The sequence below is a fragment of the Tenrec ecaudatus genome, chromosome 8 (genome assembly GCF_050624435.1).
Source record: "Tenrec ecaudatus isolate mTenEca1 chromosome 8, mTenEca1.hap1, whole genome shotgun sequence".
NCBI lineage: Eukaryota > Metazoa > Chordata > Mammalia > Afrosoricida > Tenrecidae > Tenrec > Tenrec ecaudatus.
The window spans coordinates 75,424,961-75,497,049 of record NC_134537.1 but is presented as its reverse complement, the minus strand read 5'-3'; the positions used below and the strand labels follow the sequence as shown (position 1 = coordinate 75,497,049).

Genomic DNA, 72,089 nt, shown 5'->3' with positions numbered 1-72,089 from the left:
GATCGACTTTGGGGAGAAGCCGAGAATAACAGAAGGATGTTTGCTTCTGTTTCGTTGACTATGCAAAGGTAATCAATCATGTGGATGTTAATGAACTGTGATATATTGAAAAGAAAAAACAAAGAAATTCCAAAACACTGCATTGTGCTCCTGCAGAACCTGTACTTGGTTCAAGAGGCAGGCATTGGAACAGATTGCATGGGATGATATCAAGACAGGTATGTGTAAGGCTGTCTCTTTGCACTATACAAATTCAATCTGTATGTTGAGTAAACTGAGAAGCTGGATTATAGGAAGAAGGACTTGGCATTAGGATTGCAAGAAAACTCATTAGTAACCTTTGCTAATACTGATGATACTGCCTTGCTTGTGGAAAGTGAAATGGACTTTAAGAATTTATGGATAAAGATAAAAGATTACAATTTCCAGTGTGTATGATAACTAATGGAAGGAGAACAAAAATCCTCACAACGGATCAATAGACAACACGATAAACAGGAACATTTAAAGTGTCCTTTGGCTTTGTTCTACCTGGATCCACAATCAATGCTATGAAAGGAACGATCTTGATATCAAACGATGCATTGCAGGATGCAAATCTGCTGCACAAGATCTATGGAAGGTATTAAAAATAAAGACATCACTTTGAGAACTAAAATGCACCTGAACACATCATGGTCTTGGCGATCTCATATGCACGTGGAAGCTTGACCATAGTAATGAAGACGGGAGAAGAATAGTTGCATTTGAATTATGATGTTGAAGAACATAGAAATAGCATGGACTGCCAGAAGAAACAAATGAGCTGTAGTGGAAGTGCAGCCTGAATACCTCTTTGAGAATGCTCCTTTAAAACAAGGCCGGGGAGACGTCTTCTGGCATGCTTTTACACGTTCTCAGGAGAAAGCAGACCAGGAAAGGACAGCATGCTTGGTAAAGTGGAGGGGCAGTGAAGAAGAGGCAGAACCTCAATGAGATGGCTTGACACAGAAATGGAAAGCATTTTGTTCTGTGGCATCTAAAATCAGCAGCTGATTTTATATATATATATATATATATATATAAAGAAAACATACCAACCACTGAGATATGTCCCCTCGAAGTCTGTCATAAAACATGAAATGTTTCTGCCCAAACTGAAAGAATAAAGGACAAATCAATTTTAGTAGTTGAATATTTCATTGCTCCATTTCTAATACTGGCTAGAACATCTAGATAGAAGATCAGCTAGAAAGCAGTAGACCCTAACACTATAAAACACGATAAAACACTATAAAACAACTGGAGATAAGATTCATAACAGACACAACAAGAATACACCTTTATTTTTTCCAGGTAGCCTTTTGAAATATTCTCCAGGATAGATCATATGTTACAATATAAAATAAGTCTCAATTAATTTACAAACACTGAAATCCCATTGTATATGTTCTCTGACCACATGTAATGAAATTAGAAATCAACAGAGAGGAAGAAAACAGAAAACACATGTCAAAACGTATTGTGCTGAGGGGGAAATTTATGCCTGTAAATACACACATTACAAAAGAATGAGGTATCTCAAAATAATAACCTGTCCTTCTCCCTTTAAAGAGTAGAAAAATAACTCAAAACAAGCAGAATGGAGAAATACTTCAGAAATAAATTAAATTGAAAGTAAAAGCGTAATATGGTAAAATCAATATAAAGAAAAATTAGTTCTTTGAAAATATCTTTAAGATGAGGAATATTTAATGTAAACTGACAAAAAGGAAGACCCAACTTATTAACTTCAATAATAAAAAGGTGACATTGTGGAAAAATCAAAATTAAATCACAAGACTATAGAAGAATATCTTGACTAATGGTGTATTGACAATTAAATAACGTAGACACAAAGGACACATTTGCAGAAAATGAAACCACAGAAAATGCTCCAAAAAATACAACAGAAATTCTGAACATGCCCATTATGAGGTGACTGCATTAGTAATTTCAAATATATGTATTTTGCACAATGACTTCACATGAAATTTCTTGCAGGTACTTAAATAATTTACATAAATGTTTTACACAATTTTCATATGTATATCTATAGAGAGAATAAAACAAGCCTTGGGTGGTGGTGCTATGGGTAAATGTTGGTCAGTGAATTGCATATTTGGTGGTTCTAACCTGCCAGTCATTGAACAAGAGAAAGAGGAGGCTCTCTGTACCAAAAAAGATTTATAACCTCAGAAACTATCTAGCATCGCTGTGAGTCTGAATCAGTTCACTAGAAGTGAAAGTTTTGGTTTAGTCTAGGTAGATGACAACAAAAATTACGATCATTCATATTGCAAAAAAGAAGTATACCTATTTATTTTCAAAGTTGCCGTGATTTTATATATAAGGCAAGCCAATTGCCTCCAAGTCAATTCTGAACTGTGATCTTGAATATAAGCTAATACATCAAAATCTATTATAGCTACAAACATATTCGGCAAGGTTGCAAGCTATAAGATCAGCACAAAAAATACCAGTTTCTGTACACTAGCACTGAAAAATCCAAAACTTTAATTAAGAAAATAATTTAATATATGATAGCATAATATATGATAGCATATAATTACAATGCAGATACATAATAAGTACAAAAACAGGCAAAGCCAATTAAAACAACAAAGGAAGTCAAAACTAACAAAACAATAAAAACAACAGCAAAAACAAACACAAAAAACAATAACTCCGGATAGGGCAAGATATGAGAAAATAACGAGGTATAAATTACCAAGGGCACATGAGGGAGGGGGGAAAGGGGAGGGAGGGGGAAAAAAAAGAGGACCTGATGCAAGGGGCTTAAGTGGAGAGCAAATGCCTTCAGAATGATTGGGGCAGGGAATGTATGGATGTGCTTTATACAATTGATGTATGTATATGTATGGATGGTGATAAGAGTTGTATGAGTCCCTAATAAAATGTAAAAAAAGAAAAGAGGAGAAAAAAATGATTAGGGCAAAGACTGTACAGATGTGCTTTATACAATTGATGTATGTATATGTATGAACTGTGATAAGAATTGTATGAGCCCCTAATAAATTGTTAAAATTAATTTTTTAAAAAAAGAAAATGAGACACTCTCAAAAAAAACAATAACAGAAAGAGAGTCACTGACAAAAATGGAAAAGCCTATAAATAGTTCAAGGTCTATTTGTTGGCCTTTATGAGTGTTTTCCAGGCAAGTCTGATGGGGGGGCCACACTCTGTCTCCCAAGTCAATTTTTGGTATTCTCCAGCGGGTTTATCATTCTGTTCCCCCTGCTGCCTGCTGCATGCAGATTGGGCCAGACCCTGCAATATTCCCGCACTGTCTCCAGTCCTGTGCCCGAAGCATCACAGTTCAGTGAGGAATGCCGTGTTCCATGGTGGGGCCAACCCTACTCTCCAACCCATGCATTGTCTGCTCTGAGCAAGAACATTGTCCTTGGGGTTTGGTGGGCCAGGATGTCCTCTCCTCCCTCTCCATCCTTTTGCGTTTCTCCTCTGTGTTGTAATCCGACATGCCCCTCTCCCCAAGGTGTTGGTTTTGACTTCCTTTGTTGTTGTTTTTTTTTTTTGGCTTTGCCTGGATTTTAAACTTATTAATGTATCTGTGTGTCTATCTAGATAAGTGGGATAAATAATTCAGAGATTAAAAAACGAGACCAATGGTTCCAGGGGGAAATGGGAAAAGGGGAAGTGGGAGAAAGGAAGGGAAAGGGGGACCAACCCAGGGACAAAGGAAAAACAAGTGAACTAAAATCAGTGAAAGGAAGGTCATAGTAGGCCCAGTAGGGCTCAATCAAGGGCAATGTAGCAGCAAGGAATTACTAAACCAGAATGAAGGCCAAACATGATGGTGGGACAAGAGGGAAGTAAAAAGGAAATAGAAGAAAGAACCAGGACGCAAAGGACATTCACAGAGGCCTAAATAAAGGTATGTACATATGTAAATACATATATATACATATATATATAGAGGAATAGAACTATGTACTCATATCTATATGTTAAGAATTAAGGTTGCAAATGGACATTGGGCTGTGACTCAAGTATTCCCTTAACACAAGAACACTGTTCTAACGATCTGGCATTCTGTGATGCTCACCTTCCCAATACAATTGCTGAAGACAAAAAGGGTGCATAAGCAAATGTGATGAAGAAAGCTGATGGCACCGGATATCAAAAGACATAGCATCTGGAGTCTTAAAGGCTTTCAGCTGAGAGAAGCAACAAAGCTCATATGGAGGAAGCACACCAGCCTGTGTGATTATGAGGTGTTGATGGAATCAGGTATCAGACATCTAAGATCCAGAATGTAACTACACCCAAGGTGAATGGGCGAGATGCATGGAGTGGAGACCCAATGCCCATCTGTAGACAATTGGACATCCCCTCACAGAGTGGTCACAGGGAAGAGATGGGCCAGTCAGGGTGCAGTATAGCACCAGTGAAGCACACAGCTTTTCTCTGGTTCTTTTGTGCTTCCTTCCCCTCAATCATGACCTCAATTCTACCCTACAAATCTGACTAGACCAGAGCATGCACACTGCTACAGATAAGAGCCCACAACACAGGACATCCAGGATACATAAACCCCTCAGGGCCGACAAGGAGAGTAGAGATACCAGGAGGATTAGGGAAAGGTTGGGGGAGAAAGTGGGACTTGATCACAAGGGTTAACCTAGAACCCCCTGCCAGGTGGATGAATAACAGAAAAGTGGGCGAGGGGTGACAGAGGATGATGTAAGACATGGAAAAATTAACCCATAAATTATCAAGCATTCGTGAGGGAAGGTGGGCAGAGGACGGAGGGAGAAGAAGTGGGGAGCGGACATCAGGGGCTCAGGTGGAAATAGAATACTTTGAAAATGATGGTGGTGCGTGCGCAAAGGTGCTCGGCACACTGCAGGAACGTACGGATTGTGATAAGAGATGTAAGAGCCCCCAGTAAAGGATTAACAAAAAGATTTAAATGATTAGACTTTTTCAGTCTAAGTATATTTTACATTATGCTAATCATGTCTCCTTTAAAAATAAATCATGTACTTGAATTATACTCATCAAATTTAGGTTGCTTAGAGAATAATGTAATAATAAAGAGTATTTTAACTGCATAACTTTTTATTTCTTTAAAAATTATCAATATCTAAAAGAAACTCTTATAGTTCATTGATGTTTGAATGTTACATTTTCCTCTGAACCCATGTGCACCTTTGAAATAGTTTGAAATTCTTAAATATTTAATTTATTTTATTTGGAAAGAGAATTATCTTCAAAAAAAGGAAAGTATAAAAAGAAGAAATGTGATGATAATAATCTATAACTTATCAAGGGCCGTGAGTGGGGGTGGGCAGGGGAGGGAAGGGGAAGGAATAGGTAGCTGGTATCAGGAGCTCAAGTGGGAAGAGAATGCTTTGAAAATGATGATGGCAGCATCTGTGCAAATGTGCTTGACACACTGGATGAATGTATAGATTGTGATGAGAGATGTAAGTGTCCCCAATAAAATATTTTTTAAGAATGAAAATAGTCACAAAACAAAAAAAAAAGAACAAGAAATGGGTGTGCTGATACTGAAGTTGGTGTTAAGTGCTGTCAAGTCATTTGAAATTGATCAAAACCTTATGTACAACAGAATTAACTCTATTTCCACTACCCGCAGTCATTGTTGCAGCACTGTTAGCCCACTGTTATACCACTGTGCCAACCCTATCTTGTTGAGAACCTCCCTTCCTCAAAATCACTGATCGACTTTGACAATAATGATGTCCTTCTCTGGGAAGTAATTCCTTCTGAAAACATGCCTCAGGAATGTGAAACAAAATCTTGCCATCCAAGTAAATAGTGTTGGTCGGAGGGTGGGCATGGGGGATCCGTTATTCTAAGAACAAAGAGGATTAAGATGCAAAGTTGAAACTAGATTTCAGCCTCTTCCTCAAAAAAACCAAAAGAATATCAATTACAAATGGGCTTTAACAAACACTGAGAGTGCTTTGAGTTTTTCAATCAGCCGGCATCTAGGTCACCACCACCATCACCCTTTTTCCAAACTCGTGGAAATGGCAGGCAGGTGTTTAGAGGAATGACTAAATCTTGACAAATATCACAGCTTTTTGAAAAAATGAATAAGGCATATTTATAGCTTTACAGGTCATATTCCTGAATGAATGAAGTCCCTCTCTCCCCACTATTTTATGACAACAAGATTGGTTGGGGAGATGGGGGAAGGGGTGAAGAAGAGCAACAACCACAATAACAACAAAATCTTGCTCATTTGCCTTTGGTATTTAAGCAGGAAAGAACACAGTGTAGTATCAGAGAGCGTAATACTACACGTGAATAATTTCCATAAAATAGGAATTTTCTAGGATAAAATGCTCAGTAGAATACAAATAATCCAAATTAGCAGGGAAATGGGGATGAAAGATTTTCCTCTCTATACACACACACACACACACACACACACACACACACACACACACACATGCTCACACACAAATACGGGCAATAGGGGGGACTTTCCTTCCATTTTTCATTTTCTCAAATACCAGTAATTTTATCCTGACATCTCATTCACTACTTTCCATTATGATCTTCCAATTCATGAGTCCAATATCCATTGTCCTGCACTTACTGTTTGTATGGGTTTAATCCGTTAGCAGCCATGCACTTTCTCACCCAGCCTTCTTTATATGATGGGATAGAAAGTGGGATATAAAGTGGGAAAGAAGCTTTCAGGATCTACACTCTCCCTTAAGTGGCTTATTTCATGATCTAGTCTTGGGACGAAATGTAGAAACTCCTTATTTTCTTCTGTGTCCAGCTCCAAACTAACATACCTCTAAATAGGGCCTATTCGTGGGCTAACTTTCTTCAGAATCATGTTTATACTTTACACAAAGATGAGAGCAGGGGGATAGTATTATGTTTGCATCTCCATATGTATAGAGGAGCCCTAGTGACAGTGTTGGGTAAGCACTGGACTGCTAAGCACAAGGCTGGGCTTTCAAATCTGCTAGCACTTCTGTGGGAGAAAAATGAGTCTTTCTGCTTTCTTAAAGGGTTATTGCCTAGAAAACTCTATATGGCCTTGCTGAGTTTGAACTGACTGCACAATACTGGAGGATTTGTTTAACCACACACACACCATTGCAGCAATTGTTGTTTGAGATAAAACAGTGCACCACTCAGGGACTAACCTTCAGTGTTGTCTGACTTAAGTACATAGGCATTGAATGGGCTACTCAAAGATAACCTAGAAAAGAGATTATTCTAGCCCCAGTAAATACTTAGCTGAAACAAAGAGAGGAAAGTTTGAAGTATTTTCCCTAGAATTGCTAACTGGAAGAATATTGTTTCCTGTTTATGAACAATTTAGGAAGAGCAGGTCTAACGATTACATAAAATAGGTAGCTTTCAGTGCAATAATAGAAAGCTGAAAGTCTAGATTTTTTAAATAGTAGTTTCGGGCAAAGTTATTTTCTTGTGTGGTTTTTTTTTCCTTCGTCTAATGTCCTAAATTTGGTTCTGCTAGTAATATTAGGAGGAACCAACCAAATTTAGGATATTTGATGGTAAACAAAAGAAAAGAAAATAACTTTGCCTGAAACTATTATTTTAAAAATTAGATCAATGACAAAAGAAGCTGATAGTGCCCAGCTATCAAAAGATATAGTGTCTGGAGTCTTAGAGGCTTGAAGGTAAACAAGTGGCCATCTAACTCAGAAGCAACAAAGCCCACGTGGAAGAAACACACCAGCTTGTGTGATCATGAGGTGTTGAAAGGATCAGGTATCAGGCATCATCAGAACAACAACAAAAAATCATATCATTGTGAATGAGGTGGGGACTGCGGAGTGGAGACCCAAAGCCCATTTGTAAACCACTGGACATCCCCTTACAGAAGGATGTCAGGGAGGAGATGACCCAGTCAGGGTGCAATGTAGCAACAATGAAACATACAACTTTCCTCTAGTTCTTAAATGCTTCCTCCTCCGTCACTATCATGATCCCAATTCTACCTTGCAAGTCTGGCTCGACCAGAGGATGTACACTGGTACAAATAGAGACTGGAAACACAGGGAATCCAAGGTGGATGATTCCTTCAGGACCATTGGTGAGAGTGGCGATCCCAAGAGGGTGGAGGGAGGGTAGGGTGAAAAGGGGAAACTGATTACAAGGATCTACATATAGCCTCCTCCCTGGGGGATAGACAATAGAAAAGGGGGTGAAGGGAGACGTTGGACAGTGCAAGATATGACAAAATAATAATTTATAAATTATCCAGGGTTCATGAGGGAGGGGGAAGGGAGGGAGGGAAAATGAGGAGCTGATGCCAGGGGAGAGCAAATATTTTGAGGATGATGAGGGCGATGAATGTACAAATGTGTTTTACACAATTGATGGATGTATGGATTGTGATAAGAGTTGTATGAGCCCCTAATAAAATGATTTTAAAAAATAGATCATTCAACAGCAGTTGCAGCAGTACATTGACAGGAAACTTCCAGAAGTTAAGAGTGGATTAGAAGAGGACATGGAACAAGGGATATCATTGCTGATGTCACATGGGTCTTGGCTGGAAACAGAGAACACCAGAAAGATGTTTACTCATGTTTCTTTGACTACACACTGAGTGGGCCATAATAAACTGTGGATAACCTTGAGAAGAATGGGATAAACTGGGATACGATAGGGGACAACCTTGAGAAGAATGGGAATTCCAGAACACTTCATTGGGCTCATTTGGAACTTGTGCATGCATCAAGGGGCAGTGGTACAAGCATAACAAGGGCACACTGCATGGCTGAAATCAGGAAAGGTTTACATCAGGGTTGTATCTTGGTACCAGACTTGTTCAATCTGTGTGCTGAGAAAATCATCAGAGAAGCCAAATTATATGAAGAAGAGTGTGGAATCAGGATTGGAGGAAGGTAGCATTAGGCTTGGAGAAAAGCTTATTAACAACCAACTGTCTGCAGATAACACAGCCTTGCTTTCCTAAAGTGAGGAGGAATTGAAGCACTTGCTACTGAAGATCAAGGATTGCGTCCTTTGTGTGGATTACAACTCAAAAATGGAAGGCCAAAATGTGCACCACTGGACCACTAGGTAACATTATGATAAATGGGGAAAGTGAAATTGCCAGGGATTCTTACTTGGATCCACAATCAATGCTCATGGAAGCAGCAGCCACAGGATGAGGAAACATCTCATCAGGTAAGTCTGCTTTACAAGACCTCTTTAGAGTATTGAAGAGTAAGGCCGTCATTTTGAGGACTAAGGTGCGCCTGCCCTGAGCTCTGGTCTTCTCCATTGCTTCATATGCCCGTGGAAGTTGGACACTGAATAAGGAAGACCATAGAAGAGTCGGTGCATTTGAATAGAGGTGCCGGAGAAGAATATTGAAAGTACCATGGACTGCTGCAAGGACAAAAAAATCTGTATTGGACGAAAGAATGCCAGAGTGCTCCTTAGAGGTAAGGAGCTAAGGCCAGACTTTGCCTACATGCTTTGGACATATTGTCAGAAAGAACCATTTCCCAGAGAAGGATGTCACGTTTGGTAAAGTGGAAGGGTAGCAAAAAAACAAAGGCTCTCAGTAGGCGAATTGGTACAGTGGCTGCACCAAGTGGCTCAGGCAAATGAGCGATGATGAGGATGGCACAGGATGGTGCAATGTTCTGTTCTGTGTGCAAAGGGTCTCTATGCGTTGCAGCTGACTTGACGGCCCCTAATGATAACAACAATATTACGTAGAATTTCATTTCAAGGGAGAGTGAAAGGATTCTGAAAAATCATTATATTTCAGTCATGTGAAAATTCTCATCAATATCTTGAATTGCTAAGCCATCGCTAACACACACACATACAATCTTATTCCTATCACTAATCCACTGCTGTAATACACAGATGATCTGACCACAACACAGCAGCTACACGTTAACACTAGATTAGTTAATGTAAATCACGACAATTGTTATGGATTTGTGAGAGCTTGACTGTGTGCTGTTTCATTTAAGTTCATAAAAGCAAAATGGTGGATTTATTCGATAGCTCACATATTAATAAAAGCACCACTGCTGTATTTCTATCTACCTAAATATAACCTACCCAGCTCTGTATTTATCATTAACATTCCAACACGCGTTTGCCAGTTTCTCACACTATGGTCCCTCGACAGTTGCTATGAATCTCCATGCTACTCCACTGGCATTTCAAATGCCAACAGACATCCTTTGCCAGCAGGTTTCAGAAGAGCTAGGAAGGAGGACCTGATGACCTACTTCTGAAATAAAAAAAAAAGACCAGTGAAAAATTTATGAATAGCAGTTGAACATTATCTAATATCGTGCCGGGAGATAACGGTTTAAAGGCACTCAAAATATGAGATGAAGAGATACCTCCTCAAAATAGGCTTGATCTCAATAGTCGGAGTGGTGTAAAGCATTCAGAAGCTTCACTTACTATTGTGGCAAGACATAAGCATCTGTAAACATTCATTAGTAATCAGAACAATGAATCTATTAAATAGGAATCAGTGATAATTGGAAGTTTCGAAAATGAAATGGAACACACAAAGATTTATATTCTAGGCCTAAGTAAATTGAAATGGTTGGTTGATGTTAGCCATTTTTAATTTGAAAATTATATAGTCTACTGTACTGGAGATGATAAATTCAAGAGGAATGACCTTGCATTTATCATTAGCAAAAACATTTCAAGATCTATCATGCATGATCTATGTGTCTCAATGATAGGATAATATTCATACTTTCAAAGGTCAATTAATACAAGTATCATTCAAATTTATACAGTAACACTAATTCCAAAAATTAAGGAACTAAAGCTTTTTACAAATTTTTACATTCTGAAATTGAGCAAACAGGCAATGAAGATGCATTTATAACTACTGATGATTTAATAACAAATTTTGAAAGAAAGAAGGATCAATAGGTAGAAAATACAGCCTCAGGAATAAGACTAACTCTTCAACTCACCTACAAATTAAATGATTATTCACTGAAAACACCTTTTAAAATAACATGAACAGGAATTTATACATGCAAACTGCATGAGATAGAATACACAGGAATCAAATAGACTATGTGTGGAAGGAGAATTTTAGAATAAGACCAGGGGCTAATTCTGAAACAAGTAATCAATTGCTCATATGTAAGTCCAAAATGAAGCCGAGCAAAGTGAAAACAAGTCCACAAGAGCCAAAGTATGCCCTAAAGAATGCCCTGCCTTCCTTAGCCACAGCTCAGGAGGAGATCTGACAAATTCAACATTTACAACTGGAAGCAAGATAAGTTGTGGGATGACTTCAGGGCATCATGGATGAAAAAAGCAAAAGGGCCATTAAAGAGATAGGAAGAGACACCACACAGTTGGAATGCCTTTATTTTGGAACTTTGAATATTCCATCCTATGTCCTTCAGACATATTTTGTAATTAGAAATTAATTGTTAATTTTATTGAGGATTTCTCTTTTCTTGGTTTTACTATATATTTTTCCCTAAAACTTAGCATTATTGACATATGTCACATATCACACAATTCAATAGTTTGACTATATTAAACTGAATAATGTTCTTTTAAAATTAATTGTATTTGTATATTCTCCAAGTTGTAAGCTACAGTTATTATAATGTTCTTTAATTGATTAGATATGATTCTCATAATCATTATGACAAATTTAAAATACTTGCTTCTTTGTCTTTTTCAAAATAATTTAATAGTTGGGCATCTTCAACAATAAATTGAATCAACTATTCTTGTTTTTCTGTGATTGGTCCATTCTTTCTCATTTCTTTGTGTATCTCATAATTGGTGGTGTTGTTCTTAAAAATGAATATATTAATTAATATAAGATGATGATTCTGGAAATCAGATTTCTCTATTGTTGCTAGTTGTCTTTTCTCTTTGCCTTCTTTTTCTTTGATTTTGTTTGCCTGTTTGTTTTTAGATTTCACAAGAATGAGGCCTCCATTCAAGTTTTTTTTTAATCATTTTATTGGGGGTCAACAGCTCTTATCACAATCCATACATACATCCATAATGTCAAGCACATTTGTACATTTGTTGCCATCAAAATCATCAAAACATTCACTTTTTATTTGAGCGTTGATATCAGATCCTTATTTCCCCCCTTCCTCCCCCCTTCTCTCACTCACAAACCCTTGATAATTTATAAAATATTATTATTTTGTCATGCCTTACACTGTCAGATATATCCCTTCACCCACTTTTCTTTTTTCTGTCCCCAGGGAGGGGATTATATATAGATCTTTGTGATTGGTTCCCCTTTCTACCCCACCTTCCCTCCAACCTCCCAATATCGCCACTCCACCACTGGTCCTGAGGGGTTCATCTGCCCTGGATTCCCTGTGTTTCCACTTCCTCTCTGTACCAGTGTACATCCTCTGGTCTAGCCAGATTTCTAAGGTAGAATTGGGATCATTATAGAGGGGGGTGGAGAGAGGAAGCGTCCCTTCTGTAAAGGGATGTCTAGTTGCCTACAGATGGATCTTGGGTCCCCACTCCACACTCCCCTTCATTCACAAGGACATGATTTTTTTTTGTTCTTTGATGCCTGATACCTGATCCCATCAACACCTCATGATCACACAAGCTGATGTGCTTCCTCCACGTGGGTTTTGCTGCTTCTCAGCTAGATGGCCACTTTTTATCTCCAAGCCTCTAAGACCCTATATGCTATATCTTTTGATATCCGGGCACCATCACCTTTCTTCACCATATTTGCTTATGCACCCATTTTTCTTCAGCGATCGTTCAGAAAGGTGAACATCATGGAATGACAGTTTAATAGAACAAAGTGTTCTTGCATTGAGGGAGTACTTGAGTGGAGGCCCAATGGCCATCTGTGATCTTAATACTAAACCTATAAATATATGCACATAGCTGTATTTCCCCTTCATCATATATAAATATATTTACATATGCACATGCTTATATTTAGGCCTCTATAAATGCCCTTTGCTTCCTAGTTCTTTCCTCTATTTCCTTTTACTTTCCTCTTGTCCCACTATCATGCTCAGCCTTCATTTGGGTTTCTGCAATTCCTCTCGGTTACATTGCCCTTGATCAAACCCTACCAGGCCTCCTACACCTTTCTTGCCATTGATTCTGCATCACTTGTTGTTCCCTTGTCCCTGCGTTTTTTAACACCCACTTCCTTTCCCCGGCCTTCCCCTCTCCCACATCTTCCCCCACCCCCTCCAACCAATGGTGTATTTGTTTTCTCCTCCAGAATGTTTATCCCACCTATCTTATCTAGGTAAACTGCAGAGATAATAATATGCACAAAAACAAGACAGAGCAAAGCAAAGCAACAAAAGAAAAGAAAAGAAAAAAACAGCAACAAAATAGCAAAAAGAAAAGCCTATAAATAGTTCAAAATCTGTTTGATGACCTTTAGGAGTGTTTTCCTGTTGAGTCTGATGGGGTCCCATGCACTGGCCCCAAAGTCTATTTTTATTATTCCCTTGGGACTTCCTTGCTCTACTCCCCTTGCTGTTCTGTTGCTTGACCTTAGTGTTCTGCCTCGGTGTACTGGGATTGGACCAGTCGCAATTCCCATACTGTGTCTCCAGTGTTATCCCCCTTAGGACTATCGGTCAGTGAGGGATGTCATGTCTCATAGTGGGGCTGGCCATTTGATCCTCTCTGTCAAGTTTTTAAAATAGCATTGTTTCCTTTTAAAACTTTGAAAATATCTTCACTTCTATTGTGACTCTTTATTTGTCTCATTCTGAAGAGTTTCAATGTACCTATTGATCATTTATTTACATATATATATCCATTCATACCTATATAGCTATATATTATTTTCATGTGTACTCACTGAAGTCTCTTATTAGCTTAATGATCCGTTGATGATTGCATAGCATTTTTCTGAAATATCCTGAGACAATGTGTCTTTGTTTGCTGAATCAGGAGACATTCTAATAGGGCTGGTAATTTACACATCTGCATTGGTTTCCATTCCTACTGGTACAGATATTCAAGATCAGAAAAAAGTCTCCATTTTTTTAAGTCATATCTCTCAACTCATGCACTTTGCTTTCCAGATTCCCAGAAACGTGTCATAACTTTCTAAAGTCCCTGTGAACACCTAATTCTTAGCTTGCACTTAAAAGTCTTTTAGTGGGCCTTCTCTTTGCTGTCCCAGGCAGCGTCAGGATTGAACAGTTCCCAGTGTATATGTTTTCTTACTGAGCAAATGTTGTACTAGTTTATTTTTTAAAGAATTGTATGCCGCCTTAGATGAACTTCTTTTCCGGGGAGTTTCCAGACAGGTCAGATGGTGTCAAGTCTCTCAGCATGAGGTGCTTTGGCAATCTCAGAAGTCACTCTGCTCCTTTAGTGTGTCACAAATCTTTCCGTCCTTGCTGAGATTCAACCTTGTTGGCATTTTCAATAAACACCTCAGATTGTTCCAAGCTTTTAATTAATTTCATGAATTATGAAAAAATAATTTGATAATGTTGCCAGCATTGTCTTCCCTTTTTTGAAAGAAAAAAATTTCAAACAGTTTTATTTCATTCTCCCCAAAATGTTGTCTATTATGTGTTAACATTGTTTCTTATTGTTATAACTGGAGTAGATGACTAGGAGATTAGACGGAGGGAAGGAGTCATCCTGTGAGTGACGGAAAGTTAGGGTACCCCAGAGGAAATAAAGAAATACTGACCACCAGGCCCTCATAGCACTTGTGCGTGGAGCCCACGTTTTTCCCACTAAGAAATATTCTCAGCAGAATTACTCTGCAACCGGGATTCAGAAAAATGGTTTTCATTAAAGAAGCAATAAGGTTGTGGCTTAGAAAATGGTTTTCTCTTTGGAAAGAATTGAGGGCACTCAGGAGAATTGAAATAGAAGGAATGAAAAAAAAGGTGCTCACACTCAAAAACCATTAGAAAACTATGAAGGGGAATATGATGCACGCTTAAATCGAAACACTGAACCAAACCCATTGCTGTGGAACTGATTTCAATTCACAGTAGCTCTGTAGGACACAGAGAATGCCTCATACAATTTAACAACCTTTTCCGACACAGGACTTGTGAGTTTGAGCCACAAATGCTTTGGTTAGGTGCTGGGCACTTTAACCACCCTGCCACCAGGGCTTCTAGGAACGTATATACTCGAGTATAAGCCGACCCAAACATCAGCCGAGGCACCTAATTTTACCACAAAAAGTGCATTAAAAATGTGCTGAAAAACTCAGCTTATACACAAATGTATTCTCTCTCTCTCTCTCTCTCTCTCTCTCTCTCTCTCTCTCTCTCTCTCTCTCCATACACACACAGCTCTAAGTAACTATGAAGTGGGTCTATAGAAACTGGTATATATTAATTCTTCAGGCCTCCGAATAGTATTTTATACCCAAAAGGAGATAAAAAGGAGGAAAACTTTAAAATAATGAGCTGGATTTATCAACTGAAAGAGAACTCTGATTGCTCTGAAAGCATAATGCACTTCCTTGAAACTACAGACAGATTACAGGTAGATGGCCCATAATAAGACAAAAAGGAGAAAAGCCGCAATGGCCGAGGATTTGTATAAAAAGTTGATAAAAAGCGTGAACAAATTTCAGAGGCGGAGACAGGAATGATTTAATTTTTCTAATCTCTAGATGACATGTAACACTGAATACAAAGTAAACATTATGTGAACAACAGTGAACCGCAATGGGCTCCTGCTTAACCCTTTAAAGGAACACTGGTAGTGAGTTAGGCATTGAGCTGCTAGCCAAAAGACCATTAGTTCAAACCCATCATTCTCTTCCCTGGAGTTAGATGAGGTTGTCTGCTCTCTGTAAAGATGTACCATCTTGGAAATCCTATACAGTTAAAGTTATCATTATAGACCCACTGGAAAAGAACCATTGAGAAAAAATACTCTGAAATACGTTTACTTCCCTCTAATGTCTTGTCAAACTATTGTATTTACAGCAGAAATAAGTTACTATAAATGCTTAGAAAGTAATTTAAGAATGTAAAAAGTAGCTAATAAAAAGTATGTGAAAAAAAACCATACTTAAACATAACTAGACGGGTAGATGTAGGAGGAAGATGAGGTTTTCTGCCCCTGTAAAGATTAATAGCCTCAGCAGTCCTGTAGGTTCACTCTGAGTCAGAATCCACTGGATACCAGTAAATCAGAGTTAAGTAGATAGATTAATAAGTGTTTCCTAGTCGACTCCCATTCGTGGCATGTACAATAACACAAAACATTTCCCAGTCCTCTAGTGTCCTAAAATCACGCTCAAGTTCATTTTTGATGCTATCATGCCAATTCATATTAGCAGCAGTCTCTCTTCTATTTCTTCCAACACAATGTTCTCCCCTATCATGTTCTCCTCCTGATGACATGACTCAAGCAGAAGTACAGGAAAATATTCTGCTGTGGTTTATTGTGCTCTCAGTGACTCATTTTCACAAATACACAATCAAATTTTTCTTCTCAGGTTATTTTTGTCTGGAAACTTTGTTTAACATGCCAGCCGTGGTCGATCTGGCTGATGTTTGGAATGCTGTGCCTAGCTTCCAGCATCCAGCCAGCATACATGCTACAAGAGTATGAGAAGCTGACAGATGTTCCTACTCAGACGTGCAACATAAGGAAGCACCACCCAGGCTTGTGCCATCCTTAGAAATGTTCTGATGTTTGAGCCCATTTGTGTACCTACTGTGCTAATCCATCTGGTGAAGGGGTTTCCTCCTTTTCACTACCCACTAAGCATGATGTCTGTCCTTCTCCAGGGGCTAATCTCACTGAAAAAAATGTCCAAAGACTATGAGATGAAGTCTCACAGCCTTGCTCTGAAGAAACTTTCTGGCTGTATTTCCTTAAAGACAGATCTGTTTGTTCTATCAATATTCTTCACCAACATCAAAAATTTGAATGTATAATTCTTCCTTAATTTTCCTTACTCAATGTTCAACTTTCATATGACTATGATGAAATTTAAAATACCATAGCTTGGGTCATGGTATCTTAGTCCCCAAAGTAACAGCCTTGGTTTTCAATACTCTAACAAAATCTTGTACAAGAGATTTACCCAATGAAATGTATCATTTTATATCTTGACTACTGCTTCTGTGAACATTGATTATGAATTTGAGGTGGCAAAATCTTTGACAACTTCAAACTTTTCTCCATTTATCATGTTATTACCATTTGGACTAGTTGTGAGGATTTTGATGTTCTTTACGCTGAATTCTAATCCATCCTGCAGACTGTCATTCTTTTTTTTAATCTTTAAATATTTAAGTGTATTTAATAAAAAATAAGAATGTATGTTTCTAGTAAAATTATCAAAAACATTGGCATTATTACAATGCTGTTATATAATTCTCTAAATAATACAATCCACAGACTATTCTCAGATTTAACTAGTTATCCAAATAAAATCCTCTTAGCAAAAGAATAAAAACCTTTTAGTTGAGGATCCAATCCATGAAAGTACATTGTTGCTAGTCTCCATTAATCTGCAAAACTCTTAGAGAAATGCTTTGTACATGTATAACAGAGTGGATTCTTGATCTTCATCAACAAGGGTATCAAATTCTCACTTTCATAGAGCAAGGTTGTGTCATCTGCATATCAAAGGTTATTTATAAGCCTTTCTCTAATGCTGATGTCCCACTCTTCTTTGAGTATTTCTTTTTTGTCTTCTCTGATTACTTGCTTGGGTTGAATAAGCAGGGTGGGAAGATGCAGCCCTGCATACACCTTTCTGACTTTTAAACCAAGCAAGTGGTTTTCCTTGTTGTATTTGCACCACTGCCTTTTGATTCATGTACAAGTTCTAGAGGAGTACAGTGAAGTGTTCTGCAGTTCCCTTTTTTCTGAAAAGTTATACAGAGTCTGTTTTGCTCCACTTGGTCAAGTGCCTTTGCATAATCAACAAACCCAAGTAAGCGTCTTTCTAGTATTTTCTGCTTTGATCCATCTGACATCAGCACTTATAGCCCTTGGTCCATGTCTTCTGAATCAGCCTGAACTTTGAGCAGCTCTCTGTCCATGTGTGGCTCTAACTGTTGTTGGATGATCTTCAGCAAAATCTTACTTGCATATGATATTAATGATGTTGTTCTGAACTTTGCACATTCTGTTGGGTCATCTTTCTTTGGAATGAACACAAATATTGATCTCGAGCCATCAGCAGCTGTCTTTCAAATCTGCTGACACAGAGAAGTAAGTGCTTCTAGAGCTTTATTAGATTATTGGAATATTTTAATTGGCATTCCATCAAATTCTGGATCCTTTGTGATATGGAGAGTAAAGAGCTAATTCCACAAATTAATTAATAAATACCTCATGCAAATGTTTAAGAAAAAGACATTTCTAAATGAAAAATGGCAATATATATGGGCTGATATTTCACAAAAATAATAGACAAATGATCAATAAATATATTAGATGTTTCCAAATTTTGGAAAAGCACACATAGCAGGCAATAAATTAATACTAACCACTTAACAATTTGCAAATATTCTTTATGAATTATAGGGAAAACACCACTCTCATACACTCCAAGCAAAAAAGTAAATTGGCACAAACAATTTCAAAGGCAAGTTCCAATTGATATCTAAATTTAAAATGCACATTGAACTTTGATAAACAATTCCAGTATTAAAAAATTATAGATATACATTTGAAAAGCTCAAGATAGGTCAACATGAATTTGAAAGAACATTATATAATATTAGAAAGATTAAAGCAGTATAAATTTTAAGAATGAAATGGCTAAATAATAACTAGAATATAATGGATTGCATAGCCTAATCATATTATTTTTAAGTTAGGCAGATTGTGTGAATATATTTTGAAGTGATGTTTCTTAAGCAACAAAGCCATTGCTTTAAAAATGTATTTGTCATGATATGTATTATAAATGAAAATGGGCGCCTGCCTGTTGGTATTTGCCTTTTCCTTTTAGGTAAAACTACATACTAAGTATTCAACTGTGGTTTTCTTTCACTGGCATATTCTCTCTCCCTGTTTCTCTCTTGTCTTTCTCTTTCTCTCTCTCACTCTCCCTCTTTCCCTTTATCTGCCTCTTTCTCTCTCTTTTGTTGCCACATTGTGTATAAGAACATTTTATTGTTTGAAATTTCTAAACTTGTACTACAAATGGTCAGAAAGGGTCATCATCTGAACTACAAGAGTGTCCTGTAAGTCTTGCTACCCTACACATTTTTCAATTAAGAATGCTGTGTCTGCCGGGCTGGAGGGAAGCATGAATGCATAGAGTAACCCTTCAGCAGCAAGGAGCGTGAATGAAAGAGATTGGTTAGGAAATCAGGGCCTGAGGCTAGCAGTGTGGAATTCAAACATCCATAGAGTAAGTTCAGTACACAGAGTCACTGGGGCTCATATTATAGAGTTTTTAAACTCTCCTGTAAAAAACAAGCTTAGTTTCACATAAAAATTAAATTTTCAAGTGCTCTGAGAAAAACCAGGTCTTTTGGCTCAATGGCATGATGCAGTTGGATGACCTCAGTATGATTGCTGAGTGATGGATGGCTAGCTGGCCCTGGTGGCTGATGTGGCTGCTTGGGGAGTCAAACCCACCCGGCATGCCACTGCTGTCCCTAAAGGTTTACAGTTTCTGAAACCCTAGTTTATAGGATGACTGGCTTTAGAATGAACTGGATGGCAGTGGTTGTGTTTGGGGGGGGGGGGGCGTTATTAGATAGGGCATAAGCTTTTCGTTCTCCTCAGTTCTTATTTCACTAACTGTGCTCGTCATTGAGTAGGAAAGGTCTGTAACCAGGACAGATATTAGAAGAGAATACATTTGTCTCTGTGCATAGGTGTATGTGTACTCTTGTCCTTGTTTCCCAGAAGTGCAACATCACTAGGTGGAAAATTCTTAATCAGTCTATATTTATTAGTTATTGAAAGAAAACGAAGTATTTTAAATCCAGGAAATCAAGAAGTCAGTTTTAGGGAAAGTGTAGAAGCTTGGTTAAAAAGCAGAATGTGGTGTTGTCCAGTTCATCGTGGAAACTATTTAAATTGCATTTTCAGTGGTCCTCCATACACTGACAACTCTGTTTTGCTTAACTTCAAAATCTGTGCCCGAGGAATCAGTAATAATTTACTGTATAAATAATATAAACGTGCACTTTAGCCAACATCTTCAGACGTTTTCAAAGCAGCTAACAGGTGGCAAGCCTGGATGTTTCTCTCTCTCTCCATTTCTCACTGCTCGCTGGTGGAATCGCTGTGAGCAGTTGGTGATATTAAAGGCAGACTTCAGAACAAAAGATTCAAGATAATCCACAAACTGGATAATCAGCAAATCTTGGAAACAAACTCGGGTGGAGGTACATCAAATGATCATCTACAGACACCTACAGAGAGAGGGAACCATATGTGTTTGAACGTCCAATATCAAAATGGTGCGTAACAAAGCAAAAACATGGTGGCTTGCTGACAAACACAATTACTGAGTAAAGAGAAGGCAGCAGATGTCTATATTTGGGAAAATCATTCACACCTGAAAACTGAAGCTCCACAATGTTTGTCTACATTAATTCAAATTACTTCATACATTAATTCACCAGCTTGTGGGCTGAAAGCTCAATGAGAGCCTGATCTAAAAAGTGATGATAAATGATGCTAAATTAGCCCAAGACTTAGAAATCTAGGAATATTTGGCTCTGATGTTAATTTACATATGATGATATACATAAGCATAATTTGTTTTGATCTTGCTGAAACCTGGAATGTTTTCCTCAATATTCACATAAAAATACATAAATGGAAAAAAGCAATGTGGGTGTTTTTTTTTTAGTTTACTGAATTTTGACAGCTAAGAATCCATTATAATTATTAAAAATATATGTAGTTAATTTTTAAAGCTTATTGAAGAAGGCAGGACTTGAGGAAATTATAGTCATTTTATAAATTGTAATCATGGTCTACTTCATGAAAGGTTAATGAAATGAGTTACTTTTATTTTTAAAAACTAAAACCAAACTCACTGCCATCAAGTCCAGTCGGACTTGTATCGATCCTGTAGGGTGGGTGTAGAATGGCTCTGGGATTCCCGACACTGTAAGACTTTCTGGGAGTAGACACCCTCATCTTTCCCGTGCAGAGCAGCTCTGTGGTTTCAAACTGCCAAGTTTGCGATTAGTAGTCTAACATTTACCAATTGGCAACGCCAGGACTCCTTGGTGCTGTTGGGTATCATTAAGTTGATTCTGACTCATAACCACTCTACAGGACACATAGAAACTCCCTCGTAGATTTTTACAGGCTGTAATCTGGTTGTGTAGTGGGTAAACGTTGGGGTGCTAACTAGAAGGTCAGCAATTCAAAACCACCAGCTTCTCTGCAGGAGAGAAACAGGGCTTTCCATGCTCACAAAGGGTTAGAGTCTCAGAAACTCACAGGAGCAGTTCTACCCTGTCCTGTGGGGTCACTATGAGTCACCATGGGCCTGATGGCAGTGAGTTTGGTTTTGGGCTTTTGTTGAGTTTTTTGAATCTTTACCGGTAGGAATCCAGGTCACATAGTAATTACAGTGTTCAGCTGTGAAGCCAAAGATACGGCAGGTCAAACCTACTAATAGCTCTATAGGAGAAAGATGGGACAGTATAGTTCTATAAACATTTCAAGCTTGTAAGCAGTACTAGACAGTTCTGCTCTGCCCCACCAGGGTCATTTTGAGTCAACAGCTCCCAGCAGCTAAATAGTCACTGAGTAGAGTAGAAGATTGAACTGAAGACTACTCACCAAAGTTGGCAGTTATAACCCACTAAGAGATACCTGTAAAAAGGGGCCTAAGAATCTATGTCTGAAAGGTGAACTTCAAGTGGTGGGGAAGTAAGTATACCTCTCATCAGGCATAGTCAACAAAGATCCTGAGATATGTTTTGAGGATTAACAGAAAAAGCCTTAGATTCAAAAATCTCTGCCAAGTCTCCCTTAATATGAGTTGGGAGCTTTAAGATGTTCATGGAAAACAAAGTATAATTTTCCCAGAAAATATCTGAAGCCCCTTTGAATAACCTCCTTTCATAAAAAAAGAACTTGATTTTATCTCTGTTTCATAAAATGTACCAAGAGAACTCCACACATGTGCAAAATGTTAGCATATAGTAAATAAATTAAATACATAAATAAAATACCTTAGGTCTCCACAGATTGCTTAGTTTACAAAATACAAACACATACAAAATATGTACACGTACATAGTTGAGTTTTATATTCAATTCAATGCTGTTTGAAGTGTGCAAGGCGGGTGTTATTATCTTGTTTCGAGATGTTTACACTCCAATGAAAAAGAAAACAAACACTTTACAGAAACCAGATATAATCTACTCTTAATTGCATTTTATCATAATGACACTTCTTCTTTCATTGTGTCTATTTCTATACTCTTGATTGATTAGGAATAAAATTTGTATAATTCCTAGATGACGCTTACAAATTGAACTAGGAGAGATTACTAAATTGTTTTAGACATGTAATGGCTGGTTGATCATTTACTTGTCGACTTCTAGACCATTGTAAATCATACATAATTTGTATCACTCACATCGTTTACATATTTAAGTTATCATGAATGACCCAGTGGGGTAAACAGGCTTCTAGCCACAGTCAGTTGTTCAAACCTACTAGCTACTTTTCAGGAGAAATATGCAACTGTCTGCTCCATTAAGGATTTACAACCTCAGTAACCGAAGAAGTTGTAGTATTTTGCCATGTAAGGTCAGTCACTATGAATCAAAATCAATTCAAAGGCAGCGGGCTTTTTGCAGTGAGAAACATTAGACCAATCTCATAGTACCAGGAAGCTGCTTAGAAAACAATATCCTGGCCCAATAGAGCACATCATATTAAACTGAAAAGATTGAAGTTGTCATGGGAGTCATTTTACTGGGGTCCATGATCAACACTCATGACAGAAGCAGTCAAGAAATTAAAATATGTATTCCAATGGGAAAATCTGTTGCACTTGACCTCTTTAAAGTGTTAAAGAACAGAGGAAGTCACTTAAGGGATGAAGGTGCACGTGCACAAACAAAGTCATGACGTTTTCTATGATCTAACATGCATAAAAGGAGCCCTAATGGTGTAATGAGTTATTTGCTAGGCTGTTAACCACAAAGTCACCAATTCAAAACCACCAGGTGCTCTGTGGGAGAAAGATGAGGCTTTCTACACCTATAAGTAATGACAACCATGAAAACCAATGGAGCAGATTCTGCCCTGTCCTATAAGGTTCCATGAGTCAGAATTGACTCAAAAACAATGAGATTTTTGCAGGTTAAGCTGGACAATGAATAAAGAAGACAGAGGAATTGAAGTGTTTGAATTCTGATGTTGGTGAAGAGTATTGAAAGTGCCATGAACTGTGAAAAGAACAAACCAATCTGTCTTGCAACAAGGACAGCTGAATGCTCCTCCAAAGTGAGACCGGTCAGACTCAGTTTCGTGTGCTCTGGACATGCTATCAGGAGGAACCGAGGAAAGCAGACAGCAGAGGATCTGAAAAATGCCAAGGGCAGGGACTGACACAGTGGGTGCACCAATACAATAGGCTCAAGGAAGGCAATGATTATGAAGATAGTGCAGAATTTACCATGCATACATAATGAGTTGAAAACAGCCGCTAACAATGACATGAGGAAGCAATGTGCTCCGGGCATTAAAAAGAAAGCTATAGTTCATAAAATTACTTTAGTTTAAATGATTTCATTGTCTCACCCTTGTTATTTAATGAAAAAAAACATTTTATTATCAGGTCCAAGTGCTTGAAATTAAGGATATTTATATTTTAGGATAAAGTGGAATCCCTGGGTGGTGCCAAAATGTAATCCTCTGCAAAGGAGTGGTCGGTGGCTTACTGCCTCTCTGAAGCACATCGTGTAGAGTTCATTCAAAGCTGCTTCTGAGAAATTAACCACTGAAACTGCTAAGAAGCAAAGTTCTATTTCTACAAACACATAGCCACCAACAATTTGACAGTAACTAGCTTGATTTTAGGTTCTGAAAGTGACAGTATAGTTTTTCTATTTAAAGCTATGAAAAAGTTAAAGTCCCAAAAAGAGAAGATTATCCTAATGAGCGTAATTTTTCATTAGTCTTGTTTCACAACCAACATCTTTGTTAGTAGTTACTGATATTCTTTGAAATATGACATTAAAATTGATTTCAGGGGATTACATTACTAACTCATATTTTCAGTTAATCTTTTTTCCAGCCAATTGTTTTGGGTTTCATAGGTCCTGTATGGGAAGAACATTGAATGATGCAGGCAGAAAGCATCAAAAGAAAGTGAAAATAATACAGTCGCTGTACCAAAAAGAACTAGTTAAATTCAACAATTTTGAGAAGTAGCATGTGAGCAAGGGCCAATGGTCCTAAAGGAAAATATTCATGCTGCACTGAAAGTATTCAGCCCAAAACAAGGCTCCATGAATTGGTGTGATACTGTCTTAGGTAGAGTTGACTACAGAAACAAATCCAGTGACACTCATGTATGTATATGAAAGAGTTTTATATCAAAATGTAATTATATATCAAGAAGTCATCCCAGCCCAGTCCAATCCAAGCCCAAGTCTAATGTTAGTTGATAAGTCCCTCTTCATTATCATGTAGCTGCAGGTCTGTTAGGAAGATGGTGACCAGGAAGCAGAAAGATCACAGGCTGGTGGATGCCTACTAGTGTGGATCCAAAGTCAGTGAAAACACAGGAAGGCATTCAGAATTGCCAGTGTCTGTGGAAGTGTCCCAGCAAGCAGGACATTGAAGTGTCAGAGAGAGAGAGTGATTCTCTGTTTATAAAAGGCCATACCCACAAGGAGACATCATCAGGCTGTGACCTGATTGACAGGTTGGAGTCTATCCCTCATGTAATACTTCTTTAAATTGACATAAAATCATCAAACAACCACAAACACCAATGGAAATATTTCAACAAGTTGATGTAGCACCGGAAATACCTGTCTAGGACAAGAAATTTGGGGAAAAACTACTTGGCCAACTGACTGGAAATGATCAGTATTTGTACCTGTTCTAAAGCAAGGTAACCCAGCAGAATGCACAAATTACAGAAGAATATCACTGACATTAGATGTAAGAGAAGTTTTGCTGAAGACCATCCAATAACAGTTGAAGCACTTCATAAACAGGGTGCTGCCAGATATTCAGGGAAGATTCAGAAGAGGTCATGGACAAAGAGATATCATTTTTGATGTCAGATGGATCTTGGCTAAAAGCAGAGAGAGGCAGAAAGATGTTTACTTTTGTTTCATTGATTGTGTGTGGGGACCATAACCAATTATGGATAGTCTTCAGAAGAATGGAAAATTCCAGAACAGTTCATTATACTCATGCAGGACCTGTGCATGGATCCAGAGGCAATTGGGTGAACAGAACAAGGAAATACCTTATGGTTTAAAATCAGGAAAGTTGTGTGTCATGGTTGTATCTTCTCACCATATGTATTCAATTTGTATGCTGAGCAAATAATCAGAGAAACTTGATTATATGAAGAAAAACTACAGTTAAATTATATAAAGAAAAATCAGGACTGGAGAGCAGTTGTTGGACAACCTTCTATATGAAGACAACACAACCTTGCTTGCTCTAAGTGAGGAAGACTTGAAGCACGTGCTGATGAAGAGTAAGGACTGCAGTCTGTGGAAGTTACATAATCTGGTGTTAATTTGGGACGTGATAGGATTGGGAGTGGAGGGGTGGAGTGTAGTAGTCTGTCAATTGGGTCAGAACCAATGAGGCCTCTCTGTCGGCATGACCTTCCCCTGAGAATTCTGGGAACTCAGTATTTCCTCCTTGAGGCAGAAGACACACTTTGACTACTCTGCTAACTCCCTTGGAGACCCTCTACTGACAAGGCTCACTCCCCCTGAGACATCCCTGAGGAGAAGCCAAATGGACCTATCCCGATACAGCCCGAACCCTGGACCTGGAAAAGCCACGTGAAGACCCCTGCCAGAGCTGACATGCTTATAACGCCACTGGATCTACAAGACTTTCCACCCACTGGCCTGTGATCTTCCTGCAATCGGCATCGTTGTGTATGTTTTGTAAGTCTGAAGAGGACATTATAGCTTGTTATCATACATTTGGACTAATATCTGATTTATGGACTTGATCTGGACTGGGCTGGGATATTTTCTTAATGTACAATTGCTCTTGCATATAAACCTCTTTCTTATAGACATAGGTGTGTCTATGAATTTGTTCCTCTAGTCGACCGGGACTAACACAAGTCTTCAGTGTGGATTACAGCTCACTGTAAAGAAAACCCAAATCCTCACAATAGGCCACATAGGTAACATCATGATAAACAGAGAAAGGATTGAAGTGGTCAAGAGTTTCACCTGGCTTGGATTCCCAATCAATTTCCATGGATGTTGCAGTCAAGAGATCAAAGGACACATCGCATTGGATAAATTTGCTGAACAAAACCTCTTTAAGGTGCCCAAAGCAGGGAGGCTAGTAGGAGGACTAAGATGTGCCTGGCCGAAGCCATGGTATTTTCCATTGTTTCATATGCATGTGAAAGTTGGACATTGAGTTTAGAAGACCAAAGGAAAATGAATGTCATTGAACAACGGTGTTGGCAAAGAATACTGAAAGTATTATGACTGCTAAAAAATATCAACAAAATGTGTTTTGGAAGAAGTACAGCCAGAATACTTCTCAGAGACAAGGCTGGTGGGACTTAGTCTGCTGTGTTTGTGACACATTATCAGGAGACAGCAGTTCTTGGAGAACATCCTCCTCGACAAAGTGTGGTGCGGGGGAGCAGGTCAAAAGAGAAAGCCCCTCAAGGAAATGGATCCGCACAGTGGCTGCAGAAATGAGTGCAGCAGGAGACTAATTCTGGGGATCAGGCAATGGTTAGTTCAGTTGTGTGGACGCCATTACAAGATGGCGCTGGACCGCGCCCTTATCTTCAGGGTTAGTGATAACAAGTTATGCCACGCATGCGCTCAGTCTGGACTTTGACGCAGGAGAGCTTTGTGCCTATCTGAGAGAGCCCCGTCACCCCGAAGCATATATAAGCCAGGGTTTTTAGCCTGCCCGTGGTCTTCCATAGCTGACCTCGGATCTAGAGGCAGCTCTCAATAAACTCCGCTTATCACGCTATCAGAAGGATCCTGGTCAATTTGTCTTGTCGTGTGTCGCGTTCATCCTCTTATCTTCCGCCGTGGGAGGGTCGCGCGTGACACAGTTGTACATAGGAGTGTTATGGATCAGAACTGACTTAATGGTGTAGTGCTTAGGTGTTGGGCTGCGGATCCTCATGGTCTGCAGTTTGAAACCCCTCACAGCTCAACAGGTGAAAGACTGGGCTTTCTACTGCCAACAATCTCAGAAACCCACTTGAGGTTGCTATGAGTCAGCATTGACTAGATGGTAGCAAGTTTCCTTTGTAACAACAACAACAATAACACAGGGAAGGGGAGGCACCCTGGTTGCTTAGTGAATAAGGATGGGGCTACTCATTGCCAGGTCAGCAGTTTAAAACTACCAGCCACTCTCAGGGAGAAAGGTAAGACTTTCTACTCATGTAACAAATTCTCCTTGGAAAGACCCACAGGGAAAGTTCTAGCATGTCTGATAATTTTACTCTGAGTTAGAATCGACTTGATGGCAGTGAGTTTGAGTTTTGAGTTTGGTAAGGGAAGATTACAGCATTTAAACATTCAAAATGAAAATTAAACTACGAAAAAACAGGCACTGCTATTTAGCTGATTCTGATTCCTAATGACCTGGTAGCAGGCTTCCAAGACCATAAGTCTTTAATAAGAACTGACAGCCTCTTCTTTCTCTTGAGAGTGGCTGATGGGTTTGAACCACGGATCTTGTAGTTAGCAGTATAACCGTTACCAACAATATCACCAGAGCTTCTTACAATGAAAAAATAAATTGTATTAAAGTTACAGGAGGGAGGGGATAAATGGGAGCTAATATCAGAGTGCCAGAAGAAAGAAAATGTTTTGAAACTGATGGTGGTTTCAATTGTACAATTATGCTTGATCTAATTGAACTATGGATTGTTATAGTATCTGTAAGAGCCCCCAATGAAATGATTAGCAATAGAAAAAACAGTTACACTAATTCTGCCTATTTCACCATTGCATAGCTCTGAAACACACATTTCAGAGAGAATTTAACATTTCAATTGTTATACCTTTTTATTACATGTAAGTATCCTAGTCGCTTTAGTTTCAATTGTTTTGACGTACCTTGGGTTTCCCTTTGCATATCAGGTGGCTACGCTGAGGCTTACAGTTCTTTGCTTAATTGGTTCCCAGATATTTGAACAGAGAAAGCTAGCTGGCTAAGCATGAAAAGCGTACATTGCCCGATGATCACTTAGCTGAAAAAAGAAAAATGATTTGTTCTAGTTTTATTCCCTTTCACTTCACATTCTCTATCTTCTTCCCTTTGCCCTATACGTGAAAAATAAAACCTGGAGATTAAAATTTGGGTTTTAAAAGAAAATATTCACAACTTCATATATCAGAAGGCATACGTACAGGCAAACGCTGCAGAAGCATTCTTTCGCCTGCACTTCTTAGCATGTATTCCCTTGTCTGCACTTAGGCACCGGCGTGCAGAAAGGCCAGTGCTAAGGCTGCACAGTTTACCTTATGGATGGCGCACAGATAATAAGCTTCTCTGGAAAAAAAAGAAAGTTTATCTGACCACTGCTTTTTCAACTCTTAGCTATGAAGTTGAGCTCTTCACAGTCACTTTTAAGGAGCTCTGTAGACTGACTGGCTATGTCGTAGTTACACATTGGGCTGTGATCCCAATGGTCAACAGTTTGAAACCACCAGCAGCTCCACAGACAGACTGAGCTTTCTCATAAACTTTAAAGTCTCGCCAACGCACCGAAGGTCACTATGAGTCAGCATTGACTCGATGGCAGCGAGTTTGGTTTTTTAAAGAACAGCATGCAGGTGTGAAATTTTGTTTCCTGATATGAAAAAATGCTGCAAAAACTTTGATGTTCAACACAGCTTACAAGGACATGCCTTATGGGAAAAACTCAAGTGTAGGAGGGGTTTTCTAGTTTCAAAAGAGGTGAAATATTGATTGATAATGAACCTGGTTCTGGACATGCGGGAAACTGTCTGAAAAGATGAAAATGTCAACAAAACACCTGCACTTGTGCTCAAAGACCGACAACAGACCATTGAAGAGATGGGGAGGTTATCTGGGCTCTCTGGGAGGTCGGTTAAGAGAATTTTAATAGAAGGTTTGGAAATGAAAAGTGTCACTACCAATTGGTGCCTTGAGTTCTGACCGCAGAAAAAAGTGTGTCCAGTGGAAACATGCTGTGCTTTGAAAGAACAGCTCCTAAGTGACCCAGCCTTTTTTCGAAGGTCATTATTGGTGACGAGAGATGGTGTTATTTGTAAGACCCCGGAAGCAAGCATCAATCAAGCCAGTGGAAGATTCCATCATCACCTCACCCCACAAAAGCTCATCAAGTAAAATCAAAGACCAAGACAAACTCATTTGATGTTTTGATGTAAGGGGGATAGTGCACTTGGAGTTTGTTCCACCAGGTCAGACTGCTAATCAAGGTTTCTATTTAGAGGTTCTGGAAATATTGTGTACAGTGTGTGACAAAAAAAAAGTCCTGATATGTGGCAGAGAGGGGACTGGTTTTGCCACCATGACAATGAATCTGCTCATGCAGTCATCTCAGTGTGACAGTTTTTTTTTTGAAAAATACAGCATGACTCTCTTGCTCCACACACGTTACTTACGTAACCTCACTCCATGCAACTTCCTTTTGTTTCTGTGAAGAATGCAGAGGGACATGAAAGGACAGCAATTTGACAACATTGAAGAGGTGAGAGAGAAAAAGAGGGAGGTGCTATCAGTCTTATTCGTTTCAAAAAATGTTTCCCAGACTGGAATTTCAGATTTGACAAACATATTAGTGTAATGGAGAGTACTTTGATCCAGGATTCATTGTACCAACATTCCACAGCGCCTGGGTGGGGTTCCCTGGATGCCCCCAGATGCCATACTTCCATTTTGCCCACTTGCTGCATTCCACTAAAGACACTCTCCACCTGATGTTCCCAAAGCATCCTGTTTCTCCTCCCCCTACCTGGGAGTCAGCCTACCCTCCCCTTCCCTCCACTCCCCTCAACAGACATGTACCTGTGTTCCTCCAAATGTGCCCATTCCCTCTCCTCTCTCCTGCATTGCCCCTCCCATCATTAAGCCTCATCTCTCTGACAGGGCTGACTCCCTCTCCAGGGACGTCACCCCAAATACACATGGGAACCACTCAGCAGACAGCACCATCCCCTCCCCCAACCTTCTGATCTCAGCTATCATCAGGTACCCTCCAGCCAAGTGACCTACGCTACACTTACCTGGACCAGATGATGACTGGCTCATGGGCACTGGTCCGGCTCTGTACCAGGCTGTCTGGTCTCAATCCCAGAAGACTGGATGCTTTACAAGCTTGAACTTGCTCCTGTTCTGCTGCTTGTCCTAGTGCAGTGGGCCCATGCAGTATTTCTCTTTTGTGCTTGACTAACCTCACACAGCAGAAGGTCTTCCAGATGCCTCCACGAGTTGTGGTGTTTCATGGTTCCATCGCTGTTTTTAGGTATACATAGTATTCCTCTGTGTGTATGTACCAGGTATTTTTGATTGTTGGTTTGCTTTTTACCCATTCTTTTACTGATGGGAATATAGGTTGTTTCCAACTTCTTGTTATCGTCAACTGTGTTGTAACAAACATGGGGGAACAAATGTCTGTTTGTGATCGGTTTCTTGTTTCTTTGGGGTATATGCCCAGTAACGGTATTCATGGATCATATGGTAATTCAATTGCCATGTGTTTTCGGTAATGCCACATCACCTTCCACAGTGGATATGCAAATACCCTCCCCAACATTTGTTCTCAAGTTTTTACAGTTGGGCTACAGTTATGGGTGTTAGATGGTATCTCATGGTTCTTTTCTTTTTTCCCGGAATACTTTTTTTTTTGTACATTTTATTAGGGGCTCATACAACTCTTATCACAACCCATACATATACATGCATCAATTGTATAAAGCACATCCGCACATTCCCTGCCCCAATCATTCTGAAAGCATTTGCTCTCCACTTAAGCCCTTTGCATCAGGCCCTCTTTTTTTTCCCCCTCCCTCCCCGCTCCCCCTCCTAGTAGGAAAGTCTCCTGTTCACTAGCAGGAGTATTTCCTCATGTGTTTATTAGCCATTTGAGTGCTATCCTTTGTGAATCATCTGTTCAGGCCCTTTACCAACCTCCTCAGAGGGCTATTAGTTTTTCCTACTTGTAGGCTTATAAAATTCTATAGATTTTAGGAATTAATCCTTGTGTGCTATGTCCTTACTAAATATCTCTTTCTACTATTTTAATAGTCTTTCAATGTACACAAGTGTTTTATTTTAAATAGGTGCCAGTCATTGATTTTATTCTCCATAGAGTCTGTTTCCTTTCTTATTTTTGATAGCCCATGGATTCTCTGCATGAGTGCTCCAAGCTTTGTCCCAATTTTCTCACTGATGATCCTGATAGTTTGGGGTTTTACATTTAGGTATGTAATCCACTTTGATTTTGTTTTTGTGCTTGGGGTCAGAGATGGGTCTTGTTTCACTTTTCTTCACGTAGACATCCAGCTTTTCCAACGCCGTTTATTGAAGAGGGCATCTGCTTCCCATTTAATGTTTTTTGGGCCTTTCTGAAAAAAGAGTTGTCTGTATGCAGATATTTTTATACCTGGCTCTCTGTCCTGATCCACTGGTCTGAGTAGCTAACAGTAGACCAGTTCCAGGCAGTTTTAATAACTCGCTGTATAGTAAGTTTGGGGGTCAGGTAGTGCAAGACCACTTATTACTTTGTTCTTCTTGAGGAGTTCTTTGCCTATCCTGGGATTCTTCCATTTCCATATGAAGTTGGTCATCAGACTTTTCATTTGGATTGGGATTGTGTTGAATTCATAGATTGCTTTAGGCAGTATTGACATTTTAACTATAGTGAGTCTTCTGGTCCACAAACACGGACATGCTTCCATTTGTGTACATCCTTATGTCTTCTTGTGGTAAAGTCCTGTAGTTTTCTTTGTATAGGTCTTTTGTTTGGGTGAGATTTATTCCTTGGTATTTCAGCGTTTACGAGGTTATTGTGAATGGTAGTGGTTCCTTGATATCCTTTCTGTACTCTCATTCTTGTTATATAGGAATTTAACTGTTTTCTGCTTGTTAATCTTGTATCCTACTACTGTATTAAACTGCACTATTGTTTCCAGAAATCCTATTGTGAACCCCTTAGGATTCTCATTATATAAAATCATATCAACTTCAAATAGTGAAAGTTTCACTTCTCCTTTACCTAATCCTACACCCTTGATATTTCACTGTTGCCTTATGGTATTAACTAGGACTTCCAGCACAATGTTCAATAGATGTGGGAGTAAGGGGCATCTTTCTCAGATTCCCTTAGTCAGGGGACATGCTTTTAGGTTTTCTGCATTGAGTACAATATTAACTATTGGTTTTTCATATACAGCTTTTATTATATTGAGTATTTTCCCTTCTAATCCTATCTTTTTGAGAATATTGGGAAAGGGTATTGGATGTTATCAAATGCTTTTACTGCATCAGTGTATATGATTATGTGTTTCTTGTCCTTTTTCTTGATGATAAGATAGATTATATTCATTTTTCAAATGTTGAACCATTCCGGCATCCCTGGTATGAATCCCACTCGGTAATGATGTGCTATTGGTGTGATATGTTGTTGGATTCTACTGGCCAAGATTTGGTTGTGGGTTTTTGTCCATGGGAGATATCAGTCTGTTATTCTCTACCCTTGTGGGGTCTGTACTGGTTTCATCAAATGAGGGTGTGAGTTTGCTGTCCCTTTGCATACTATGGAAAAGTTTGTGGAGGATTGGTGTCAGCTCTTCCCTGAATGTTTGGTATTATTCAACTGTGAAGCCATCTGGACTGGGGCTTTTTATAGGAGGGAATTTCTTGTTGACCTTATCAATTTCTATTTTATTATATCTGTTCAGGTTCATAATGTCCATCTGCGCTAATTTGGGGGGGAGAGTGATTTTCCAAGTGTGGCTTTCTTAGTGCTGGATAATTAATCTTTTTATTTTATTAGGATCTGCTGTGACCTCCCCTGTTACATTTCTTATTCTAGACATTGATGCGTGATCCTTCTTTTCCTCTGGTTGCTCCTTTTAAAGAACCAACTTTGTGCTCTGTTGAATTTGTCCATTGTACGTCTGTTTTCAGTTCTTTTATCTCTGTTATTTTTATTATTTCTTTTCTTTTGCTGTTGGAAGGATTATGTCTTTTACTCTGTTCTTACTACTGGTGGTGTTATGCTAAAGTGCTGGCCATAATTCTATCCTCTTTTTCATGTGTGTATTTATTGCAACAAAGTGACCTCCAATAACTGCCTCTGCTGGGTCACATAGATTTGGGGATGTTGTTTTGTCATTCTCATTGTTTTCTAGGAACTTCCTGATTTCCTCTCTAATATGTATGGACTATTATCCATTCTTTTTTTAAAAAGAAGTGAGTTATTGAATCCCCCAATGTTTATTTTTGTTAATTTGTTCTTTCTATTCTTAACTTCCAGCTTCAGGGTGTGTGGTCAGAGAAGGTGGTTTGAATGACCTCTATGTGTTTGAATTTTCTCAAGCTTGCCTTGTGGCCCAGCATGTGGCCTGTTTTCACATATGACCCATGTGCATTGGAGAAAAAGGTGTATTTTTTTTGCTGTTGTTTGGAGAGCTCCGAAAATGTCTAGAAGGTCCAGTTGTTCATTTTTGTCTTGTTCAGTTCTTCAGTTTCTTTACTGATTTTCTTACCTGTTGATCTGACTTGCTTTGAGAGAAGTGTATTGAAGTCACATTCTGTGCTCGCAGTAGGAAAGGAGACAAAAGAACCCTGGAGTGTTGTGAGCAATGGCCTCATCCCAATCCCCAAGTCAGCCTTCTCGCCCATAAATCTGGTGACCACATAGTAAGTTCTTCATGCAAGTGATACTGCATCCACACTATATTCCCGGAAGTCCCTGGATGGTTTGAAGAAATTGTGGAAGGGGAAAAAGTCCACTCTAAGGTTAAAATGATTTGTTTCAAATCAAGGTTGTAGAATAGAAATGTTTAGTCAGAAATATGTGATAGGTGGCCAACATTGATAGGATTCCCTGAGGCTAAGAACACCAGTCATGTGGGACACCAAGGTCTGAGACATTTGAAATAGTGTGAGTGTTTCAGGTTGTTTTCAAATTATATTTCTCCTGAGGCGCTATCACAGTGAACAATTTTGAGGCAGCTTCCCAGAAGAATAAGTGTTTTGGGTGTTACTACTCCTGAGGCAAACTGTGCAGTTTGAAGTGGTAGACAAATCCTGATCTTGAATTGAGAAGTTCTCTCAAGCTTCCAAATCTCTAAATATTTATCATTTGAATAAAACACTGAAGTTAAAATTAAATTTGGTATTTAATTTTCGGCTACTCTCCAAGTTGCAAAGTGTGAGGACTGTTTATATTTAAAAAGTAACAAGTTGAGTCATTAAGTCATTGAGGAGACACAGTACTGTTTGGGTACATCTCCTGAAGGTGTCAAACCTTTCCTCCCATTGTTGGCAAATGAATACAGTAAATCTCAGGCCTGTAGGACACCTATATTTCAGTGATTGTGGGAGAAAGAACCAGGTGGTGAGCAAATGAATCAATGAGGACTTGCAGCAGGAGCGTTCAACCAGGTTTCAATATAGAATCTTCTGGAGATTTTAGAAAAATAATGATGTGCAACTAAAATGAAATTAATTAAGTCATAATTCTGGTTAAATTAGGTCATCAGTATTTTGTAAAGTACCTTACATAAATTTAATATCCAGTTGAGGATGATGACTATATTGTGAAACATGTCAGGAAGATGCTGGAACCAAACTTTAGTTTTGATTTCTTAAGTAAATCACAGAATATATATATTTAGCCCATCTCTACTAAAATACATTACATGTGCTTCTGAATGGAAACACATAAGAATACACAAACCTCTCTGTTGTTATATTTATGTGACTCACCTAGGTAAATTGAATTCATCAGCTAATGAGTAAACCATCAATCCTGGGATCAGAATGCTGATGGTGACTTGTCTTCAACAAGTCCAATCAATGGAAATCAGAAATGAAATAAGATATGACTTATGGGATCTAACAGGGATAAGCCATTATTTTTCATTACCTACATTTAAAAAATCTCCCAAGACATTAGAAAATATACCAAAAGCAATGATGGTACACACAAAATTAGAGTCATGTGAGTTTACTAAGAAGAATCCATGATCTTCTCATATACACAATGACATTTGAGTCAAAATGTAGGATATAAATATAAAGGGGCAACCAATTATTAGCTATCCAGAAAAAGCTATCCCATCTCTGGCAAGTGGCAGTAATTGGTAGCAGGGGAGCTACCAGGTAGACGTGGTGATGATTAGGGGAGATGGGCAGGAGAAAAAGAAACAAAATGAAAGCTGCCAGAGGTAACCGTGTGGCTCGCAGGATTTATTGGACTGTCTTTGAATGTGTGGGAGGGTCTTTGACAGACCTGAAATGCCACATGAGAAGTTTATGCCAAAGGGACAGGAAGAGCAGATTATCATGAATGAAAACCACGTTTGAACCGTGAATCTAATGGTGTCTGTGGTGATGAAAAAACTTGATATGGGTTATATATGCTTGTCCTTTGGTCACATGTAAACACAGGTGTTAGAGCAAGAATGAATAAACTGAAGAATCAAGCACAGTTTAAAAACTGCTAGACCTTGCTTAAAGTGCCTGTGAACCAAATCACAAGTATGAACATTTTCTTTCCTGTTTAATATTTTATAAACTAGAATTTGAATATTGTCATTTGATTTTGCATCTTCTGAAAATAAATAAGAGGAATTAGAATATTCAAGCTTCTCCTAATGACAGAACAAAAACAAACCCACTGCCATTGAGTCCATTACAATTGATAGTGACAATAAAGGGAAAGGTAGCATTTCCCTCGGGGGTTCCTGAACCTATGAATCGTTACACTGACAGGTAGATTACATTTTACCTGCAGAGCATCTGATGGGCTTGAATCCTTGGTTTTGTGGTGCCCAGGCAAACATTTATTGGACTGTGCCACCAGGGCTCCGCCCGATAACAAGGGAGACCTGCGTGTGACTTCATCATCTTATTGGCTATTAAAAGCAGAACCTTTCCATATACTTCCTCTCATCTGTTTCAGTTTCAGCAACTCTACACTGAGGATCTTCTTTGTGCAAATGATCCATTGTCATGCAATCTAAACCATTTCATCTTGTTCAGCATAAAAAATAGAAATGGCCTCTCCATCTTCTCTGACAGCATTGCACAAGATTTATCAAAGTGTTAACACAAAAGAGAGTTTTGGTGAAATGCATTTGGAAAATGGTAGGTTGAACAAAGTTAAACGGGTCTCTTTACAGATGAAGTTCCTAAAATATTCAAAAAGACTAATATGCATTTTACAGTACCCAGAGGGGTGTATAGTACTGACTATCTTTCAGGGTTATTACTCCTAGTAGCCAGAAGTCTGCTTCATAAAATTGACAAACATATATACACATGACATTCATCCTTCTCTTCTTGAATATTTCTTTCTGTGAATATTTTTCATGTCATATTCATATATTCACAGACATATCTATCTATCACAAATATACTGACATCTATAGGCTATAATTGACAAGCTCTGGTAGCAGAGTGGGTTATGCATTGGGCTGCTAAAACAAGGTTGGTAGTTCAAATCCACCGACTGTTTGAATCGAGAAAATTGAATCCTTCTGCTCCCTTAAAAATGACAGCCTCAGAAACCCAGGGGCATTCCTCCTTTGTTCTACAGGTTCATATGGATCACAATCAACTCACGGTGGTGAGTTTGGTTTGGATTATGGGCTACACTCTAAATAATAAAATTCAATACAATGAATATGAATTTAGGGAAATAATACATAGATGTAAAACTACTAAAGATTGTATTATGCATAAATAAATGTAATACATATTGTACTAAAGTATCTTACCTACAGAAGATAGGCTCAAATATACCAACAAGTTTGAGAATGGCCCGGGAATGGACAGTGGTTACCTCTGAAGGACACAGGGTGACTAGGACTTCCAAATGACCATAACCACCTCAGCAACAACAAAAATGTACACATCAAAGAGCCACTTCATTCAACCATTTCATAATTAGTTAACTAATCTCAGAGTATTATTATATGTGAATAGACTTGGTAATTTGGGGAATGAAAATAAAATGAAAATTTTTCACGGACACCCTGTAGAACAGAGAAGAACTCTCCAGTAGAATTTCCAACGCTATAAATCTTTATTGGAGCAGAATATCACATTTGTCTTCCAAGTACTGGCTGGTGAGTTCAAATCAGGACCTTTCAGTTAATAGCCAAGCCCTTTAGCCTTTGCATGACCAGCAGGTATAAATGAAAACTGACTCTGGGGTCTCTGCAATTTATTATTGACTTAATAAGAAGATAATATTTACTTTTCTACTTTTAGTTCTCTGAGAATGTTTAATATGATGGAGACTTGTGTCTGCTACATGAGTCTACTTAATTATTTTTCTTCTCCAATTGTGCAGAATTTCTTTCATTTCACTCTATTATGTCTACATTACTGATAATTTATACCTCTATCCATGATGGATAATCTATTCTATCTATTCCTTTCCCCCGCCCCAACAATTGTGTTGGTGCATCCTTTGCCTATTGTACAAGTCCATGGTTCAATCGTTCCATCATGCCAGGGGGCATTGTACGGTCACCACACATCATCTTAGAGCACTCCCTCCCCACCCACCAGGTTAAATCACCTTGAGAAGGAGTTGTGCAATCACAATCCCTTCTAGTGCTCCCTCCCCACCCCTTCACTATGTACTCCCGAAATCCCATTTCCCACTCTGTCTCCCACCTTCACCCCTGCATTCTCTACAACTTACCCTGGTATCAGTAATTCTCATTATGCATCCGCTCCTCCTGTGCTTCACAGCTGGGAAGACCAAGGGAAAACAATAGGAAACAACATCGCACTAAGGTGGCAAGGCTCAAATCATCATAGTACAAAGACAGAAATGCAAATAATAGGTAAGAACCAAAAGCCCCACCATCAGCATTCAAAAAGCCAGGGAGGAAATTTCCGTTGTGGAACCAGTAAGGGATACTTGCCCCCAGTACAAATTCAGGTCGTGCCTATACAGGGGTCAAATGACCAAGTGTCCGTTCGATTCAGTACCATCAAGAGTACAATGGTCTCTGTCTGACAGTAGGCCGTTCAAGACTCTTTCCTTTGGCTGCTGGATCTGCCAGTGGCTCAGTCTGAGGAGATAGTCTGCAGATGGGTTTGGGCTCCCACTGTCCTCCAGAGTCTTCTACAAATTGGGTGTTCATAATTTTAGCTCTGATACTTTTCACCATATTCAAATTTGGTAATTGTCTTGTGTGGCTCAAACAAGCTGGTGTGCTTCTTCCATGTGGGCTTTGATGCTTCTCAGGTAGATGGCTGCTTGTTTATCTTCAAGCCTTTAACACCCCAGATGCTAGCTATATCTTTTGATAGCTGGGCACATTTGCTTATGTACATGTTTGTCTTCACTTATTGTATCAGGAAGGTGGGTATCCAATGATATGATTTTTAGTTCTTTGATGTCTGATGACTGGTCCTTTCTACCCCTCGTGGTCAGCCAGACTGTTGTGCTTCTTCCATGTGGGCTTTGATGCTTCTCAGCTAGATAGCCGCTTGTTTATCTTCAAGCCTTTAAGACCCCAGACGCTATATCTTTTGATAGCCGGGCACCATCAGCTTTCTTCACCACATTTGCTGCTGCACACATTTTTCTTCAGCACTCATGTCGGGAAGGTGTGCATCCTGGAATGCCAATTTAATAGAACAACGTGTTCTTTCATTGAGTAAGTGCTTGAGTGGAGGCCCAATGTCCATCTGCTGCCTTAGTAGTAAACCTATAAATATATGCACATAGATCTGTTTCCCTACACTCATATAAATATATTTACATATGTACATTCCAGTCTTTAGACTTCTGTAAATACCCTTTGTCACCTAGTTCTTTCCTCTATTTTCTTTTACTTTCCTCTTATCCCACTATTATGCTCAGCTTTCACTTGGGTTTCAGTAATTTCTCTAGGTTATTTCGCCCTTGCTGAATCCTTACCAGGCCACTCACACCCTGCTTGCTACTGATTTTGGATCACTTATTGCTCCCCTGTCCCTGGGTTGGTCAGCACCACCTCCCTGCCCCCCCCCCCGCCCCTTCCCATGTGCCCCTGGAACCATTGGTCCCATTGTTTTCTCCTCCAGACTATTCATCCAGTCTATCATATCTAGATAGATCTGTAAAGATAATGATATGCACTAAAAATCAAGTCATAGCAAGATAGGCGATGAGTGAGAACACAGATATGGCAACAAAAAAGGAAACCAATTACCTATAGAAGAATAAATTAATTAAAATGAAAAAATTTTTAAAGAAAGAAAAACCTGTAAATAGATCAAGGTCTGATTTTTTATCTCTAGGCGTGTCCTCCAGTCACGTCCAATGGGGTACCATGTTTTGGTCCCGGAGTCCGTCCTTTGTACTCCCTTGGGGGGCTCCCTGCTCTGCTCCCACAGTTGCTTTTCTGCATGTTTTTAGTGGTTTGCCTCAGTGTCACAGGGTCAGTCTGTTCCAGTCCCGACAATGAGTCTCCAGTGTTGTCCCGTTTAGAGCCCTGGGACATCAAGGGATGGTGTGTCTCGTAGTGGAATCAGCCATATTGTCACTCCATATTGTCCATTGGCCGTTCAGAGTCGGGGGAAAGAAAATGTGTGATGGGGGACCAGGGCACTGACCCACCCAAGGGGAGGGTATTGTTTGTGTTTCCACAGGGAAAGAGGGACCAGATATAAAGCCAGTGTCAAATGAATGCTATGTGCTAGCAAGGAGTGGGAGCCAGTGGAGTGGCCTGAGGGCTTGGCGCCCCTACGAGCTTCGTGGACAAATGCCCATCACCCCAGAAGAATTTACTTGAGAGGTCGGCACTGAAGGTGCAGCTAGGGGAGAGGGGCATGTTTGATCAGAGCAAATGGGAGCAAAGAAGGTGAAAGTAGAGAGAGTGGAGCACATCCTGGCCCACCAGGTCTGGAGGCCACTACATCTTTCACAGCCAAGCAATGGTTCTCCATTTTTTGAAATTATTTCAACTCTTCCAGCCTATTGGTTACACAAAATGTATGATGCATGGAAGCTTTTATCCACATGCCCACAACTTGTGTAGTTGTGATCCCAAGCCTGGTTTAATACTTTGATGCCACCAGCTTAAAATTATTAATGATATTTTTATAGGATAATATGTTATTACATTTTTCTCCAAGACTCACAGATTAGGCAGCAGGTCCTAAATTAGCTCTATATTTCTCTCTTAGGCTAGTCCTAAGAGAAAAATCTTCCTAAGGAAAAAATCTTTCTCATTATTACTGCATTTAACTTAGACATGACCCTGTGGGGAATTCCACACTCCAATCAAGCTAAATTAAAACCACCTTTCTGAGTAGGCTTCACTCTTCTCTTCCATAGAAATGGTGAGGGAGGATGCCAAGAAACAGAGGACACCAACCATCCCTCTCACTGCCTTGTACTTTGATGCTGGGTTCAATAAATCATTACCATGCAATGACGAGGGGGCGGTTATAAGGAAAGTTAACAAGCCAGAATCACCAAACAGTAAGAACACTGGTCCAGATCGAGAATTCTCCAAAGCCAAGTCTATTTCCAGTTCTCAGCTTCTCAGTCATCTGATCCCTTAGCCTCTACTTCTACAGACCAGGAAGCCTGCCTGCCACTCTACTTTACAGAATCATGTTTTCTGGGCTGCTCCTCTGTTCTCTCTTGCAGTTTACTTGCCTTGGCTTCTGGTCTGGGTCGGGCTTCTTTACTTTGCCCCATGGTCTCCATGCCCCAGCCCCAGATGCCTCTCTGCCTCGACCACTTCAGACTGATATCTGTAAAGAGCTCCACCGGTAGAGGTTCTTCTTATGGCTCCAGGATTTCTTTATGTTTCCAAGATGGCTCTTATACACAGAGGAATGTCTCTGATGGAGGTGTGGTTTTATTTTTCAGCAGTAAACAAAGGGTGTAACTTGCTTCACACTGTCTACTAAGGTGGAAACTTAATTCCACTGAAATCCTGTTTATTAGTATAGCAGAAAATTTCCTCCATCTACCTAACTCTCCTTTTCTTCAGTCATGTAAGTAGTATAATTTATTTCAGTAAGCTTGATCAAAGATCAAGTCAGATGCCCTTTTTATGACAGGCTAGAATTGACCTATTTACGTGTGCATTAGCCTATGAGGGGTTTTTAAAGGTTCATGAAAAAACTCCATTAACTTTAATTTCCTTTGTTCAATAACTTTTTAGGACACCCTCATATACTTTAATTAGAAGAAAGATGGACTGTCTACTTCTGTAAAGGGTTGCAGTTTCAGAGTTTCACAGGGGCAGTTCTTCCCTGTCTTATAAGGTCACTGTGAGTCAATAGCAACTAGATGGCATTGAGCTTGGAGCATGTACTGTCATCTGTTGTTTATTTTACTTACAAATTACATTTCCTTAGATTACAAATTCTCTAGCAGAACTTCTGAAGTCTACTTCTGAAGCATTTGCTATTGAAAAGCTTATGAACAACAGCTGAGCATTGCCCAACATTGTGCCAGAATATGCACCCCTCAGGTCAGAGGACACTAAGAGCATGCTACTCCAAATACAGTCAACCACATTGAAGTAGATGAAATAAAGCAAAAAGGCATTTAAAAGACAGGAGAAAGTAAAAATTCAATGGATGTCAATAAAGGTTCTGAATCTCGCTCTTCAATGTAATGAACACAAATGGAAGCAATGATGAAAAAAAGGAGCTGAACATAATGTCAAAAGGCAGCTTCACAAAACAAAGTATTATAATAAAATGTGCAAATACCTAGTTAAGAACCAGCCCCCCAAAACAATGAACACTCAGCATAAGTCAAGTTTAAAGAACTAAAGAAAATATTAAAGCTTTGAGTTTTAATTTTGAAAGACTCTATGGCCAAAGCATTGAATGATGGAGGAAACATTAATAGAAGATAAAAAATATACAGTTCTGTACCAAAAAGAAACTATTCAAGATTTAATCATTTCAAAAGGTAACATAGGAGGAAGAATCAATGGTACTGAATGAAAAGGTCCAAGCTATACTGAAGGCATTAGCCAAAAAGTAAGGATTAATTGGAATGCCGATTAAAAGGTTTCAACAAACTAATGAAGCACTGGAAGCACCCACTCACCTACGCCAAGAAATTTGGAAGACGGCAGGTCAACTGACTGGGAAAGATATATAGTTGTAACCACTCCAAAGAAAGGTGACCCCACAGAATGGATAAATTATCTAAAAACATCATTAGTATTGCATGCAAGTAAAATTTTGTTGAAGATAATTCAAAAATGGTTGCAGTAGTACATCTACAGGGAGCTGGCAGAAATTCAGGTTAGATTTAGGGGAGGGGTTAAAGTAAGGGATGCCATTGTTGATGGCGGGTGGATCTTGACTGAAAGCAGAGAATACCAGAAAAAGTCATACTTGTGTTCTATTGACTATGCAAAGACATTACACTGTGTGGATCATTACCAACTATAGAAAGCATAGAGAAAAATGAGAATTCCAGAACACTTCACTGAGATCATGCAGAACCTGGATATAGGTAAAGAGAAAGTCATTGGAACATAATGCAGGATACTGGGTGATTTATAATAGAGAAATATGTGAGTCATAGATGTACCTCTCAATATCCAGCATACCTACTCAAATTGTGTGCTGACCAAAAAATCAGAGAATGTGACCTATATGAAGACGAACACAGCTTCAGGATTGGAGAGAAAGGCTTCTGAACAACCTATATTATGTAGCCATATCTTGAAGTTAACATATATATATATAAATACACATATACATAATTACATTTAATAAAATACCACTGTAATATATATATGTGTGTATATATATTAAAAAGTTTCAACAAACGAATGAAGCACTAGAAGCACCCGCTACATATGCCAAGAAAGCAGTTTCACTGGAACCTTGTTTGCTGTGAGGGCCAATTTAAAAGAACAGCTTGCAGCTGTGAAATTTTTTTTCCTGCTCAGGAAAAATGCCACGGAAATTTTTGTGATGTTGAACACAGCTTACAAGGACTATGCTATTGGGGTGGGGGGGAAATCTCAAGAGTACGAGTGGTTTTCTAGTTTCAAAAAGGTGAAATGTCGATTGATTACAAACCTCATTGTGGTTGTCTGGCAACTTCCCGAATGGACGAACATGTCAACTCACAGTGCATTTGGACTTCGTTCCAGCAGATCAAACTGTTAATCAAGTTTTCTATTTAGAGGTTCTGAAAAGACAGCCTAACAGTCTGTGACAAAAAAGGCCTGTCTTGTGGCAGACAGAGGACTGGTTTTTCCACCATGACAATGCATCTGCTCACGCACTGCCCAATTTAGGGGGTGGGGGGGAACAGCATGCCTCTTTCCCCATGCACCTTACTCACCCTACCTTGCTTCTTGCAACTTCTTTTTGTTTCCACGGATGAAGAGGGACATGAAAATACAGAAATTTGATGAGGTAGAAAAGGTGAAGAAAAAATGAGGTAGGTGCTTGTCAACCATCCAAACAGATGAGTTTGAATACAGTTTCCAAGAACAAAATTGCAGATTTGGCAAATGTATTAAGTGAAATGTAGAGAACTTTTAAAATTAAATTTTGTAAAAAAATTAAGTGCATAGCTTTGAAAAAATTCCACTTTTGGGATATATATCTCCTTCTAAGTCTTTGTAACTGTTTATGAGAGCAGACAGCCTCATTTTTCTCCCTGGGAGCAGGTGGTATATTTGTTTTGCTGACTCTGCAATTAGCAGGCCAATGATTTCTCAAGAATGATACTAGGGCTCTATGTGCATGTAATATATGCTTATATTACGCATATACGAAAGAAGAGGAACATTCAGACTGCTTTAATCATACTTTCACCAATAAAAATTAACATGGCGAGACCACATCACATCACTCTGGCAGATAGTTTTATTAAAATGTAATTCTTAAGTGACATACATCTTATTTACTTATTTACTTAATACATCTTAATTTACTTAAGTGACATACATCAAACTGAGTAGATGATTTAGGGTTTCTCCCCCCCCACACACACACACTATCCTTAACCAATTTTAGTAGTAAATATCTATCACAGGGCTTGTCTTTACAAAACATATAAAATATTTTACATCATTTTTACTTGTACTATTTATCTATCAGTCAGTCCTCAATATGACCTCGTGTTTTTTCTGTCTCTTCCTTGCTTGGCTTCCTGCAGGTTGAGTGTGTCCATGGGTGGATGAGCATGCAAACACACACATGTTCATAAACAGGCATTGAGTTATTTAGTATTTTAAAAAGTCAAATATGTGGATGGGATCCTGTCAATGAAAATGCTTGTGTAGCTTTCCTGGCGGTTCCTCGTGAGCTCTCCGGAACCCCTGCCACCCCGCCATCATGTCTCAGGCCGAGTTTGACAAAGCTGCTGAAGAAGTTAAGTACCTTAAGACCAACCCAGCAGATGATGAAATGCTCTTCATCTACAGTCGTTTCAAACAAGCCACTGTGGGCGACATAAACACAGAACGACCTGGGATGTTGGACTTCAAGGGCAAGGCCAAGTGGGATTCCTGGAATGAGCTGAAAGGGACGTCCAAGGAGGATGCCATGAACGCGTACACAGCCAAGGCAGAAGAGCTAAAGCAAAAGTGCGGAATATAAAAGGGACTGGAGGTGGGTGCCAGCCAAGCCTTTGATCCCATCAGATGCCTTGTTCTTCTTCTTATTGCGGTTGAAGTTATGCAGTGAAGGTGACCCGTTAACCCAGTTCCTCAAGCCGTCCAAGATAAGGCTTTCCCAGATGAAGAGCAAAAAACATAACTAACTTTATTTGTAGATCAATTAAAAGTGAATTTGCTACACCACAAAAAAAAGAAAATGCTTGTGTCTATAACTTTTTCGATATACAGCATTTAAAAAAATTGTGCACCACAGGGTGTAATTTAAAGGTAACATAAAGGGTAAGAACATATAGATATAGATATTTATTTTGACAAACAACAAAGCTTCAGCATAATAATCTGATATCTGAGCTTCCATCTGTCAGATGCAATCATAAGAAAAAGATAGAACGAACCAAGGGATTCTTCTTAAGGAAATTAAATTATAATCCAGAAAATATTTCAAAAATATGACTTGAAAGGGTAGACACATGACATAAGTGTTCTTTGGATTTCAGTTGATTCCTGAATGACACAGAATGTGATAAATCATGGTGATGTGCTCGTCTTGAGTCTAAATTCTCAACCTCCGCATGTCAGGAAATAAACTCCTTTTGAGCAAAGGGCCTTGCTCAAAGCCCCAGAGCAGCAGAGGCAGACTGGGACTCAATGAGTTTTAAGGTGATCCAATCCTTCAATGTACTACCAGGGCTTGTGAGAGCTAGATATAATGTTCCCTTTTGTGTTTTGGGGTTTTTTATGTGATAATTAGGACGATAAGTAGTAGAACATTTTCAGGCATCTGCCCATACAAATAGCTCCTGATGTGATGACTGAGCATGTCTTGGGCTTTTGTACATTTTCTCAGTGGGCTAAATGTCAAGATGCAGAAAATCAAAGTTCTGAGTTCTTTGGAACAAGAGAAGGGAAACAAAACAAAACACAAATCAAAACACTTGCCACATTTGCAGTTGGGAAATGCAGATCTGATGCGCAGGGAGGGTGCTGACACCACAAAGGAGGAGAACGGCTGCATTTGCCTAGCGAGAATTAGCAGCATCTTACAAAGCTAATAGTAAATTTGGGCGTATTTCCTCCGAAGTCTCTAAATTTAGGTGGATATTCCGATTTTAATCAAATGGCATTTTCATTTCATTCTTTTCCTTGCTACTTTTGCAGAAGAATGGATAGGTAACCTTGGGAAACCTGCATTTAATCAATATTCCATTAGTATTTTAGTGCCCTTAGCTCAATAGTCACATCATCAGATATTTTCTCCATTCAGAAAATCAGAAGTGTGTAAATAAAACTGATATAATTAACAATGACTGCCTGTAACTCATATTTCAAGTACACAATATTATCTCTTACCATTCATAGCTTGACATTATTGCCTCTTATGCAACGGATGTAAAACCACATCCTGTATATTGCATAGCAATGAAACTCTTTTGGTGACCTCACATACGTTTCCATGGCAGCAAATTCATCTGGAAATAGCACAGCACTTTGATTTATAGTCTTCAAAGATGAACTCCTGAATTATATGCATAAAACAGCTAATTTCAAAAGAAATCTTAGTTTGAAAATTTTGCAATGCAGGATTATAGCTAATGTGGTATTTATATTTTAATGATTATGCATCTCCATCTCTGAATTTGAAGTGGCACTTTTATCAATCAAATCCTTAGTGATTAGAATATTCACAAGGAAGGTAGAGACTACACACCAGAGTATAGAAATACAGTTTTGGCAGTTTTTCATTGCTACTGGTTACATTTCTTTCATCCTTCCCCTTCCCCTCATCATCCTAATTTTTTACAGAACACTGACCTTGTCAAAATCTAATAAAAGAGTGGATTTGTATTGCCTAAAATGGAGCAGTGTGTCTGAATTGCTATGTCCTTAAGAGATTAATTTAAATTATAGATAATTCAGTTGGACCAAAGTTGCTTTAAGCTCAGTGAAGTAGCAGTAGGTTAGACAAATTTATCACTGAAAGAAGTCAGTCATTAAAAATAAGTAAATAAATAAAGCTGAGGTAGTTAGTTTATTGTGCCAACCTGACCAATAAACACACGTGAGATTAATTGGAGTGCGAAAAGATAGTTGACTCGGTGAGCCTTGCCTTCCTTGTCTCTTGCTCTTTGATCATTGGACCAGTGGGCGGCTGCCTTAGCTTGCTCTGTGCCTCAATTTGCAAGCTACACTACCTGTGGGACACCTAACCTGTGGACTGTGTCGCCGTAATTTGAGGTTCCTTCAAGACCTGCTTTGCCACACTATTGGAATTTACATCTCTTGAGCTGGGGACTGTTGGACCCTGATATCTGGCTGACTGTGGGTGACCTGCCTTGCTGTTTGCTGCCTGTGCCGGGATAGCCTGAATTGCTCTACAGAGGACAACCCAGTGGCCCTCAAGACTTGAAGGACTGCCAGTGTCTCATAAATGTCTCAGGGGAGTGTGTTACATTGAATAATTTTTACTGCTTTATAATTTAACTAACTGTTTATTTCTTATGTTATATATCTATCTGTATAAATATATATAAAATTATTAGCATTCTATGAACCCTGTCTCACACAATTGGTATCAGGAGTGTTTCTAGAGAAATAAAATCATAAATATGGGCTTCTAAAATTGGCTCTCCACCATGATTAGTCTTAGCAGCACTAATAATGCTACTTCGATACCCAAAAGCTTGGATAAGTCTGCTACTCATGGTGTGAAATAGCAAAGCTAATACCTACAGTAGCACCACTGATAGATGAGGTGCTGGTTAAAGGAGAGGCTCTGAGTGATTGTAACTTTGATATTTTATAGGAGTTTTGTCAGGATAACAAATATAGGGAAGCTGGTTGGCTGGTCCTTCTTACATTGGAAATTGTGTTTAAGGACCGGGATGGTCTCAGAGCCTGAGAAACGTGCCTTGGGTGCAGACTAAAATTTGAAAGCTTCCATCTGTGCCACAAAGGAGAGCCTTCTCTCCTCTAGTAAAAGAGCTGACATTGCTGAGAACCAGGTCCAGAGTCTCATTATGTGAGTGGCTGAATTACAATGTAAACTGAATAGCAGATCTAGAGCAGTGTTGGGACCATGAAACATGGAACGGGAACATATGGGCTGATGATCCAGAAGAGGAGGATATTGAGCCCCTAGAAACAATTGTCCCACCCAGTCAATAGATCTAACCCTCACAGCTGAAGTCATTAATTCACTATCAATAAAACAATCCACACCTGAGCAGATTAGCCAAACTCTTCAAACTGAAATGCCAGGTGGGTCTTTATCCATAGCATTGCCTGAGGAAGATGCCTTACAAGATTTTGCTGAGAGCACACAGGAAACACCCTCAACACCCATTATTTCCACAAGACCTGCATTTCCACAAGACCTGTAACTAAAATATAGTCTCAGGAATCTCCTAAAGGTGAGGTTGAGTTGATTACCCAAGAAGAAGCATGCTATACTCACAAAGATCTAAAGTTTTCAAATGTGTACAAGCAGAAGCTAGGGAATATCCCTGGGAATGGGTGTGGGATACTGGTGCACAAATGTAATATTAGACAGGTCTGAGTTTCTGGATATGGGACCCCTAATCACAGGTTCTTCTTTCAATGTCTCTGTGAGAGAGACTAAAAGAGGATCTAATTCTTTATTTGATTGGTTCGCTGAAGCATGGACTACCAGATGGCCTAGATTAGACCAACTTGAAGTACCTGACCTACCTTGGTACACTGTAGAGGAAGACATCCTAAAGCTTAGAGAAATTGGTATGTTGAAATGAATCTATCAGGATATTCCCATAGATCCAAAAAGGGGGTGTCCTGAGGACATAGCCTTTACCACAACCATAAGGAAGAAGTTTATGAAGTGGGTCCCAGCATCTCTTAAGAATCCTGCAATTGCTATTTTATGTACACCAGCATTGACAATGGGCACTGTCCAAGCAAACTCCAACATTTGCCCACAATGGGGCTGATTGGTCCCCATGGTGGTAGAGGGCAGGTGTCAGCACGGAATCAACAGAGACAGGGTGGGTGTGGTTATAATAGACAACAAGGTTTCAGTAGTAATCAAAGCACCATGTCTCGTGTGAAATTATGGCATTGGCTACTTGACCACGATATCCCTAGGAATGAAATACATGGGAAACCTACTAAATATTTACGTGATCTATACAGGGGGAAGAATTGTAGATCAGATGAATAGCCAAATAGACAGTCACTATTGCTCAATAAATTCCCAGACCCACAACCCTTTGAATGAGCCAGTTTACAGACCCACAACTCTTTGAATAAGGGAAAGGCTGGGTCCCTTTGAAGGAGGACCTGCTACATCACCTAAGGTTTATACTGTTAGTCTTTCTTCTAGACTTCCCCAAAGGGACCTGCAGCCTTTCACAAGATTGACTGCTCATTGGGAAAAAGGAAATACTCAAACTTTTCAGGGCTTGCCGGACACTGGCTCACTAATTCCAGGAGACCCAAAGTGTTTCGAAAGCCCACCAGTCCAAGTGGAACTCATGGAGGTTAAGTTATCCATGGAGTTTTAGCTCAGGTACGCCTCACTGTGGGTCCGGCAGGCCCCCGGATCCATCCTGTGGTTATTTCCCCAGTTCCAGAATGCATCCTTGGAACAGACATACTTAGTAACTGGCAGTACCCCCATATCGGATCCCTGAAATGTGGAATAAGGGCTATCATGGTAGGAAAGGCCAAGTGGGCACCATTAGTACTGCCATTACCTAGGAAAATAGTAAACCAAATGCAGTACTGCATTCCCAGAGGGATTGTAGAGATCAGTGCCACCATCAAAGACTGGACAGATGCAGGGGTGGTGATTCCTACTACATCCCCATTTAATTGATTATTTGGCCTGTAAAGAAGACAGATGGATCCTGGAGAATGACAGTGGATTATCATAAACTTAACCAGATGGTGACTCCAATTGCAGCTGCCATTCCAGAAGTGATTTCATTGATTGAACAAATTAATGCTTCTTCTGGTACTTCATATGCAGCGATTGATCTGGCTAATGCCTTGTTCTCAATACCAGTCTTGAAGGACCACCAGAAGTAGGTTGCCTTCAGCTGGCAAGGGCAACAATACACTCTCACAACTCTCTCCCAGGGATACATCATCTCTTCTGCCCTGTACCATAATTTAGTCCCAAGGGACCTTGGATCACCTTTCTATTCCACAAAATGTCACACTGGTCCATTATATTGATAATATTATGCTCCAGTAAGGAGGATTAATTGGTACAAGATCTGCATACAAGAGGTTGGGAAATTAACCCAATGAAGATTCAGGCACCCTCCAACCCAGTAAAACTTCTAGGGGTCCAGCTTTGTGGAGCATGTCAAGATATTCCTACGAAAGTGAAGAATAAGCTATTGCATTTGGCCTCCTAAATGACTAAACAGGGACACAACGCCTAGTGGACCTCTTCAGATTTTGGAGACAACATATCCCTCACTTGGGTGTTCTATTTCAACCTATTTATCAAGTGACATGAAAAAGCCTCTAATTTTGAGTGGGGCACAGAACAAGAAAAGGCTCTTCAACAGGTTCAGGTTGCCGTGCAAGCTGCTTTGCCACTGGGACCATATGATCCAGCTGACCCAATGGTGCTAAAGGTGTCAGTTGTAGATAAAGATGCAGTGTGGAGTCTTTGGCAGACCCCTATTGGTGAATCACAGCATAGTCCATTGGGATTTTGTAGTAAAGTCCTGCCATCCTCTGCAAACAACTACTTCCCCTTTGAAAAACAGCTTTTGGCCTGTTACTGGGCCTTGGTGGAGACTGAACACCTCACCATGGGCCACCAAGTCACCATGAGGCCTGAACTACCCATCATGCACTGGGTATTGTCTGACCCACAGAATCATAATGTTGGACGTGCGCAGCAACACTCCATTGTTAAGTGGAAGTGGTATATACGATATCAGGCCAAAGCAGGACCTGAAGAAACAAGTAAGCTGCATGAAGAAGTGGCCCAAATGCCCACAGTCTCCACTCCTGTCACATTGCCTCCTTTCTCCCAGTCTGCACCTATGGCCTCCTGGGGAGTTCCTTACCATACTTTAACTGAAGACCAAAAAAGGCATGCTTGGTTTATGGATAACTCTGCGTGATATGCAGGTGCCACTCGTAAGTGGACAGCAGCCCCTTGCTAGGACCTCCCTAAAGGACAGTGTTGAAGGGAAATCTTCCCAATGGGCAGAACTTCACGCAGTGTACCTGGCCATTCCGTTTGCTATAAGGAAAAACGGCCAGATGTGAGACTGTATGCTGATTCATGGACTATAACTAATTGCTTGGCTGTATGGTCAGGGAATTGGAAGGAACATGATTGGAAAATTGGTGACAAGGAGGTGTGGGGAAGAGGTATGTAGATAGATCTCTTGGAAGGGGCCAAGAAAATAAAGGTAAAAGTATCACGTGATGATCATGTGAATGATCAGCAAAGGGTTACCTCTGAAGAGGAAAACTTTAACAATCAAGTGGATAAGATGACACACACTTTGGAGACTGGTCCTCCTCTTTCCTCTGCCACTCCTGTTATCACCCAATGGGTACATGAACATGGTGGCAGGGATGGAGGTTATGCATGGGTACAGCAACATAAATTTCCACTCACCAAGGCTGACTTGATCACTGCCACTACTGAGTGCCCCATTTGCCAGCAGCACAAACCAACATTAGTCCAAGATATGGGACAATTCCTCAGGGAGATCAACCAGCAACTTGGTGGCAGGTTGATTACATAGGACCACTTCCATCATAGAGGAGGCAGCATTTTGTTCTTACTGGAATAGACACCTACTCTGGATATGGATTTGCCTTCCCTGCACGTGATGCTTCTGCAAAAACTACTATTCGTGGACTTACACAATGCCTCATCCACCAGCATGGCATCCCACATAGCACTGCTTCAGATTAAGGAACTCACTTCACAGCAAATGCTGTGCAGCAATGGACCCATTCCCAAGGAATCCTTTGGTCTTATCATGTTCCACATCATCCTGAAGCAGGTAGCTTGGTAGAACAATGGAATGGGCTCCTAAAGACACAATTGCGGCACCCATGAGGTGGCAACAACTTGCGGGGCTGGAGCAATATTCTCAAGGAAGCTGTATACTCTCTAAATCAGTGGTCAATATATGGTGCTGTGTCTCCAATAACCAGAATTCGTGGGTTCAGGAACCAAGGTGTGGAAGCTCGAGTGTCACCACCCACTATTACTCCTAGTGATCCATTTGCAGCATTTTTGCTTCTTGTCCCAGCAACCCTGTGCTCTCCAGGCCTGGAGCTCCTGGATCTGAAGGAACTCTCCCACTGGGAAACACAGTATGGATTCCACTGAATTGGTAGCTGAGAATGCCCCCTGGCCATGTTGGGCTTCTCATGCCTTTGGATCAACAGGTCAGGATGGGTGTCACTGCATGGAGTGGTGTGATTGATCCTGATTACCAAGGAGAAATCCGACTGGTGCTACATAATGGAGGTAAAGAAGAATATGTCTGAAATCCAGGAGATCCCATAGGCCAACTCTTAGTGCTACGATGCCCTGTGAGTAAAGTAGATGATAAGGTACAGAAACCCACTCTTGACAGGATGTATAATGATCCAGACCCCTCAGAATGAAGGCTTTGGTCACCCCACTTGACAAAAAAGCACAGCCAGCTGAGGTGCTTGCTGAAGGTAAAGGTAATACAGAATGGGCAGTAGAAGAAAGTAGTTCTACCTATCAGTTACGACCACATGATCAATTACAAAAGTGAGGTTTGTAATTGTCAGTGTATTTTCTTTATATGTGCTTATTGAATATCTTTCCTTTGTTCATGTATTATATATCAGACACAATCAGACTCGGTGTGTTTTAATTTATATGTATGATATATAAACATGGTAAGTATACGTGTGATTTCATTAATGTCCAGAAATTATATATGGATAAAGAATTGTGTACTGGTGCCAAGTTTGCCTAGGGGTGGATTGAGGTAGTTGGTTTATTTTGCCAAACTGGCCGATAAACACATGTTAGATTAATTGAAGGGTAGAGAGATAAATGGCTCAGTGAGCCTTGCCTTTTTTGTGCCTCACTCTTTGATCATCGGACCAGTGTGCGGCTGCCTTGCTTGTTCTGTGCCTCAAGTTGCAAGCTACACTACCTGGGGGACACCCAACCCATGGATTGTGTTGCTGTAATTTGAGGTTCCTTTAAGATTTGCTTTGCCACACCATTGGAATTTAGATCTCTTGAGCTGAGGACTGTTGGACCATATCATCTGGCTGACTGTTGGTGACCTGCCTTGTTGTTTGCTGCCTGTGCCTGGATAGCCTGAATTGCTCTACAGAGGACTTACCCAGTGGCCCTCAAGACTTGAAGGACTGCCAAGGACTCACAACTGTCTCATAGGAGTAAGTTGCACTGAGCCATTGGTACTGCTTTATAATTTAAATAACTGTTTATTTCTTTAAATCATTGTATTGGGAGTTCATACAACTCTTATCACAATCCATACATCCATCAATTGTGTAAAGTACATTTGTACATTCATTGCCCTCATCATTCTCAAAATATTTGCTCTCCCCTCGCATCAGCTCCTCATTTTTCCCTCCCTCCCTGCTCCCCCCTCCCTGATGAACTCTGGATAATTTATAAATTATTATTTTGTCATTTCTTGCACTGTCCAACATCTCCATTCACCCATTTTTCTGTTGTCCATCCCCCAGGGAAGAGGTTATATGTAGATCCTTATAATTGGTTCCCCTTTTCACCCCAGCATCCCTCTATCCTTCCAGTATTGCCACTCTCAACACTGATCCAGAAGGGATCATCCACCCTGGATTCCCTGTGTTTCAAGTTCCTATCTGTACCAGTGTACATCCTCTGATCTAGCCAGATTTGTAAGGTGGAACTGGGATCATGATAGTGTTGGGGGCAGGAAGCATTTAGGAACTAGAGGAAAGTTGTATGTTTCATCATTGATACACTGCACCCTGATTGGATTGTCTCCTCACTGCAACCCTTCCATAAGGGGATGTCCAATTGCCAACAGATGGACTTTGGGTCCCCACTCTGTACTCCCACCATTCACAATGATATGATTCTTTGTTCTGATGATGCCTGACACCTGCTCCCTTCAATACCTCGTGATCACACAGGCTGGTGTCCTTCTTCCATGTGGCTTTGTTGCTTCTGAGTTAGATGGCCGCTTGTTTGCAGTCAAACCTTTAAGACCCCAGATGCTATATCTTTTGAAAGCCTGGCAACATCAACTTTCTTCACCACATTTGTTTACATATCCTCTTTGTATTTAGCGATTGTGTCAGGAATGTGAGCATCATGGAATGCCTGTTTAATAGAAAAAAAAATTCTTGCATTGAGGGAGTGCTTGAGTGGAGGCCCAATGTCCATCTGCTACCTTACTATATCTATCTTTATGCACAGAGATCTATTTCCACTACTTCATAATTAAATATATTTACATATGTATATGCATTTATTTATATCCCTTTTAATGATCTTTACCTCCTAGCTCTTTCCTCTATTTCCTTTTACTTTCCTCTTGTCCCACATTCATGTTCAGCCATCATTAGGGTTTCAGTAATTCCTCTCTTTTACCATTGGCCATACCCTATCAAGACTCCTACACCCTCCTCACCACCGATTTGGATCACTTCTTGTTCCCTTGTCCCTGGGTTTGCTCACACCACTTCCTTTCCCCCCACCTCCTCCACAACCCTGTCCCCCCGGAACTGTCGATCCCACTGTTTTCTCCTCCAGATTGTTCATCCAGCCTATCTTATTTAGACAGACCTGCAGAGATAATAACACGCACAAAAATAAGACAGAGGAAAGTCAAGCAACAAAATAATACAAAACAACAAGCCAATGACATAAAACAAAACACAACAACAAGAAAGAAAAGCTTGTAGTTGGTTCAAGGACTGTTTGTTGGCCCTTAGGAATGTTTTCCAGTCGAGTCTGTTGGGGCTTCAAGCACTGGCCCCAAAGTCTAATTTTGGTATTCCCTGGAGACTTCCTTGCTCTGCTCCCCTTGCTGTTCTGTCCCACGCTGTTAGTGTTTTGCCTCAGTGTGGTGGGATCTGATTGGCAGGAATTCCCACACTGTGTCTCCAGTGTTATCCCCTGTAGGGCTATGAGTCAGTGAGGGATGACGTGTCTCATAGTGAGGCTGGTCATGTGGTTTTCTCTGTGGATTGGCTGCTCTGAGTGGGAATGTCGTCCTCAAGGCATGGGGGCCAGAATGTGCTCGACTCTATCTTCCTTCCCCTTCATTTGCTCCTGTGTGTTCTGATCAGACATGTCCCTCTCCTGGAGCTGCAGGTTCAGTGTTGTCCTCTGAAATGAATTCTTCGGGGGGGGGTGGGTGGCAGCTGACCACATAGTTTGGATTGGGGCTGGCCTCTCAGACCTCTCCACTAGTTCCCTACTCCACACCAGCATGTTGTATTCACATTGTGGAGCACTGGGTTGAAATCTGGTTGCTCTTTCCTTCAGCAGACTCATGTTGTGCTTGTCACTTTGTGTTTGGCTTACTTTGCTGAGCATGATTTCCTCCATTTCTGCCCATACAGTGATGTGCTTCATACTTTCATCAATGCTTTTTAGAGATGCATAGTACTCGATTGTATGTATGTACATACATACATACAATTCACTCATCAGATGATGAAAATTTGGGTTGTTTTTTTAATTCACTTGTCAGCTGATGAAAATTTGGGTTGTTTCTAACTCCTTGCATTTGTGAACTGTGCTGCAATGAACACGGGAACACAGATGTCTGACTACAGTTTGTTTCTTTCCTCTTCGGGGTATATGACCAGTAAGGAGATTGCTCGGTTGTATGTTAATTCAATTTCCATCTGTTTTGGATATCGCCAGACCTATTTCCATAGTGACTGTACATACTTAAAGTTCCACCAGCAGTGGATAAGAGTACCTGTCTCCCCATAACCCCACCAACACTTGTTTCTTTCTGAAATTTTTAAATTGGGCTATGTTTGAGGGTGTTAGGTAGTACCTCATTGTTGTTTTAATTTGCATTTCTCTTATGGCTAAAGATCAGGAACATTTCCTCATATGCTTATTGGCCATTCAGATTTCTAGCCCTGTGAAATTCTTTTCATGCCCACCTCCTCAGTGGGCAATTAGTATTTTTCTTTTTGGAAGCTATCAGAGTATTGTCAATTTTAGTAATAAGGCCTTCGTCTGATGTGTCATTTCTAAAAATTTATTCCCAATCCATGGAGTCTCTTATTACTCTTTTGGTGAATTCTTTTGATGTACACAGTTGTTTTTTTTTTTATCTTCAGTGTATCCCTTTTGTTAATTTGTGCCTTCTCTGTGTTTGTGCCCTTCCCCATTTCTGATAGTATATGTATTCCCTATGCCAAAGTTCTCAAGTTGGTCCCATTTCCTTCATTGATGGCCCTAATAGTTTGGGGTTTAACTTGAAGGTCTGTGATCTATCTTGCATTTATTCTTGTGCATGGAGTGAGATAAGGATCTTGATTAATTTTTCTGCAGGTATCCATTTTTTTTCCAGCACCATTTGTTAAAGAGGGCATCTGCTTCCCATTGGATAATTTTGGGCTTTTATCAAAGATCAATTGTCTGTATGCTTATGATTTTATTTCTGGGTTTTCAGTTCTTTTCCATTGGTCTGAGTATCTGTAATTGTACCAATACCATGCAGTTTTGACAATTGTGGCTGTATAGTTTGTGATAAATTCAGGTAAAGCAAGCCCTCCAACTGTGTCCTTCTTGAGGAGTTCTCTGATAATTCTGGGCTTCTTCCCTCTCCATATGAAGTTGGTAATAAGTTTTTCCACTCCTGTGAAGAAAGATGAGGGTAATTGTATTAGAATTGCAGTGAACTTCTATAGTGCTTTGGGAAGAACTGACATCTTTACTATATTGAGTCTTCTAATCCACGAGCATGGGATATTCTTCAATTTGTTGAGGTCACTCTTGGTTTCTTTTAATAGTGTTCTATAGTTTTCCTCATATAGATCTTTTGTTCTTTTAGTCAGGTATATCCTTAAATATTTCAATTTAGCTGTTATAAAGAATACCACCTTTTTGATCTCCTCTTCTGTGGTCTTATCCAATGAGTATAGAAGTCTGATGGACTTATATTTATTGATCTTGTATCCTGCCACTCTGCAAACGCCTCTATTGCTTCAGTATTCCCCTTGTGGAGATTTTGGAAGTTTCCATATATAAAATCATATCATCTGCAAATAATGATAGTTTCACTTCTTCCTTTCCCAGACAAATACCTATTATGTCTTTTCTTTGCCTTATGCTGTTAGCAAAATCCTGCAATATAATATTAAATAAGTGTGGGGACAAGGGACATCCTTGTCTGGTTCCCTTTTTCAGTGGGATTGTGTTAGTCTTTTCTCCACTGACTACCACGTTGGCTGTTGGTGTTTCATATACAGCTTGTATTGTCTTCAGGAATTTTCCTTCCATTTCTATCTTCTCAAGTGTCTTAAATAGGAATTGGTGTTGGAGGTGGTCAAATGCTTTTTCTGCATCTCTTGATATGATCATGTGGTGCTTATCATTTTTCTACTCAATGTGGCGAATAATACTAATGGTCTTTTGTATGTTGAACCATCTCTGCATCCGTGGTATGAATCCCACTTGGTTATGGTGAATTATTTGTTTTATTTACTTTTGTTTTCTATTGGCCAGTAATTTGTTATGGTTTTTGCATTAATGTTCATTAGGGATATTGGTCTGTAGTCCTCAATTCTTGTGGGATCCTTGCCCAGTTTTGGTATCAGAGTTATACTAGCTTCATTGAAGGAGTTTCTTTTTCTACTAGTGGGATTTTCCTGCTGCCTCTGCTCTAGTTGTAAATTTTGTGCCAGCATATCAATCATGAGTCTCTCTTCCTTTTTCAGGTGTGCATGTATTCCTATGAAATTTCCTCTGATAATTGCCTTGCTGTGTCCCATAAGTTTAGGTATGTGGTGTTCTCATTCTTGTTGGTTTCTAGAAATGTCCTGATTTCATCTCTGATCTGTGCCAGTATGCCCTCATTTTGCAATAGAGAATTATTCATCCTCCAATTGTTTGCTCTTGTTTTTTTCGCCTTCCTTTTGTTGATTTCCAGGTTATGGCACAGTGGTCAGAGAAAGAGGTCTGTATGATATAAATGTGCTTAAATTTATGTAGATTCGTCTTATGCCTCAACATGTGGTCTATCTTTGAATATGTGCCATGCGGACTTGAAAAGAATGTGAATTTGTATTTGGATTAAAAGCTCTGTAAATAGCTATCATTTCAAACTGTCTAATTGTAGTATTTAGATCTCTAGCCTCCTTGTTCAGTTTCTTCCCATGCAATATACCTTTCTCAGGGAGCGGTGTATTGAAGTCACCCACTGTAATTGTTGAGGCTTTGATTTCTTTTTTCATCTTTTGGAGTGTTTGTTTGACGTATTCAGCAGGTCTCTCATTTGGGGAACGTATCTATACAGTGTTTAGTGGTTCTTTGTCTACTGTTTCCTTGAGCATTATATAGTGTCACTCCTTATCTCTTTTTATGCTTTGCACTTTGAGGTCAATTTTATCTGAGAGTAGGATTGCAACCTTTGATTTTTATGAATTGCTGTTTGCTTGGTATACCTTTCTCCAGCCTTTGATTCTCAGTTATTTTTCTCTGTAGCCTTGAGATGTGTCTTCTCTAGGCAGCTGATTGATGGATTATGTTTTCTAAATCAGTCTACTAGCCTCAGTCTTTTATTGCCTGAGTTCAAGCCATTGATATTCAGGGTTATTATCTCCATCTGCGGACTTTGTGATGTTGTCTTATACCTTTTGTGTTGGATGTTTTCCTACCTTCCTTTCTTATTAGACTGTTGTGCATGTGTGTCTGTATCATTCTTGACTTCTTTCCATCCTTAAGCCAATGCTATCTTGGGTTCTGTTTTCTCTTTGTTGCCCTCTGAGTGAGGCTGTTCTGTGTGGCACTCTCTTATTTATGGTTGGTGAATGTTGTTCTTCTGCCCATACTGGGTCGGCAATAATATTTGTAGGGCTGGGTATTCTTTGAGGTTTTCCTCATCTGGGAAGACTCTTGCTTCTCCATCTATCTTGATCGATAATTTGGCTGCGTAACATATTCTTGGGTTTGTGTTGTTTTCCTTCAATTTTTGGACTATGTTACTCCACTCTCTCCTCTTCATCATAGTTTCTGCTGATAGGTCTGAGTATATTCTTATTTTGGAAACTTTATATGTAATTGCTTGTTTTTCCCTAGCTTCTCTCATGATTTTCTCCTTTTCCTCGAAGTTGGCTAGTTTAACTAATATATGCCTTGGGCTTTAGTCTAGCTGGTGTCCTTTCATCCTCCTGAATAATTGCTCGGTTTTCATTCGTTAAGCTGGGGGAGTTTTCCTCCAAGAATTATCTTACTATTGTTGCAGATGACTTCTTTGATGTGTCTTCTTCTGGTAATCCAATCATTCTAATGTTGTTCCTCTTCATAACATCAGACATAGCGCTTAGGTTTTCTTAAGCTTCTCTGATGATCTTACTAGATTTTTGTGCATGTTTGTTAAAGTCTGTTTGGTTGTCCTCCAAGTCACTGGTGCAGTTCTCTCCTTCCTCCAGTTGATTCTCGATGTTCATGTGTCTGCTACTGGATTTTGTTATCTATTCCCTAAGCTCTTATATTTCCCTTTGGTTTATGGACTTTATCTCCTCTATAATTTCATTCTTATTTCTGTTTGTTTCCCTCATAGCCTGTATGACTCCAAGCAACATTCTTAAATTTTCCTTCTGTGGCAGCTCAATATCTACTTCTTCTATGCACGTCATTATTTTAAAGACATCTTCTGATATTGCCTTTTGTTTCTCCTCTATTTTCATTGAGGTCCTTAGGGCTGATGGCTGTTTGCATTGCGTTGTTTTAGAGGAGTCAGGCGCCATATTGCAGGGAGTCGAAGAGCACTGACTCTTTCTGGGAGACTTGTAGGAATGCTTCTTTGAACTACCTACAGCTAATTTCAATTTGGAATTAGCCTACCACTTGATCCTCTTGCAGCTTCCCACTCAGGGGAGTGCCCCAGAAGGCTGGGGTGGGTTGCCTGATTTGGTGTAGAACCCCACGAATGGTGGGCAGAATTTCCTTGCCCAGGTGGATTACTGCAGAAGTTGGGCAGAGGTTCTTGCAGCAGCTTGGAACATTGGTGAGTGTTAGCAGACCTGCCTCAGGCCATGTGAGGCACTAAGGTAGGCTGTAGTAAGTTCCCTCAGTCATGTGGGAGAACAGAGGAAAAGTAGGAACTCCCCAAGCCAAACAAGCAGGAATTCCCCGGTAAGAAGTTGGGTAGAGTAGCCCTTGGCGGAGATCAGCTGGGCATTCCCCATCCTGAGCTACACTGAACAGGGTGGAACTCACCTAACTGGGTATGGGGAATGTGTAAATTCCCTAGGCTAAGGGGAATGGTCTGGAGGTCAGCAGTGGTATGTGAGAGAACAGGGAAGAGACAAATAGTAGAAAAAAAAACGAAAAGCAAAATAGAAAAGTAAGGCTGCTGAGACTGTGTGGGGATAGAGAGAAGAGATGGAGACAAAAGTAACAATATAGCTGAACCCTGATCCCTGCCAGTGGAGCTACAAGGGTTTAATCCCTGCCCTGAGGCGGTAGCAAGCTGTGGCTGTGTTGAGATAAAACCCCTGCACTGGATCCAAATGGTCCCAGCTGCAGCTGAGACAGTGGCGGGGCTAAGGTCAAACCCTAGTTGGCCTCCACTGTGGTAAACCAAAAGCTCCCAGCCCTTCAAAACCTTGTGGATCTGTGCCTACTTATCTTTATGATGCTCCTCCTGTGATCCAGCAGTGTTGAATTTCCCTTATTAACTCTCCTGAGCTGATTTCTGCGGAGACCCTCTGGTATTCTGTTTAATTTTTTATGTTATATGTCTATCTATCTGTATAAATATATAAAAATTATTGGCATTCTTGTTTTGTTTCTCTAGAGAACCCTGGATAACACAAAACACTCTGTTTACATAAAATCTGGTGGGAAGGTAAGAAAGGGGTTGTTTTAGTCTGACACATGTGTGATTTTTTTCCATAGTTAGGACGTGACTGCACAGTCTAGAAAACTCTGAAAAAAGCATTCATTCAGATGTTCTTGTTCCTTCTTTGCTGCCTTGCACAGCAACAGCTCTGGACAATGACATTTACGGATGGATCCCAGGTTGGTCTTGTTTGAATGGGCATACCCAAGGCCTATGAAATTGGAGACCTACAGCAGCATAACCTCACAACATCCCAAGGAGAAATAATTTAACCCAAAATATGATTGTGTGCTTGAAATGATCAATATAATCATCTATTACAATGCACAATCATATAAACTTTGACAGGGCTTCAAAAATTCATGGAAAATGAAACTGAAATATGATAACATTTTTCAAAAACTTTTGATATCCCTAAGTATATCTAAAATAATGTCATATCCCCTCTGAACTCTTGAAAGTGGGAAAATCTGACTAAAACCCAGAGTATATGATAAAAATAAATGAAAGTTTTAAAAATCATTTCTAAGCCTATGGAAAAATGGCAAGAGCCCTAGTAATATCAACAACAGTGTTAATATAAAAATCATCAAAATTAACTCTTTACTTAAGTTTTCACCAAGAGTTACTAGAAGTCCATCATTGCATCTATTAATTCCTTTAAGTCCTCAGATTACAGGACTTTGTGACATTCATTTCTGATGAAAATCAATTTCATAAAAATGTGAATAGGACTGAAGGATGGTGCTGTCCAACAGTTAGGTTCTTAACACAGAGGAAAATGGCTTTGTAGCTTCTTTATCTGCTTCCACAAATTTTTAACAGTCTCAAAAATTGATCATTAAAAATCAACATTTAGGGGCCTTAATGTAAAGAATGTCTGTAATTTATCTGAAGAACTTTATGTATTGTTGATATTATTGAAGTTCAAATATCTAATGCAGACTCTCTGCCATTGTGTCAATATTGATTATAGCCCTGGGAAGAATTTCCCTGCAACTCCTTGTAGAAGGTTTGCACCATCAAACTGGTTCAGATTCACAGTGATACAAGGAAGCACTACCCAGTAGAGCACCATGCTGCAATGTCTTTGTGTCATAAATAAAACACAAGTAAATATTGTGACAGTGGTGGTTCTCTGCTCTTAGATAAGATTTAACTGATGTCAGAAATCATCCCTAATTCTCCTTCTTTTATGGAATCCATCTTGAGCTTCTTGTCTTGTCAATTTATTGCTGCAACCTTTTATGAATGTTTTTCAACAAAATAGTACTGGGGTAATTGCCTTGGGTAATAATTATGCTCATATTATATAATATTTTCAGCATTTTGTTGGCAACTTTCTTTGGAAAGGGCACCAATATGGACCACTTTCTGTCAACTAGCCAATAGCTGTCATCAACATTTTTTGGCATATATGAATGAGCACTTCCAGGATGGCATCTTCTTGAGAAACATCACAAGTGTTATTCTGATACTTAATTTTCACCCATCCCTTCAGTGCAGCTTAGACTTCCTCCTTTGGTACTTCTTTAGTTCTTCGGTTCATTTACTACCTCCTTTGTTGATTATTGATTGTTTATTGCTGATTTGAAAGATATCCCTTCATATAGATAACATGTTGAGGTAATTTATATATGAATCAAAATACTTCTACAAACTAACTTTATTCTTCTCAAATTATTGTCGTAGACAGAATTTTCTGTTGTTTTTGCCATTAATAGGTGCCATTAAGTCCATTCAAACTAACTATAACCCAATAACAATAGTATGAAGTAGTGCCCAGCTCTACACCATTCTTAAGATTATTACAATCTTGAGTCCATCAATGCAGTCACTGTGTTTATCAATGCCATTGAAGGTCTTCCTCTTTTTCATACACTTCATCAAGCACGATTTTCTTCTTAGAGAAATGACGTCTCCTGATAATATCTCCAAAGTACATCAAGAAAAGTCTTGCTATCCTACCTCTAACGATCATTCTTTCTGAACGTCCATGACAGATTTATTCATGATTCTAGTATGTAACTATATATTCGGAGTTCTTTATATTTCAAATGCAGTAGTTCTTCTTTTTATTTTATTTTAATTCATTGTCTGGCTTATACTTGCAAATGAGTGATTGAAAACACCATCAACCTCAAGGTGACCTCTCAGCTTTCCAATGTTTCGAAAAGTTTCTTTGCAGCAGATCTGCTCAATTTAATCCTTAATTCAATTTCTTGAAGAATGTTTCCATCATCTTTGATTGTGGATCCAAGTAAAATGAAATCCTTCTAAGTGCATTATATTGCTTAATATAAGTGGCCCACATAAGATAATTTTTGTTTTCTTTATGCTAAGGTGTACTCCCTATTTGTTTTCATCAGTAAATGCATCAAGTTCTTTTTGCTTTCAGTATTTTTGGCTGTATCATCTGCTTATTTGGGGTCTTAAATTTTTTTCCCTGATAGTGCCTTTTTCTTCATATAGGCTAGATTCTTCGATTATTTTAGCAGCATGTGCATTGGATAAGTATGACAAAAATATTCAACCATTGTGTAGCCAATTCCAGATTTTAAACTAGCCAATGTCCTCTTGCTGTGTGTGAATGGCTGTTGTGTTCGGGTGAGTTGACTAGAGAAAAAATCCAGAGACACTCATAAATATTTAAGAAAGAGCTTTATACCAAGAAGTAATCGTGCATCAATAGAATACCCCAGCCAGGTCCAACTCTCATCCTTATATCTGATACTAGTCCATTAGTCCAATACTAATCTATAAATTCTTCCTCAACCAGATCACACAACCAGATGCAATGACGCAGAAGGCAGGAAGATCACAGGCCTCGGCATTGTTCCTCAACAAGAAGGTGAAGGCAGAGAGAAAGAGTGTCCCGCCTCCAGAGAGACATTTATCTTGGTTTCACTTCCAACAGAGAACCGTCAAGCTGCAAACTGATTGATAGGCTACACGTCACCCATATCTTCTTACAGGTGCCATGTTGGCACAGGAAAACTATTACAGCTACTTCTGGTCTGTGGACAGGCTCCAAATTAGCAGCACAATGGTCTTCTAAACATTTTCTTCTTTGACATGTACTCCATAATTTTTGGTGGTCAAGACAGCTGAATGCCTTTACATAGTCAATAAAACACAAGTAAGCATTTTTCTGCTATTCTGTGCTTTAAATCAACATCCCTATCAGCAATCATATCTCTAATTCTGTGGTCACTTTTGCATCTAGCTGGAATTTCTGAGTTCCCTGTTGATATGTTGCAGAGGCCGTGTATTATTTAATTTGGCTTCTTTGACCCTCTAGCCAGAGTCTCTAAGTCACATCAAATGACCTGTTCCTGCATGGGTTTGGTAAGAATCTGAAACTGGCGAGTACTTGTGAACAGGATTCATTGGAATGCCATCCAGCTGGGTAGAAAATGGACTATCTGGAAAGCAGGAGGAGGGATCTCATTACCAGGGACAGCCAGGAGTGTTGTGTTGGGCTCCTCTGGACCACTAGTTCCCCGTGCAGGGAACGTCCTTGATCCCAAAGACAGTTGTGACATCATAGGAGCAGTAGCAGAACAAGAAGCCAAAGCAGGAACCAGAGAGGTAGACTTCTCAGCCCACAGAGGAATAAAGCTGAGCACTTCAGGGCAGAAGGGTGACTTGTGGCGTGAGGTGCCTACAGGCATTTAATTAGGGGACTCGGGGTGGCTGAACCATGGAGGTGGAGGGCATTTAAGTTAAAGCATATTGGATTGCACAGCTGTAATAGTTCGTTTTTTTGTGTGCCAAGATGGTTCCTGGAGGGACATGTAGGTAGGATTTAGTGTGTCAATCAGATTGCAGCTTGATGACCACATTTTCAGGCACAACTGAGATAAATACCCCCGCTGAAGCCACCCTTCTTTCTCTCTTCCTTTACCTTCCTGCTGCTGAGTCACTCAGGGAGCTGCCAGAGTTACGCTGAGGCCTGCACAAGTTCTGAAGATGCGTCCACGGCTGTTAGATCCATGAGAGTTTGCACCACTGGCAGTGATTGTCCCGTATTCTGAATCATTACCTGGGGTTGTGTGAATCTGACGAAGGATTTAGGGACTACTATCCAACTTACGGATTTGATCGGGACTGGGCTGGGATGTTTGCCCGATATGTAATTACTTCTTGATGTAAAGCTCTCTCTTACACCTATAGGAGTGTCACTGGATTTGTTTCTCTAGTCCACTTGGCCTAACACAGGAGCTTTTGGGCACTTAATTTGGGAAACTCTGCAGACCCAAGGAGCTTGAGCTGCATATCTTTGGATTGAAGCTCACAGCAGAGTGGGATGCTGTTTGAACTTTAGAATCTGTCCTCATGAATATTGTGGGGGACTAGCTTCACAATGGAATGGGTGCAAGGGGCAGTTGTGTAATTGAGGGGTAAGTTAAAGAGACATCAGACAAGATAAAGTATGCAAGGACTCACCTCTCAGTCATGACTTCAGGAGCCAGGTCTGAGCAAAGAGAGAGAGAGCTTAGTGTATTTTCACGAGTTTGTATAGTCCTGGGCATGTAGGCCATAGCAAGCACATATGTAACAGGAAGGGGTTACACAAGAGACATACCAGTAACCTGAGCTAGGTCAGTGGTTTTCAACCTGTGAGTCTCTACCCCTCTGGGGGGGAGGGGGAGTCAAACGACCTTTTCACTGGGGTCGTCCGATTCATAACTATAGCAAAATTACAGTTATGAAGTAGCAACAAAAATAATTTTATGGTTGGGGTTTCACCACAACATGAGGAATTGTATTAAAGGGTCGAGGCTTTGGGAAGGTTGAGAACCACTGAGCTAGGGGTATACACGCAATAGGATGGGAGGCACTAGAGGCATATGTATGACAGGAAGACACATAAACAGGCTCTAGAGCCAGACTGGCAGCCTAGCCTTGGACCGCTGAGCTGGCTTGATTTTAGGTCTCTTTGAGCTCTTCTCTAGGGGAATAATCTATGATCCTTATCAAAGGGAGTGGGCCCTGCTTAGGGTGGGACAGACAATAGGGTCTGATTGCTTTTGATGTCAGACAACCTTCAGACATAGTCTGCAAGCAGTTGACCTTCAAGCATATATCATAGCAGTCTTGTGCCTGCAAGGAACACCTTAAAATTGTCTTTACTGTAGGGGACATCATGGGAAATAACTTTTACTTAGGAAAGTTTGATCATCTCCAATCCACACATGTGGAGCTCCCCTCCATGAGAATGCAGGCCTCTCAGACTCCATAAAGTAGGAATGTCTAGAGTTGGTCTACACACACTTTCTTCCCAGTCCTGTTTCCCACAGGATGTCTGAATCCTGAGAATTTCTCACTTAAATGACTACCTATTAACTTACTTGATAAAACCTTTAATACTGCATATTGTTTGAGTTCTGTGTAGCTATTGCAATGAATATAAGAACTCTATGTGCTGTTGCAATAGATTTTATATATATTCAAATAATTGTACTTGATTGCAATATACATGATAGTTTTGATAATTTCTATATGTTGTTTGATCACTTTTCTTAGCATGAATATGGATTTCCTCAAGTCAGTTGACCAAGTAGCTCTATTCCAAATTTATTGTCATAGATTAATAAGAGTCTCTATTCTTTGATCCATTTGAGGAAATACTTCCATTGGTATTTAATCAATTCCTGGAGTTTTATCTCTTAATGATGACTTCAGTATATCTTAGACTTTGCGTTCAATATATTCAGATTTTTATCATATGCAATCTCCTGAAAATATTGAATGTTCAAGTCTATCAATTATTTTTGGTAAAATGTCTCTGTATTTATTCCATTTTCTTTTGATTCTCATTGTGCTGTTCTTTATTTTTGCCCACAGAATCCTTCCATATTTTAATTTAAGGCTTTTGTTATTTTCTATAGTTCTTTTTACTTGAGAAATGTCAGTGTCTTCTTTCCTTTGGGTTTTTTTCTCTCCATGTGTTTGTGCATTTCTACAATAATTTGCTTTCTCTTTTTGAGCTGCCTTTGAAATTTTCTATTCAGCTCTTTTACTTTTATGGCCTTAACTTTTTACATTGAAATAGGTATTTTACCTCATTCTGTTCAACTCTTCTAATCTCATTGGTCTTAACTCTTTTAGTTTAAAGAACAAGTTTCAGTCTTCTGTGATACACATTTTGACCTTCTATTTCTTTACTAACCCTAATCACATTTTGCTTTGTTCATGTGTGATAGTCTTGATTTTATTCCAAAACTCACCTGACCCTCTGTAGTTATTAAATCTATTATTGAGGTGGTCTGTAAACTCAGCTAGGATATACTCATCGTTGCACTTGGAATATTATGGACAAATTTTAATTTTATTTAGCTTCACCTTGTACTTGTAAATGAGCAGTTGCTGATGCACTCTTCAGTTAGTCCCTGACCTTGCTCCAACTGATGACATTGAGCTTCCACATCAACTATACACAGAAATAATCCACTTGAATTCTGTATATTCCATTTGTTGAAATCCACCTGTAGAACATATCCACCATTCATATTATTTAAAAATAGTATAACAACCTTAATATCAACTCTTCTTTTTCAAGGAGAGCTTACCTTCAGGCAGCAAGTCACACAATATACATGATCTCTTCCTACTATTTTTCACTAGAATTTTTTTTCCAAAAGGAAACCACCATATCTTTCTTCTCAGTTCATCTTTGTTTGGAAGCTCTGGTGAAATGTGTCCAACATGATGACTCAGCTAGGATTTAAAATGTTCTTTGCATGCCTTCCAGCATCAGAGCAACATAGAAACCATTCAGCATGATAAAATGTTAAGAGATGGTCAAATCCAAGAGAGAGCAAGGGAACAAGGGAGATTAATTTCAAGGAAATATCTCAATCCTCAATCTGAGCCCAACTGTTATCTGTGATGTCAAAAGTTCAAATCCACCAGCTCCCCAATGGATGGAGATTCAGATTATTCGCTCCCATAAAGATTTACAGTCTTGGAAATCCTCAAATAAACTCCAACTGGCTGCCATCAGCTCAATGCCTGTTCATACCAACTCTATAGGACAGGGTAGAACTTTCCCCATGGTTTCTGAGATTATAACTCTTTGCATATGGAGAAAGCTCTGTCTGACCTTGAAGTTAGTAGCCCAAAACTTACCCCTGTGCCACCAGCGATCCTTCGAAAACCTATGTAGGGGTCAAGATGGGTAAGAATCAATGCCACCATAGTTGGCTTTGTTTTGTTTTTATAGGTCAGAAGGTAGGATAGAGATGTCTGCAGGCAAAAGGAACTCTGAGGACTGGTGAATCCAAAACGGGAGGTCAGGTGACAGATGGGAGACTTCTCTAATTTTACGTTCCAGGAAGTTAACGTTAGATGAACAGTGCAGGATGGGAGCAGTATAGACATCCACTTATACTCGTAGTCTAGTCACACTCCCTAAGCATCTCCCTTTACAACCCTGTTGGCCTAATCATATCGGATATCATGGAAAGCATTCATAGTCAGTTGAAATGTAAATGAGAACCCAGTCCAATGTTTGTCAAGCCACTGCGAATCATAGTTTAAACAACTTGTCACCGAATTACTGAAACAATTTAAATAAAGGAAATGCATTTATTTCAGGACAGACTGTAATTTGAATCATAATTTGTAAAAGTAATAAAAAAGAAAGGTAATAGCCTCTTGCGGAAATACCAGTCACTGCCATATAAATGTTATCTGTGACTTGTATAGAGTTTACTCCTTGATGTATGCACAGAGAGAGAGAAGAAAAAATCCAAGTTTCATTCTTTGATGACTCATTTTAAGCATCTCCTACTTTGACCCTCTATTCCTGCCCTCCTAGCTGGTTTTATATTAATCTTGGACTCTACACACCTGCATAAACCACTCCTGTCCTGGTCTCCCCATGTTCCTCCAAGCCTGCGAGATCTAGAGTAGCAGCTCAGCCTTGTCCCATCTCCCACAGAGAAAAGCCCTCAGACTATTTGAACATCTATTTTTGGTAAGAGATGATGGTAAGTATGTTTTCATTATTGGATCAGGGAATTTATGGAAGTGAAAAATAGGACATAAAATGAGAGTTTAGGCTTGGTAGAAACAAAGTGGCAATGAAAAAAAAACAACCATTTTGAAGTATCATTCAAGATTTTTCCAGAGATAAACAAAATTCCTTTCAATGTCAGCATAAGCAAATACCTGAAAGAAGGGTTATGGAGCATTATGAAGCGAGTAGAGGTGGTAAAGCAAACCCAGTGCATGGACAAACCCCGATGGGAACTAAGGGATCGACTCTACTCAGTTGTTCAGAATAGTCCACTGCAGAAAGGATTAGAGAGAGAGCAAGAGTATTGAGCATGAGTGTGTTATACAGACAGCAGCCACTGAAAGGGAATCTCCCACCACACCCCTGTTCTTTTGCATTTCAAAGAAGTTTTCCAAAACCTATTCTCTGGTGAAATTTATTATTTTTCTTCTTCTCTTCTTAATACCAAAGTACTTCCAAACAGCTACAAAGCATATTCTACTTACCTTTTTCTTGCTCTTAAAAGCCTTAAATACATTGCCATGTGCATTCTATTATAATCATCCTCTTAAAAAACACATTTCACAAGATAATTGATCTAATGGATGCACATGGCAACCAATTTATAAATAAAAATAAATGAATAAATTATGTACACTGTATGAAGGAGCTTCAAGAAGTTCACGAAAACAATGGAATTAAAAGATAATAAAATTTTCCAGAACTTTTTGAGCCTACACATATAAATAAGTTTATGCGGAATTATTATTACCCAATATTAACTCACATCTTGTAAAAAGCAAAAGTAAATCTCAATGTGAAGATAAGCCTCTTGATTTACAACAAACTATACACAAAGATAACTTCACCTAAAATAATGTCATGTATTTCCTAAGAAGATTAGACAGAAAAAGAGGTTTAGAGTCATTTAAGCCAATGATCTAACAAAGCATGAACCTTAGTCATGATATTATCATATTAACACTTGAGAATAACCCTTAAACTGTTGAGAACATTATTTGAATTCATACAGTGGATAGTTAACATTGGAAAGTTCTTGCTAATGTGTGGAGAAAGGTTGATGGAATTGTTGGAGGTTTCTTTAGGGGATATTGTAAGTCTTATTACACTGTGAGTAAGACTTAACCTTCTGAGATAATAAGTAATCACTGTTTTCACATTGCAAGTTAGCTGTGATTTTAGTTCTTCATTGACAGGAGTATTGTAAAGATTGAACTGATTCTATTATATAGGGTTTTCTGTGAAGCCATGAAAGTTTTTATTTAAATTTTTGAATCTTTTATAATCTCAATAAGTTGTTTTCTCCTCATAGCTTTATCTCCACTCATTCTTCCTTCTCAATTAAGACACATGTAAGTATGCTTCTATCAACAAGGTAACAGAATGAAAGAGACATTAAACTCTGCAACTAGACAATCTGAATCCAAAGTTTGATTTCACCATCTGCTGGTTGTAAGAACTTCATCTGTTTAAGTTTCAGTTTCTTTGAAATTACATGTGTAGCTCAGAAAATATATTAATATAAATGGAAAGGGCAACTAATGTAATGTGGTTCTTCTAGCCTTAGTGTCAGCAATTGCCACCAACCTGGCTTTTCCTCAAGAATCAGGGTTTGAGACAGTGGGTGAAGATACTGATAGGATTCAGTTGTGGTTGCTTCTTAACAAGATTAATTGTATCATCATCCTGTTGCATATAAAATGAGCCCTTGCAGAAGCAGGGAGGGGCAATCTCACTACCAGCAAGAGCCAGGAGTGGAGCACATCTGTACTCCGAGATCCCTGACCATGAACTCCTTGATCCAGAAGACAGTTGTGACATCAGAGGAGTATCGGAGAAGTAGCAGCAGCAACCAATAGCCAGAGCATGTGACAGAATGGTGCCCTTCTAAATTCACAAACAAGCTATTGTGCAGGATGCTGGCCTGTGGAGTGGGGTCCCTCTGGACACAATTTGGGGAGCTGGATTTCCTATCTCATATAGCTGGGGGATGAGTGCCTTCAAGTTGAGGCTTCCTGGAATTGGCTCTCTCTAGGCACTTCATTCAGGGTGCTGGGTTCACTAACCCATTGAACTGGCACCGAGTATCTCTGGATTGAGATTACAGAGGAGTGGCATGCCCTAAAAGAATTTTGTACCATGTCTTGATTGAACAACTCTATCCTGAGCCTTTCTCATTTGTTCTGTAACCTGTTAGCATCCTTAATAAATTCTTTCATCATGAATACTGTCTGTAAGTTCTATGTAGCCATTGAAATGAATGAAGCAGACTAATAGTAAAAGTAGAGAGTGCTCTGTGAGAGTAATGCTTATAGTAGGCATTCACAACTGATTGGCATTACCCCTACTACTACCTACATGAGAATCCTTATAAACATCAACTGCTTCCTTTCAATCCTAACGAGAAGCTTAATTTGAGAAACTGTAGTTATATTAGCCAGAAAGCTAAAGGAAGAGATTTCATTTCTATTTAGTAAAGGTAAATGTTTATTGATTCAGGAAAAAAAATCAAGAGACAGATATCAGGAAACCATGTCACAATGAATAAAAACATAATACAACTTTTTCATATTTGACGCAAATGTCCACTCCCCTATGACAAACTGATAAATCAGGTAGAGGCAACAGTAAGGAAGTTGAAGCATATTTCCACTGGACATTTTCAAATGCATTGATAAATGTCATCTCCTGTGATACTCATAAACATGAATATATCAATCTGACAAGGTAGAAAACTCAGGTTCTTGAAAGATCAGTGAGCAAATTGATAGCCCAACTGGGACAGAGCCTAGATCGCTTCAATCCTCCTCAGTCTCTTTAGCGATTCAACTGTGCCCTCTGTAGAAAAAACACCTGGGCCCAGGCCTGAATGCTACTCAACCATGTTGGTTTCTATGAAATATAATTTAATATATAAAAAATGTACCAGAATATACAAGGAGGAAATCCTGGTGTTTCAGTCTTGTCTGTTTACCTATCTTCCTTTTC

At 39.5% G+C, this 72,089-nt stretch overlaps 1 pseudogene; it reads left to right on the top strand.

The window, feature by feature from the left end:
* The first annotated feature begins 44,711 nt into the window (after positions 1-44,711).
* Positions 44,712-44,994, top strand: LOC142454356 (acyl-CoA-binding protein pseudogene; annotated as a pseudogene).
* The last annotated feature ends 27,095 nt before the right edge of the window (positions 44,995-72,089 follow it).